The 55,154-nt window shown below is 43.8% G+C and overlaps 4 protein-coding genes and 2 long non-coding RNA genes across 6 annotated transcripts; all 6 read right to left on the bottom strand.

Annotated features, from left to right (window-relative positions):
• Nucleotides 1-266: 266 nt before the first annotated feature.
• On the bottom strand, nt 267-6,929 carry LOC115541751 (uncharacterized). The gene is made up of 6 exons (XM_030353597.1): nt 6,456-6,929; nt 4,724-6,350; nt 3,922-3,986; nt 3,522-3,526; nt 2,285-2,333; nt 267-2,143 (listed from the first exon to the last, which is right to left on the bottom strand). The coding sequence occupies exons 2-6, from the start codon at nt 6,346-6,348 to the stop codon at nt 537-539; spliced, it is 3,351 nt and encodes a 1,116-aa protein (XP_030209457.1). The 5' UTR covers nt 6,349-6,350; nt 6,456-6,929; the 3' UTR covers nt 267-536.
• A 1,562-nt stretch (nt 6,930-8,491) lies between these two features.
• Nucleotides 8,492-14,689, bottom strand: LOC115541750 (uncharacterized). Its single transcript, XM_030353595.1, has 7 exons — nt 14,578-14,689; nt 13,202-13,244; nt 12,799-13,137; nt 12,417-12,553; nt 11,141-11,360; nt 9,212-9,381; nt 8,492-8,913 (listed from the first exon to the last, which is right to left on the bottom strand). The coding sequence occupies exons 1-7, from the start codon at nt 14,687-14,689 to the stop codon at nt 8,843-8,845; spliced, it is 1,092 nt and encodes a 363-aa protein (XP_030209455.1). The 3' UTR covers nt 8,492-8,842.
• A 5,641-nt stretch (nt 14,690-20,330) lies between these two features.
• On the bottom strand, nt 20,331-21,545 carry LOC115542404 (uncharacterized). The gene is made up of 2 exons (XR_003976505.1): nt 21,105-21,545; nt 20,331-20,997 (listed from the first exon to the last, which is right to left on the bottom strand). It is a non-coding gene; the product is annotated as an uncharacterized LOC115542404 (long non-coding RNA).
• Nucleotides 21,546-22,316: 771 nt separating this feature from the next.
• LOC115542419 (uncharacterized) lies at nt 22,317-23,546 on the bottom strand. The gene is made up of 2 exons (XR_003976531.1): nt 23,237-23,546; nt 22,317-23,143 (listed from the first exon to the last, which is right to left on the bottom strand). It is a non-coding gene; the product is annotated as an uncharacterized LOC115542419 (long non-coding RNA).
• Nucleotides 23,547-24,140: 594 nt separating this feature from the next.
• On the bottom strand, nt 24,141-32,416 carry LOC115541749 (uncharacterized). The gene is made up of 6 exons (XM_030353594.1): nt 32,107-32,416; nt 30,118-30,250; nt 29,350-29,621; nt 26,284-26,350; nt 25,464-25,779; nt 24,141-24,192 (listed from the first exon to the last, which is right to left on the bottom strand). Exons 2-6 carry the CDS (start codon nt 30,209-30,211, stop codon nt 24,141-24,143), a joined length of 801 nt encoding a protein of 266 aa, XP_030209454.1. The 5' UTR covers nt 30,212-30,250; nt 32,107-32,416.
• Nucleotides 32,417-40,882: 8,466 nt separating this feature from the next.
• Nucleotides 40,883-42,784, bottom strand: LOC115542360 (zinc finger protein RFP-like). Its single transcript, XM_030354612.1, has one exon. The coding sequence runs from the start codon at nt 42,776-42,778 to the stop codon at nt 41,153-41,155; it is 1,626 nt and encodes a 541-aa protein (XP_030210472.1). The 5' UTR covers nt 42,779-42,784; the 3' UTR covers nt 40,883-41,152.
• Between the last annotated feature and the right edge of the window lie 12,370 nt (nt 42,785-55,154).

The following is a 55,154-nucleotide window of genomic DNA, read 5'->3' as shown; positions in this document are numbered from 1 at the left end:
ATTCCACTGAATACATATTGTACTCAAAATGTACCTATTCTACTGAATACGTATTGTAATGAGAACTATTCCACTGAATACAGATTGTACTGAGAACGTACCTATTCCACTGAATGCATATTGCACTGAGAATGTACCTCTTCCTCAGAAGATGTCCCCATTCTACTTTAAGTACATTTTTATTCATATCTTAAACATTTTACAAACATTGTTTTGTGTTGTCAAACATCATTCAAAATAATAAAAGAATATAAAAAATAATATTGAGAATGTTATCAAAATAAACATTTCACGTTATCGACTTACTTTCTTTCTTACATTAAAAATATAAAAAGCATTCATAGTCTTATCAATTATAATGGGTTATATTTTTTAGATTACAGAGTGTTAGTGGATTAATTTATTGATCTGTTAAATTAGAGTGAAAAGTACAATATGAATATAGTTCTCTCAGATCTCACATAGTAGAGATTCTAATTCAGAAAACAACATCAGTTGTTTAGGTTGTTTGATTATTTTATTATCAAACAAAGGTGCTAGTCTCTTTGATTGACAGGTGAGATGATAAGGGGGGCAGAGTTGTTACCTTTATAATCATAGAGACTTGGGCAGAGGATTGGATAGAGAGGCTCACTAAAGGTGCAGCCAGTAGCAGAGTAGATATGAACCCTGGCTTCCACATCATAGAAGGAGACCAGACCCTCATCATAATCAACAAACACCCCCACCTTCTGGAGCTCAGCTCTCAGAGGGAGACGGACATCAGGGTCATCACTAAATAACAACCCATCCTCTTCGTAGTAAACAGTCCAGTAACCCGTCTCAGGGGTCACTATAATGAAACTGTTTCTGTTGATGGACTCTCTGGCCACTCCTAAACCCCATCCAGTCTTGTCTTTAACCTGGACCTCAAAGTAAAATCTCCCTGAGGAGAAGCTCTGCCTCGTTAGAACACATAGTTGCTTCGTAAATCTCTTAGGGTTGTCCAGGAGTTTCCTCTCTACACATCCATCATGTACTTGTCTCCCATCCTCAGAAAGGATGAGACGGGGTTGAGCTGTATCAGAATCCAGAGTCACATCTACTTCATACTGCTGGACTATCTTCAGTTCAGTATCATGCAGCTTCATCATCTCCATGCTCAGTGTCTCCTCCAGCTGATCCAGGGATCTCCTCAAGGTCCCTACGTATGACGGAGGACGGACCTCCACCGTTGTCCAGTCCCTGGTGGGTGGAGGATTCTTCAGGGATCTGAAGGCCTGGAGGAAGTGGAGGTGGTCTTTAGTCTGTGAGAGCTGCTTCACCTCTGAGCTTCTATTGGTCAGATCTTCTATTTCCTGCTCCAGCTCTTTGATGAGGTCTTCAGCTTGTTTCTCTGTGGATTTCAGTCTCTCTTTAACCATTTGGTTGAGATCATCCTGGCACTTTTCAATGCAGCGCATCAGAGCAGTGATGACCTGCACACCATCGGCTATCTCTCTATCTGCATCTGCTTTGCTGCATTTTATTTTGTCTTTAATCTCCTGAATATTATTTAGTCTCTCCTGGATCATCTGCTGGACTTCAGCCTCTATCTTCCCCAGCTGGGCCATCTTCACTTCATATTCCTCCTTTAGAGGTACAACAGGATGGGACCTGTGGTCACCCTCTGTGCAGAACTGACACACACACACCTGTTCAGCGTGGCAGAAGAGCTCCAGAAGTCGGTCGTGTATCTTACACATCCGGTCTTCCAGACGGTCCATAGGCTCGACCAGCCGATGTTTCTTCAGGCCTGCGACTCTCTGATGTGGCTCCAGGTGGGTTTGGCAGTAAGATATAAGACACACTAGGCAGGACTTCACGGCCATCAGCTGGGTCCCAGTACAGACGTCACAGGGAACTTCTGCTGGTTCAACACCAGGCTGCTCTTTTACTAGTACGGACGTTCCAAAACGATCAACCATCTCTGATAAGAGGGTATTGACCTGTAGATCAGGTCTTGTGTTGAAAAGCTTGTTGCAAACAGGACATTTGTACTTGACTTGTTGATCCCAGTACTTTGTAATACAGGTTCTGCAGAAGTTGTGTCCACATGGTGTGGAAACTGGACTGTTGAACACATCCAGACAGATGGAACATGAAAAGTTTTCCTCAGACCAGGAAGTGATAGCAGAGGCCATTCCTAGACACAGACGACATGTTTTATGTATTGACCAATCCCAATATTTTTGTTATTCCAGTGGTTTTACCTTATTTCAAAGTTGTGCTGCTTTACTCACCTTGTTGTTGTTTCTGTCTGTCAGACTATTTAAAGCTCTCCTGAAAGAGAGAACTGCCTCCACGTTGTGGCGCTTTAGGTTTCGTTTCCTCAACATGACGTCCTCTCCCCTCCTGGCTCCGCCCCCACGGTACGTGAGTGCACTGCATTCATTCACCGTGTCGGCCTCTTCAAATCCGTTGATGTGTGTTCTCTTCTTTCTGGAGTTAAAAGTCGGTCCATTCACTAGAGAGAGTGTGTTCTCCCACAATGTTTCAACCTCCTTTAGTTTGGTTTCATGTTTGTGTGTGTGTGTGTGTGTGTGTGTGTGTGTGTGTGTGTGTGTGTGTGTGTGTGTGTGTGTGTGTGTGTGTGTGTGTGTGTGTGTGTGTGTGTGTGTGTGTGTGTGTGTGTAAAAATGAATGAGCTGCAGTTCTGGGGCAGAGACAACTGGCTATTCAGAGTACGTTGAATAATTCCAGTGAAGTGACCCTAGTGGACCACACTAGCTGCCACATTGAAGAACTCTAGTCTCAGTGAATTATCACTTCGACCTCTAATCAGCCATCAGAGCATTAATCCATTCCCCTTAGATGACAGGTCAGGGTTCCACACTCCCTCTTCTATCACGGTCTATGGACCCACTGAAGATACCTGGGCCACCCCCTGACCACCCTATAAAGCTCTAGTTCCCCCGCTGCAAGCCCCCCGAGTGTTACGTTGTTTTGATCGCCGTGTATGTTTGAATAAAGTTGAGTTTATTGTAGTGAGAAGTACCTGGAAGAAAACAGCATTTAGTGCGATGAGTAAAGTAGTCTATATTCGCTGTTCTTTGAGGGTACAACCGAACCATGGATCAGTGGAGCAAAGTAATTGTGCGCCGTCTTAAAAAAGGCTAAGTTAGAGCTAAAGCTCTTCAAATATTTGCCCAAATAAATCGTAAAATTGCTTCAGTAATTTATAACACGTGTAATGTGTATGCAAGACGTTAATTAACACAATCCTGGATGAACTAGAAAGGAGAGCAGAGAGAGGAGGAAGAGAAGAGAGAGGAAGGAGAGAGTAGACACTAAGAGGAGAGGACGAAGAGGAGAGATGACGAGACAAAGTCACGGTACTCACACACATGGGGGGAATCTTTACATGTTGTCACTGTGACCTTTGTGTTAGTGTGTTACACATGTTGGGTTGTTGTATCATGGTAGACATTAAGTCATTGATTGGCTCAACAGCTGCAAACGTGTGGAGATATTAGTAGTTTTTTATCCTTCTGATAACGTACCTGATCTATTGAATACACATTGTACTGAGATTGTACCTATTCCACTGAAAATGTAGCTATTCCCCTAAATACATATTGAACTGAGTTTGTACCTATTCCACTGAAAATGTACCTATTCCAGGGAATGCATACTGTACTGAGAATCTATCCATTCCACTGAATACATATTGTACTGAGAATGTACCAATTCCACTGAATACATATTGTAGTCAGAATGTACCTATTCTACTGAATACGTATTGTAATGAGATGTACCTGTTCCACTTGTACCGACCCAGGCAGGTCTCTTGAGGCTCCGCCCATTTGTGCTGCTTGCCTGTTCTGTCCCCGCCCTTTCTTGTGCGCAGGTCTCAGGTGTGTGCAATGAACCCGCTGTTTGGCGAGGGTAGAAAAGGCCCACCGTGCCAACACCTAAGGGGCTCCTCTCCTCCGCTGTCTTTAGGCTTTGTTTGGTTGTTCTCATGACTGATCTCACACCACACTTTTGGTTACATCGCATTGCACTGACTTACACCACATCCCATTACCTTTACCTTAGTTTCTGTTAAATCTTATGTAGTAAATCATTGTTATTCCTTTACCCTGCGTGTGGCCTCCCCGGTTTATGTTCATGCCAAAGCCAAGCAAGTTACACACTGAATACATATTGTACTGAGAATGTACCAATTCCACTGAATACATATTGTACTCAAAATGTACCTATTCTACTGAATACGTATTGTAATGAGAACTATTCCACTGAATACAGATTGTACTGAGAACGTACCTATTCCACTGAATGCATATTGCACTGAGAATGTACCTCTTCCTCAGAAGATGTCCCCATTCTACTTTAAGTACATTTTTATTCATATCTTAAACATTTTACAAACATTGTTTTGTGTTGTCAAACATCATTCAAAATAATAAAAGAATATAAAAAAGAATATTGAGAATGTTATCAAAATAAACATTTCACGTTATCGACTTACTTTCTTTCTTACATTAAAAATATAAAAAGCATTCATAGTCGTATCAATTATAATGGGTTATATTTTTTAGATTACAGAGTGTTAGTGGATTAATTTATTGATCTGTTAAATTAGAGTGAAAAGTACAATATGAATATAGTTCTCTCAGATCTCACATAGTAGAGATTCTAATTCAGAAAACAACATCAGTTGTTTAGGTTGTTTGATTATTTTATTATCAAACAAAGGTGCTAGTCTCTTTGATTGACAGGTGAGATGATAAGGGGGGCAGAGTTGTTACCTTTATAATCATAGAGACTTGGACAGAGGATTGGATAGAGAGGCTCACTAAAGGTGCAGCTGGTAGCAGAGTAGATATGAACCCTGGCTTCCACATCATAGAAGGAGACCAGACCCTCATCATAATCAACAAACACCCCCACCTTCTGGAGCTCAGCACTCAGAGGGAGACGGACATCAGGGTCATCACTAAATAACAACCCATCCTCTTCGTAGTAAACAGTCCAGTAACCCGTCTCAGGGGTCACTATAATGAAACTGTTTCTGTTGATGGACTCTCTGGCCACTCCTAAAACCCATCCAGTCTTGTCTTTAACCTGGACCTCAAAGTAAAATCTCCCTGAGGAGAAGCTCTGCCTCGTTAGAACACATAGTTGCTTCGTAAATCTCTTAGGGTTGTCCAGGAGTTTCCTCTCTACACATCCATCATGTACTTGTTTCCCATCCTCAGACAGGATGAGACGGGGTTGAGCTGTATCAGAATCCAGAGTCACATCTACTTCATACTGCTGGACCCTCTTCAGTTCAGCATCACGCAGCTTCATCATCTCCATGCTCAGTGTCTCCTCCAGCTGATCCAGGGATCTCCTCAAGGTCCCTACGTATGACGGAGGACGGACCTCCACCGTTGTCCAGTCCCTGGTGGGTGGAGGATTCTTCAGGGATCTGAAGGCCTGGAGGAAGTGGAGGTGGTCTTTAGTCTGTGAGAGCTGCTTCACCTCTGAGCTTCTATTGGTCAGATCTTCTATTTCCTGCTCCAGCTCTTTGATGAGGTCTTCAGCTTGTTTCTCTGTGGATTTCAGTCTCTCTTTAACCATTTGGTTGAGATCATCCTGGCACTTTTCAATGCAGCGCATCAGAGCAGTGATGACCTGCACACCATCGGCTATCTCTCTATCTGCATCTGCTTTGCTGCATTTTATTTTGTCTTTAATCTCCTGAATATTATTTAGTCTCTCCTGGATCATCTGCTGGACTTCAGCCTCTATCTTCCCCAGCTGGGCCATCTTCACTTCATATTCCTCCTTTAGAGGTACAACAGGATGGGACCTGTGGTCACCCTCTGTGCAGAACTGACACACACACACCTGTTCAGCGTGGCAGAAGAGCTCCAGAAGTCGGTCGTGTATCTTACACATCCGGTCTTCCAGACGGTCCATAGGCTCGGCCAGCCGATGTTTCTTCAAAACTGTGACTCTCTGATGTGGCTCCAGGTGGGTTTGGCAGAACGACATAAAGCACTCCAGGCAGGACTTCACAGCCTTCAGCTGGGTCCCAGTACAGATGTCACAGGGAACTTCAGCTGGTTCAACATAAGGCTGCTCTCTTACTCTTACGGATGTTCCAAACCGATCAACCATCTCTGATAAGAGGGTATTGACCTGTAGATCAGGTCTTGTGTCGAAAAGCTTGTTGCAAACAGGACATTTGTACTTGACTTGTTCATCCCAGTACTTTGTAATACAGGTTCTGCAGAAGTTGTGTCCACATGGTGTGGAAACTGGACTGCTGAACACATCCAGACAGATGGAACATGAAAAGTTCTCCTCAGACCAGGAAGTGATTGCAGAGGCCATTCCTAGACACAGACGACAAGGTTTATGTATTGAGCAGTCCCATTATTTTTGTTATTCCAAAACGGCAAAAGTGTTAACTTATCTCAAAGTTGTGCTGCTTTACTCACCTTGCTGTTGTTGCTGTCTGTCAGACTATTTGATGTGTATTATTATTCTCCAGAAAGAGGGAACCGCTTACACGTCGGGGTGCTTTAGGTTTCGTTTCCTCAACATGCCGTCCTTTCCCCTCCTCCCCTAACACCTGGCTCCGCCGCCACGGTACGTGAGTGCACTGCATTTATTCACCGTGTCGGCCTCTTCAAACGCGGTGATGTGTGTTCTCTTCTTTCTGGAGTTAGTAGAGAGCCGGTGCAGAACGAGAGACATTGTGGTGATTTAATGGTTATTTGCAACTGTAACAGGGATCATCGGTGTAGATATATTCGGGTTTCCTGGGCTTCCCCGAATACTTTTCATCCAACCCCGATCTGATTTTAGACGGAAACAGACAATGAGCTGTTTATTGGCGCTACGATGCTATAGGAACTCTCCCCGATATGCACGCGCACAGTGCACACAAGAGCAGCAGTGCTGAGAGCACAAGACAGCGATACAGTCTGTTCACACGCATACACACTCACTCTATGTCTACCCAGGGATAGGATCCTCAACTAGGTGGATGTGTGTTACGAGCTCCCCCTCCTCTAGACCCACACACACACACACACACACACACACACACACACACACACACACACACACACACACACACACACACACACACACACACACACACACACACACACACACACACACACTTCTACGTCATTTTTGCGGTCGCATGTTCCAACACCCCACCTTCAAGGACACCACTTTCTGAATGGTTTAGAGGGATACAGGCAAGTGAAAAATATTGCTGGGAGTCCCCAGATTATATAAATCTGTTAGTTTTAAACAACCTTTGTTGAATAATATTTTTTACCTGTCACTTTTGGGGTCTTCAGCTGTACACAAATACACAAACGGATCAACGTTACCTTTGGGGACCTTACTTTCCTTTGGGGAAGTTTCATTAAATGTGCACAATGCTGACACCTGGTATCAATGAAGCTGTTATGGTCCTTGTTATCTGGCTATCCCTGCAACATTTCTGCCTGATGGGAAATGGAGACCCACTCATCAGGAGTGGGTCCACTCTGGGGGGGGACGTAAGAGCGGAATACTAGTCCACACACACGCACACAGACACACTCACACACACACACACACACACACACACACACACACACACACACGCACACACACACACACACACACACACACACACACACACACACACACACACACACACACACACACACACACACACACACACACAGTGTTTGATACATTGCACAACTTGAAAAAATACTCAATCTGAGGCTGCAGAAACAAATATCTACTACATTTCCATGTTAGATGTACGGACGGATGGACGGACGGACGGGCGGACGGACGGGCGGGCGGACGGACGGGCGGGCGGGCGGGCGGGCGGGCAGAAAGAGGGGAGAGCCCTAAGCCCTCTATAGGACAAGGAAACTCTCCGCTTAAAACCCAGAGGGAAGGAACCCAGAGACAGAGCTCAGAAGAGGGATCCTCCATAAACTGAGGCTGGTATTTTCACCACAGTCTTTATAAAAGCAACCCCCTCTCTTTGTGTCCAGGTTATAAGTGCTATTATGGTTTGTGATTTGATATTGAGTCAACACTGGTAGTTATATTAGGCTTATCTCACAGACTAAATGTTTGAGAGTACGAGTCTGCAGAAGACTCTTAGCAGAACGGCTGATCAAAATAAATGAAGAGAAAAAGATATCGATGTAGAGATTATCTATACATACTGTTTACATAAATTTAGATACATAGAGACCACGATCTGATAAAGTGGACCAAGGACCATCCAGGTCTTCAAGCCACGATACAGCTCAACTTCCAGACTCCCCGTGTCGTAACGGGAGTTAAACCAAAGAAGAAACCCCCTTCATCCAACAACATGGCAGCAGTTATAACCTAGTATACAAAACCTTTGATATTCAAATATGTAGGCTATTCTAACGACATTTATTTTTTGAAACAGTTGAGACATTCAATAACTTAACAAAGGAAACTAAGTTGTTCTCTTTATTCAAGTATTTTCAAGACACAGAAATAAAACCTGACAAATATTTTATTTAGTGTTTTGATAGCCTCTTCTCACAATCTCCACATTTCAAATCAAAGAAATAATGCAACGTCACCTACATCTGCTCATAATGATGTTCATTGATTGGATTCTAAAGTAAATGTTTTACTTCTACGCGTTTACACGTTCAAGCTATTACAGCACTAATTCCATGGATATATATCTTCTGTTAGTTTGTTAACAAAATGCAGATCTGGCTGGCTACCACAGACAAGCTCTGTGCTAAAGCATTCAGAATCTTCCCTTTTTAGGATTACATGAGAATCAGTAGCTGCATTCTCCAATGAGACCAACCTAGTTTTTACAAGTTGGTTTCCCCCTTGTCGTACTATAGAAGCGCACCTTCTTCCCTCCTTCGGTCGGACCTGTGAACGACAGATACAAGAAGGTTAATAAAGGTTGTGTAAAAGACATAGAGCTCATTTCACTCCTCATTCATACTTCTAGGTGGAGCTTAGTTCTTGAGGGATTTTCCCAAAAAGGAAGCTTCAACCTGTTACTGTTTCAAACTATGAATCATGTCAGACATTCAAAGAAGTTAACTGAAAAATAGGATCTTCTTTGAGAGTTGTATGTCACACTGGTGTGTATGTCACAGAAGTTGGGGCATGCCTGCAGATTGTAAGAAGGTCCTGGTTTTGGCTCTATAGACTAGACACCAACCTGTGAAACAGATGAAGTTAAGATGTTCCCCACAAAAGCGTTGCCTCCATGTGGAACGTTCCGAGCTGGAAATGCCCCCACAGGGGCTGGGGTCCTGTGAGGCCTCGTCCCACTGGGTGAAGTCCATTGGGTCACCGGACATCCAAAACCAAGAGCTCCCTTGAATAGACCTACACACATGGAAAGGGTTAAAGTGTTACCTGGGTGGAATAGCAAAGACAAATGTTGAGCTTTGCTTATTTTCATGGTAATTGATAGAAGACTAAGTGATCGGATGGACACACAGATGATCATAACGACAGACTTTTTTTGCATGAAAGACACTTTAGGCTTAATTATGGCTCTACTTCAACGCAACATAACGACCACGCAGATGCTTCGACGCAGTCGTGAACAGTGACGGACTGGACGGTCTGGCTTTCGGGCAGATGCCATGAAGGGCCTCTCGTGGGCCGTTTGGGCCGGCCAATCACGGGGCGGCATGCTTGTCGGGTTCGCGCGGCCGCTTCGTCGCAACGCGGCCCCACATTATCTCTTGGCCCACTATCAAGCATCTAGTGTTAAACAGCTTCAAATTAGCCATTTGTCTCTAAATCTAAATCCTATTCATGCTACATTATAGGAAACGAACAGTATTTATACCAGATATGAGTGTCTATACTACAGTCATGGTTGCCCTTAATATTTACATCGGTCTACATTATTTTGTAGCCTTATTCAATCAGATGTTTAAAAATGGAATTGTTTGAATTTGAAACACAAATAAATCTGCCTGTATTTTTTCATTTTATTATTGGTTTACAAAAGTTACATGACTTCTGGGAATATCAAAACCGAATCAGACCGCATCTGCGTATAGGGGGTTGTTGGAAGTTGAAATTTGGAAGATACCAGAGTCTGCTGAGGTTACTATGAGTATGAACTGAATCGAGGAATTAAGCGATAGAAGGGAGGAGCGGAGAAAAAGAGAGCGAAATCCAGGAAATTACTGTTGGCTGACAGTGAAAAATGCGCGTAACTGACCGATTTGTTTTTTAAGCCGCTGTCGCACTAAATTTGTACCGGCTGCCAAATTTGTACCGGGCGCGTCATCCATACGTAATCCATTTCAAACCTGCCTGTCAGCAGATGATCGCGTCGTCCGTTGCCGGGCAGGTTTAAAAAAACATTTGCGCTCATGTTGCCAAAGACGAAATAACATAATACAGAAAATGGATCTAGATAACACTTGTTTTTACTTTATATTTGTATTGTATTTAATTGTTTAATCAAATTTAGCAAGTAAACTGAGTGTTTAAAGCAGGTCAAGGACGAAATAACTCAATACAGATAACGGATCGCTAGATAGAAGGTTTGCGAATGTTTGTGAACCTTTCACGTCATTCGACGCGATCGTCCGTTGCCAGGCAACGGACGAAGCGATCATCTGTTGCCAGGCAGATTTGGAGTGGATTACGTATGGATGACGCGCCCGGTACAAATTTGGCAGCCGGTACAAATTTAGTGTGACACCGCCATGTGCAGCTTTAGCTAGTAGCACCAGCGCTAGCACTAATGTTCAAGACACTGAACAAACAGACCAGTGCGTGTTATTTCCGTGTGTGAAGTTATATCTGTGTGTTGCGGGCACGCGCGTACGTGCGCGTCCCCGTGTGGGCCGCTGGTGGGTAAAAATGCCAGGGCCGTTTTTTAATCCCAGTCCATCACTGGTCGTGAACCTCTTTCGGTTCTGCGTCGGGTTTTAGTGAGCGGACCAATCACATCCCTCGCTGCTGCGTCGCCTCGATGCAAGGTTAACATTTTTGGGAGGCGCACGTCCGGTCCTCGCGGTGGACGCAGGGAGGGTCCGCAAGGACGTAATTGGTCCGTAAACCCCCTGGCGTTGCGTCAACGTGGAACCATAAATGAGCCGTAAGGCCTGGCCAGTACCTGCGCAGGCCCACCCAGAGATGGCTGGTTAGTGGGAAGTGGGCGCGAGCCACCAGATGGTCAACTATCTTCTGCTCCGCCGGGCCCCTGAGAATCATCAGGTCCCAGTGATAGTCTCTGCAGTAGAACAGGGCGTCTGACCAGCACAGCCGCTTCCCCACCAGGGTGATGTTCATCCCCAGCCCCGGAGTGCTGATGGAGGGTGGAGGGGGGGCCAACTCTAGGGAACCAAAAGACAGCGTTGGGGTGAGGGATTTACACTCTTAGCCCTTTAAGTGTACATTAAGGCAACTTTGAGAAAGAAACACCTAATCCCTCCCTAATATTCTACTAAAGATCCCATATTATGCTTTTTTGGGGTTAATAATTGCATTTGGGGGTACAACTAGAATAGGGTTACTTGCATGTATGTTAGAAATACCCCATACTATTCTCACACTGTTTCATTTCTGAAAAACCGATTTCAGCGTCTCTCTCGGTGGGCAAGAATACTCCCCCTGGCTCACACTTAGTTTTTCTAGTTTAGCAGACATAAAACATGCATACAGTACACACATATAACAATCTAAATCAAAGGGAAAAAGTCGAAAAAGCATGATATTACCCCTTTTAGGCCTTTGGTAGACACAAATGTTAAAAAGCGTCATAGCGACACTAAATTAATCCCTTGTGTGGGACGTTTAGAAACACTTTATATACGGCAAAACTAAATCTTCAGACAGTTGACTCCACATTATTTTTTCTCCAAACAAAAAGGGACGGTCACAGTCAAATCTCAGCACACTTGAACTCCCACTGATGTGAAGGGCTATGAGGTTTCTTCGACCATTCATGTGAAAACAGACAGCGTACACTTCTGATTCGTCTGCAGTGGATAATGATTAGCAGCCAGTATAGCTCCCGATTGGCTATCATCTTTACCACACGACGACCCATAAACACCCAACTTTGTAACTCCTTTTCAAAACAAACATAATATTGGTACGATATGCTATGCATGTTATATATATAATATGCATGTTACATATTTCTAATGCAATAAAAATCATGTTTAGCATGAACACAAGTTGATGATGTAAGCAATAGGCTACATTTTAATTTGCCAAAACGCCTCCCAATGACAGGGGCCGTACAGTCGCTTTGCCTAATATTAAACAGGGATGAGTTCGCACACCGCACGGGTATAACCGGAAACCGTGTTACCCTAACCCACAGGTGCACTTAGACACCCATCCCCACACCAATGAGGCCATGGTTTGATAGAAGCGGTTCCTACCTCCGTACACTTTGACCTCACACAACGCCAAGTGTGTGGAGTTCAAGGGCTTGTAGAAGTTGACATACATTCCTTCCATTCCCCAGCAATGGACAGTCTGAGTCAAGCCGTCGGGGACATCGTGGATGATGGCACACCTGAGGGAGAGAGAGCAAGAGAGATGATACAGTCGCCCGGTGAAGGTAGGCCTCAGAATACAGAAACCAAACTCGTTCATTAATATATTTTTTTACGTGGTTATATGTCTTGTATGATCGTCAACGTAGTAATCAACCACACTTTATCACTGCAACTAAAATAAACTAAAAAATGACATCAGGCTAGTTTAAAAGGATCACAAAGTGTTTCCAGGGGATTAAAGCGTAGTCGCATAGTGACTCACCTCGGGTTGTCGTTGCCGTTGTTCACCAGTGAATTGCCAATGTGTATTTCCACGCCGTCGAGCCACTCCCGAACATCGTTCCGATTAGTGATCTCGATCACCGACACCCTGTGCACACCGTCCAGCTGGAGCCTCCACCACGGATTGTCCGTCTGATAGGTTTGAGTGCAGCTGTGGCCCCAAAGAGGGACGCAGCTCTGATCGATGGCCCGTCCAGCGCTCCCGCTCGAGTAGGTGGAAGACTGAACGGCCGAGCCCCTCAGCGGCACGTCAATGCTGGATGCAGCTTTTAGAGCGAGTGAAACCACAGAGCAGAGTTTAGTCAAGTTGCGTTTCACTCTTCAAAAACACATGAAAATACTGGTATGTTTGGATAACTTGCTTCAGCCCCACATGTAAATACCTGAACATCCAGGTGACTGACTCCCGCAGGTGGATGAGAACACCTGGTGAGACAATACATGATCGGTACATCAGGGATAAAACCAGGACAGGGTGTTCTCTGATTGGAAAGCAATATACGAGGAAATGCTAATGCTGCTGTATATTACTAATAAATAACTTACTAAATAACTGAACAAAGACAACCATTGTAACAATCTAATATTACTATTTAAAGGAAGAATACCAATACTACCTATCGTAAAATGACGACAGAGAGGGTACTGCCTTGTCGCATCTTGCATTAGCACATAATAATTTAGATGTAAATGTTACTGCTGTTATTCTTCATTATTTGAGATATCACAGATACCCCACATCCCAAAATATTTAACTGTCAAACATACGTTTCCATTATGTGGCTGGTTAATCGAACTTAATTCAATAAAACTGACTCAATGATAAATAGAGCAGTGATGTGTGGAATACCTACCGATGAAACTGCAGATGAGACGACTGGACCCCATGGTTCTGTAGAAACAAAATCCTCAGTGACCGACAATGGCTGATGCTAGCCTCTACACAACCCCCTGTATAAATCGAATAATCAGATCAAAGAGAGAAAAATGGATAATTTAAATATAACTATAACTTACATCATATTATTTTAATCTGTGGAATTCAACCAATGAGGAGGTCGCGAGTACAGAGGTGCCGGAGATCTGATTAACGTTGTGGCTCCAGTTTGAAGATGACAGCCTACTCACCACCAGCAGAGCCCTGCGGTCCTTCTTGGATGTGTGACGTATTTACATCTATTGTCTATTTTCCTTAATTTAAACAAAGGCTCTCATTTGCAAATACATCCGCCGACAGGCAGCGTACTTCAAGCATATTATATGAAAGAAGGGTTGACTGGGGAAGGTGTGGAAGGGCAGTGGTGGTGAGGACATCAGTTGATCTGGTAGGTCTGGGGGGGAAAGGGTCATGGAACGAACGCACGCAACGCACCACAGCCTCCGGTCCTGGCACACAGGCGTCTAGATGAAACTCAACCAAACTGGCTCTACAACAGAGCCGTGTGCAGCGCAGCAATGGGGTTGCATCTTCTGACGTGACGATGGGGCCTAGTAAAACATTATATTTACACAACAACGGGAATTATAGTCTAGCATACCCATTGGTGTGGCTGAGGCTTTCCTTATTCAAGTCAAAGTCATGTTGGCTCATGTTCACAAACTCAATCTGATTTTGTTTGTAGGCCTATAGCCCTTAATCACAGTTACAAAGGGCTTAACAGGTATAATAGTGATGACCCCTTTGATGCTGATTCTTCAGCAGGGAAAGAAAATGTGTTATAATTTGTGAGATAAGATCTAATCCAGCGAAGGGCAGAACCTTTGGTGACAACATCGTGTTCGAGATGAGGAAGAAGAATGCTGTGGTCCACTGTGTCGAAGGCAGCGCTGGGGTCGAGCATCACCAGCATGGAGCTTGCATTGCTATCCATATTATTTATGTTGTGTGCAGTGTGTGCTACATAAATAACAATGAGGAAAGTTTTTACTTTTTTTTTAAACTTTTTTATTACAGGGTAAAGGTCCGTAAAAAGGCACCATTGCTACTGGGGCCTAATTCAAGGTACCTGCTGCGTCACACGCTCTAAAGGGCTCAACAGAGGTCAATGAGACGATGGGAAATATACAAAGAGGGAACAAAACTAAAACTGTGGAATCCAAACAAGTGTGAAAAATATCGAAAATCTGTTTCAATATGCATAAAGATAAAAAATGTGATTTGTTAAATGTTTGAATAATGGTTAAAGATAAAAAGGATCGATTCACGGGAATCACATTGACTCCCATTACAGAATAAAATTAATAGATATTAAATTAAATATTTGAAAAAGTATTAAGTAATTGGTACCACAATGTGATAAAAAAAATTATGCACTCAACACCTGCTATGCTCTCATCCTCTCCCCTGAAATGCAAACCAACCCCTTCCTATTTGGCTGAGGTCAAATTGTTTTATTTTGCATCTGTGCATAAAATTTAGTTCTTTCCGGACACAGCTTAGTAACATTTTTGAAAAGAGGATACAGAGAGATTTTCCCATTTTGGTTGACGGTGTGATCCTGTAGAATTGCAGCAACGTTAAATGAAGGCAGCTTTGTAGTGAATACCCATACCCAGGCCATACAGTATGTTAAGTGACTGGTTGAATATTTCTGCCAGTCCGTTTGAGGCTGGATTGTACGGGGGTGACTTAAAATGTTATACACCAGTAGATCTGTATAAAAACACACAGGGGAACACACAGGAGGTTTTACTACTCATTATTTAGACCTCTGGTTAGTGTGAGTAAGATCATTACTGACCACATTACTGACCGGAAGTCATTACTGACCAGAATAAACTCGTATTCCCCCTTTTTCCCAAAGTCAATATGAATACATCCATGGCTGCTCAGGCCATTTCCATTGCTTGGCGTTGTTTGGCACATTTCTGTACTGTTGGCATGTTTAAAAGATAGTCACAATTTCTTTAATGTCCTAATCTAGGCTGGTGATGTAGCCTGGTTTTTATGAAACGTGGCCTATCATTGGCCCAAAGGTGTCCGTAGGTCTGTGCCGCAATTAAGCATGCATTCCCAGACACAGTATGGGTCTCTCTCTATTTACCTGATACCGTCATTTGCATCTATTTTTAAACGACTTGCTCTGGCGGCAGTCCGGCAGCTCCGTCGGGGGGGAGCTCGGCGGCAGTCCGCAGCTCCGCCCGACTCCCTGCCAGGCAATCACATGGAAAACTGACAAATTAGACATCTATTATCGTATGGAATATCCCTGCTTCTGAAATGCGTGAACACCTCCTCCCAGCGCTCATCGGCTGGTCCACAAAATCTTAGCCATGCTCTGCTTGGAGGGGGGTGGGAAAGTGGGAGGTAATATTCAAATGTGCCCCCTTCCTACGTAGGAGGGGGCACCGAACTGACTCACTCTTTTGGTAACTGTAGGCCAGGTACTTTCAGAAATACATATCTCACTCAAATAATCTTCTACAGACTTTTTTCAAAGTTTGTATGCGTGTGGGGGCACCAGAGACCCAAAACTTAAATCCCAGGAAGAGTGTTGTATTCTTAATATGTCCCCTTTAATAAATTGCAATATAACTGACAGTAGGCCTACCCAAATTGTGTGCTTGTGAAAGAGGCCATAAAAGTCAGTTGTTCTTGGAACAACTGAGTCCAAGAAAAGGGTAGTTAAGTGAAGACAGACAGAGCTCACCTTGGGTACACACGAGGGGGACCAAGAACACTTGCTTGTCTCTTGTAATTGGTTCGCCGCTGGTGGCCCCACTTGGGTCCTCAACTTAAGCGAGGGGACAATATAGGGATTTAATAGTGTCCAAACAATGCAGTCAAGTTACAGGGAATACACTCTCTGGGGGGATGTCGCATCGCTCACCTGAGCAAAAGTTAAATCCTACTCTAAAGTACCACCCAGTTGACAAAGATGGGATGATCACACGTATTTTGTTTATTTAAAGAACAGTGAAGGTCAAACAAAGCCCACGATTTAAAAATACATCTGAATTTCCTTGTGGAAAAAAGCAAAGAAAAAAGCAAAGGCAACAGAGGAAACCACTTTCAAATTCGAGAGAGAGAGAGAGAGAGACTCTTCTAATTTGAATTACATTATTTACAGGATCTTGACCAATAAATAAAAGCATGTCATTCCCGTGAATAGGCAGAGAGCAGCCCTGCTATCAGATTACAATGCTTATATGCTATAGCTACACACATAGGAAGATAAAACTATTGTATGTCAATGGATTTTTGTCAATATATTTATACATATTTTTTACATTAATCCGTCTCCTTCTTATATGGTTATCACGTCCGTAAGAATTCACTAGAATGCCGATTTTCTTTTCACCTTCATCTTCATCATCATCATCATCATCATTCAGTTCACTGTTCTTCAACCTATACATGGGTATCAATCACGTGACCTTTTTGTTGTGGCGGCCATCTTTAGGACCATAGTGCCAACAACCGATTCCAGGGGAAATGACTATCGTTAACGTCAAAGAAACGGGCTCTGCTAACGTTAATCAGATGATCTCTCATGTCAATTCCAAGAGGGTAGATTGTTAAGTTAAATTTGATGGCGCCACTATTATATTATTTATGATAGCAGGTAATCGACTTGTGTGGATTTATTGGAAACATGGACCCAACGGTAAGGCTCGGACTTGGAAAACAGTATTTTTTAATAAACTCCCGGTACACTAACTAAGTTGTTGATGCTTTGGTTTTATGTGTAGGGACCCTAATCATGCTACTGCTGAGGTTTGGCGCTATTTTGATCAATATTAGTGGTTAAATGCCTTATTTTAAGCTTTCGTGGTGCCACTAATCAATAACATGGAAGCTAAATATTGCACCGGGCAAACGCTATACTTGATTTTCAATGAGAAAAGCATCTGGAGGGCTTAATTGATGTGTATGCATTCCAAAACAAAGACCCTGGGTTCAATTTTCCCCAGAATTACACTTTAAATGAATACACTTAAATTAACGGTGCCGACTGATTACTCAATGTGCAACAGGTGTGCAGCCTCAGCCACCCCCAGAGTCCAATCAGATTCGGCCAGGTGAGGCTGCCTCAACCAGCCATCCTCCACAGACACGCCCACACTGACATGTGCTTAACAATATTTGACTAAACAAATCGAAAATATGCTTACCGTTGAAGTTTGTACACAAATCATCTTTATGCGTAACAATGATTGCAGTTTTTGCCAATTGATTGAACACTACAGACACATGCTTAGACCAAAGTAACACAACTCGAAGTTTTTGTTACAATACCTTGAACACATGTAAGGGTTCTACGCAGCTGTAGAAACTCCCCGATGTGCACGTGCACGCGCATTTACACGCGAGCAGCAGACGGCGATGCAGTCTGGCCAGTGGGGGATTTCCTTTCGCTTTAGGAAAGTTTTCCCTGTTTGAAGAACTAGTTAACGCCCTGCTGGTAAAAGTGGGTCACACACACACACACACACACACACACACACACACACACACACACACACACACACACACACACACACACACACACTGTGGCAACCCCACGCCATTGGCCAGGGGCCAGCCGCTTCAGCACCCTCCCCGTGGACGGGTGGTGGAAGGAAGATACCTCCCCCTCCACCCAGCTGCACTAGAGGGAGCATCAAGCGGGCCCAGGCAATCAAGAACATCGGGGGCACCTGGGGGACGAGGACGAGAGAGGAGCTTTAAGGGCTGGGGACGGAGCAGACGGGAGAGAGGGCTGACCGGGAAGAGACGTGTTGTTGACCCGACGTTACTAAACAGAACGTTTCCCCCCCCCCAGGAGTAAGCCGGAGGCGTCAGGTGCTGTTTCCCCGCCGACCCCGAGGAAGGGCTGGACCAGGAGGTACCGCACCCTTATTCCCGATTACGGAAGAACCTTAGTTTGTGTATGATTTCCCTTTTTGTGACTGGACTTAAAATAAAACCCGTTGCACCGCAACCCTGCTTCATTCATTCATTCCCGAATCCCCGCCGCCGACGAAAGGGGTTGCCACAACACACACACGCACGCACGCACGCACGCACGCACGCACACACACAGGGAACACGTTTCACATTCGTTGTGACGCGTATTAACTCAACATTCCTTGTTGTTCAAAATGTTTTTGCCTTTATTCAACTTAATAAAACAGGTCAAGTCAGGAGAATGCCTAACAGAAAGGTCCAGGATAAGATAAGCCAATAGGATCACTGTATACAGAGGAACGAGGACCAGCGTTCAGCGCCTTGTTCCCCGTGATAGAAACAAAACATACAGAAACAAAATTAAAACACAAACTACATAAAGGAACTGTTTAGTTCCCCATTCAGGGAGCTAGCTTTGGTTAATTAAAATACATTATCTCCCCCTCATCGCTATATATCTGTTAGACACCGGCACAGACATACACACACACACACACAAACACAGGGGCACATACACATTAACACAGGGGCACGTACGTGCCTACACACACACACACACACACACACACACACACACTTGTCCAGACAAGGTGAAGGCATAAAGGTAAAGGCAAAAAAATATGAATAAACAAAAATGTGTGTGCGCGTGCATGCACCTGTGTGTGTGTGTGTGTGTGTGTGTGTGTGTGTGTGTGTGTGTGTGTGTGTGTGTGTGTGTGTGTGTGTGTGTAGGGGGAGGTTGGTGGACAGCTGAGGTCGGGGCTCTAGTTGACCCCGGCCGAGGACATGTTGTTGGGTTTCTTGGAGAGCACCGAGGGGGCCCGCTGAGGAGGAGGAGGAGGAGGGGGAGGAGGAGGAGAAGGAGGAGGAGGAGGAGGAGGAGAGAGGAGGAGGAGGAGGGGGAGGAGGAGGAGGAGGAGGGGGAGGAGGAGGAGGAGGGGGAGGAGGAGGAGGAGGAGTAAGAGGAGGGGGAGGAGGAGGAGGAGGAGGGGGAGAGAGGAGGAGGAGGAGGAAGAGGAGGAGGAAGAGGAGGAGGGGGAGGTATGTAGGGGAGGAGGAGAGGAAGGGTGTGAGTGGAGGTGTTTAGGGACGGGAGGGGTAGGAAGGAGGAGAAAGGGTGGAGTTGGAGGCGGAAGGAGGGTCGAAGGAAAAAGAAAGGATGTGTAGGGGGAGGGAGGAGGAGGGGAAGGGAGGAGGAACTAAGATGAGAGGAGGGAGAGGAGGAGAGATGACGAGACAAAGTCACGGTACTCACACATGGGGGGATCTTTACATGTAGTCACTGTGACCTTTGTGTTGTTGTATGGTGGACATTAAAAGTGATCGCCTCATCAGATTGTGTTTTCATTCATGATTCTGAAGTATAAACTACTAGTAATGTTTAGATGATTATGATATACACATACACGTATAACCTCAAAACATGTTCTACGCAGCTGCAACAATTGACAATTTTATAGCAGTATAATGTTGGGTATATAATGGGGGTTATAATGGGTAATCATTTATAATAGTCAGGCTTCACTACTGAAATTCTCCTTGTTAAATGAAAGCAGTACAACATCAATGGAGTTTTCTCAGATCTCACATAGTAGAGTTTCTAATTCATGAAACAACATCAGTAGTTTTGGATGTTTGAATATTTTATTATCAAACAAAGGTCCTAGTCTGTTTGATTGACAGGTGAGATGATCAGGGGGGCAGAGTTTGTACCTTCATATTTGTGGGGACCTGGGCAGAGGAATGGATAGAGAGGCTCACTGAAGGTGCAGCTAGTAGCAGAGTAAATATGAACCCTGGCGTCCACATCATAGAAGGAGACCAGACCCTCATCATAATCAACAAACACCCCCACCTTCTGGAGCTCAGCTCTCAGAGGGAGACGGACATCAGGGTTATCTCCGAATACCAACCCATCCTTGTAGTAGTTAAGAAACCAGTATCCTGTCTCAGGGGATAATCTGATGTCACCTTTTCTGTTGATGGACTCTCTGGCCACTCCTAAACACCATTGAGTATTGTCTTTAACCTGGACCTCAAAGTAAAATCTCCCTGAGGAGAAGCTCTGCCTCGTGAGGACATATGTACCATTTGTAAATCTCTTAGGGTTGTCTGGGAGTTTTCCCAGTTGTCTGGGAGGATTCCCGCCATCATGTACTTGTTTCCCATCCTCAGACAGGATGAGCCAGTGATGAGCTGTAACAGGATCCAGAGTCACATCTACTTCATACTGCTGGACCATCTTCAGTTCGAGAGGCTCAGACCCGGAAGTGTTGGCACAGGACATTCCTAGACACAGACGACAAATGTATGTATTGAGCAATCCCATTATATTTGTTATTCCATAACGGCAAAAGCGGTTTTAACTTATCTCATAGTTGCGCTGCTTTACTCACCTTGTTGTTTTTTCTGTCTGTCAGACTATTTAATGCGTGTTAGTTACTATCTCCCGAAAGAGGGAACTGCTTCCACGTTGTGGCTCTTTAGGTTTCGTTTCCTCAAACTGACGTCCTCTCCCCTCCTACCCTAACACCTGGCTCCGCCCCCGAGGTACGTGAGTGCACTACATTCATTCACCTGGTCGGCCTCTTCAAATGCGTTGATGTGTGTTCTCTTCTGTCTGAGTTAAAAGAGAGCCGTTGCAGAACGAGAGACATTGTGGTGATTTAGTGGGGATTTGCGACTGTAACCCTGATTAACCGGCGTTGATCGACCCGGGTTTCCCGTATTTCCCCGAATACTTTCCAACCCTGATGCGATTTTCGACGGAAACAGCAAAGAGCTGTTTATTGGCGCTATACGCTGCTGTAGGAGCGGCGCTATGCGCTGTCTGCTGCTCTCAGCTCTGCTGCTCGTGTGTGCACTGTGCGCGTGCACACACGAGCAGCAGAGCTGAGAGCAGCAGACAGCGATACCGTCTGGTCAGTCGGGGGATTTTTATTTCATCAACTTAATCAAACAGGTCAAGTCAGGAGAATGCCTAACAGAAATAATGGCAAAAACAAACCTCATATCTGCCCTGGCATTTAACAATGTCGCATTAGTGCATTATGGGTAGCTCTTAACATGCCAGGGACAGTGTGAAAATCTGAAGTGATGGACTCGTCAGTGAAAAGTTTGGCGCTGCCGTGTTCTAGCAACGGGACGGCCATATGCTTCACGTTCGTGTAAGCATGGGTAGCACTAGGCTTTTGACTTTAGTGGCTTAACCTTACTACATCTGTTCTGAAATCAAAGACGATTCAATATGTTCATTTTAGCGCAACTGGACTAAATATAAATATTTTTAAACATCTTTTATTTATGTTTATTTATTTTATTTTTTTTCCACAATGTCTTGTTTTTTAAACGATTTATGATGACTATATGCTCTGTAAGGTGACCTTGGGTGTCTTGAAAGGCGCCTCTAAATTAAATGTATTATTATTACATTTTCGTGATTTTGCTTGTAATTCCGATTCACGTAGGCCTACCCGTGGTCAGAGAGCGATGGAGAAAGCAGAGTAGCAACAGTCCATTTAGCATTTAGTTTCCAGGCAACTTCTTCTGATAAGGCAGGAGCTGACCATACTACTTTTAAGACTAAGCCGAACACAAAGTATCACATATAAGAATAACAAATGAAAGAATTTTTTTATTAAACAATGGGTCAGACAAGTAAAATGGACCACTGGTTATGAAACCCTGCAGCAAATGCAGATTCCACTGCCTAACATCTGCACGCTGCAAAGGAATAGGCGATGGTAAAGCTGGACCCAGTGTTTGAGATGCCAGATATATCAGGCTGAGGCTTGTGGAACCAAAAACAAGTGGGAACAAGGACTAAGAACAACAAAGCAAACATACAGTAATGAACAAGAACAGCAAAGTAGAGCCAGGGGGTATCAATAAATAAAACAATGTTAGTCATGTGTGGAACAAGAACAACAAATGTGTAAACAGGTGTGCGTGTATATCTAACTTGTTAAACAAGAACAAAGTGAAGGAACAGGGAGGAATATTATAAGTTATTAATGAAAAAAATAAAATACTCCACAAACATCAGGCTGAGGTTAAGGATAGTAAAGTGCATCGGGTCGAAAGGAAGGACAACAATCGCGTGGCGCTTAGTGTGGCACGTCAAGCGTCTTAGAGTACCATATTAAGCGCTATATAAATTTCATTTATTATTATTACCACCAGCCAGCTCAAGCAGCCATCGCCTCATGCAGCAGCGACCTGCAGCAGCAGTGTTATCCGGCACCAGCTCAAGCCACCAGCAGCAGCAGCAGCCACCAGCAGCAGCATTCACCTTCAGCCTCATACACATAACCGCTATGTCAGTGACACAATTAGGCCTAGGCATCTTTTATTCTACAAATTCATACTATAGCTGTGAGAATTGTTCAGAAAAACCCCCTCCATAGTCGCCCTGGAGTCACAGGGCGATCGTCTCCTGCAAGAATCAGGGAAACCTATTATAGGACATTCTGTCCAGAAATTAAACATTCAGAAGAGTACGTGACACTTTGCTTTGATAGTTATATACCTCTGATTGGAGATTGATTGTCGGCAGCTCCTCCAAACTAATGTTTGTACCTTCAACTAAAAATGACAATTAATTTACACTCAATCATTTCACAACAATTTGATTAGCAAGACAATTATTGATGTCCATTGCCAATACATGAATACATACTCATTACAAAGGCCTTGGAAGTCGAGGCAGTGGGGTCAGAGGACACCCCCCCTTCCACTCCTACCATCATCGGCCGACCTTCGTTATTGGCGAGAGCCAGCTCCTCCGAAGTGGTGAAGGGCGGTGGAGCGGTCCTCCTCCCAGTCGTATTATTGGTTTTCTTTTTATTTGCTGCAGGTAATCAACATGTGACTAAAGGTTGGAGCCTAGGCCATTGCAAATCATAGGCTAGATTCACCTGAAATTATTCAAATGGATGCTTACAACTTACCACATTGAATATTATTTTAATATTTATTTTTGACTTGTCCCCATGTTCGTAGGAGCGTGCTGGCACCACATCTATGGGGGTAAAAGGCATGATGATACATGATATTTTTAGACAATATGCAGAATCTTTTCACTTACGAATGAACACGGACGGCTATTTTTTGCCAGCACGCTACCCTAGCCTTATTATGGGCAACCGTGTTCCCCTTGGCTGTGATTTGGACTTTGAATTCCTGGTAGGAATTCATAATAATACACCACGCACACTCGATTCACTTTGCAGAAGGGGGAGTCAAATGACGTGATAAACACACCTTTTATGTGAACGCGCATTGAACCTAAAGCGGAAAACCTGGTTCGACTAATTGAATCTAAAGTGAGTGTCGTGGAACCATTTAACTCTCACTGCGAGTTGCGTCTCTGTCGAACCAAGTTTTCCCAAGAAAAGCTGGGTATGTTCAGCGAGGTTCGTGGTTGACTCCCCTCACATGTTTCCTTTGTATTTACCAACGATGTGAACATTTCCTAATATTTTACTGTTAGAAGAGTCAGAGAAATAAGTTCTTTATCACACAGACATAAATTACTAAAATGAAAACAAAGCAAAACAAAGCGAATCAAAAAGCTGGAAAGTGTTTAATCCTGATAAAAAGAAAAACTAAAAGCAGTAATTTCCACAAATACCGGACAGAGGTCTCAATCAAAGCGCCCCATTACCCTGTGTGAAAGCACCCCATTGCCCGTGTGCTTGAGCATGTGCACACTCAAATTGCTTGGGTCGCTGTAGCTGCCGTTGCAATGCACTAACAGGCAGGGCTTCTCGCCGGAGTGAGTCCTCATGTGGATCTTCAGGGTGCCTTTCAGACTGAAGTGCATCGTGCATTGGTCACACTTGTAGGGCTTCTCCCCGGAGTGACTCCTCATGTGGATCTTCAGGGGCCCTTTCAGACTGAAGCACTTCGTGCATTGGTCACACTTGTAGGGCTTCTCACCGGAGTGAGTCCTCACGTGGATCTTCAGGTAGCTTGTCCGACTGAAGCGCTTCGTGCATTGGTCACACTTGTAGGGCTTCTACCCAGAGTGAGTCATCATGTGGCGCTTCAGGTGGCATTTCAGACTGAAGCACTTCTTGCATTGGTCACACTTGTAGGGCTTCTCACTGGAGTGAGTCCTCATGTGGCGCTTCAGGTGGTCTTTCAGACTGAAGCACTTCTTGCATTGGTCACACTTATAGGGCTTCTCACTGGAGTGAGTCCTCATGTGGCGCTTCAGGCGGTCTTTCAGAATGAAGCACTTCGTGCATTGGTCACACCTGTAGGGCTTCTCCCCGGAGTGAGTCCTCATGTGGATCTTCAGGTTGCTTGTCCGACTGAAGCGCTTCGTGCATAGGTCACACTTGTAGGGCTTCTCACCGTAGTGAGTCATCATGTGGCGCTTCAGGGGGCCTTTCAGACTGAAGCCCTTCGTGCATTGGTCGCACCTGTAGGGCTTCTCCCCGGAGTGAGTCCTCATGTGGATCTTCAGGTTGCTTGTCCGACTGAAGCGCTTCGTGCATTGGTCACACCTGTAGGGCTTCTCACCGGAGTGAGTCATCATGTGGCGCTTCAGGGGGCCTTTCAGACTGAAGCACTTCGTGCATTGGTCACACTTGTAGGGCTTCTCCCCGGAGTGAGTCCTCATGTGGATCTTCAGGTGGCTTGTCCGACTGAAGCACTTTGTGCATTGGTCACACTTGGAGGGCTTCTCCCCGGAGTGAGTCCTCATGTGGACGATCATATTGGCATTGTTGGGAATAACCTTGCCACACAAGACACCGGGCCGGCCCTTGCGGCCGCCCTGATGCCCAGTCAGCTCCTTAAGGCGGACGATCCTCACGCTGCAGTTCAGGCTCTTGGCCACGCTGTGGTCAGCGGACAGCGAGCTCAAGGCCTCCAGTTCTGAAGCGGCAAAAAGGGTGTTATGGACGTCCACCTCCAGTGGGCCCTCCCCTTGTCCGTAAACACTCAGGATGCGCAGCTCCCCGCTGTGACTTGACATGTGGGAGGAGCCAGGGGTGTCCACACGCAGACTCTCCGAGGTGGCGCCACGCTGCGTGCTGCAGTCTCTGATGTCATTGACGTCTTCTTCAGAGAGGAAACAAAGAGAAAGTAATGGTATTAATTAATTATTTGCACAAAGGGATACAGCATGTACTTTTACACACTGGTGTATTGGAAGAAGTATATTTTGACATTCTTTCTTTCTAACGTCTTTTTGTTTATTATGCATTTTCCTTGTTCCCCTTGGGGGGGGGTCAAGGGTCAAAGGCGTTAGCTGAGAAGGCACCACTACGTCTCTGCCTTTTAAGGATGTGGGGAGGTCATAAAGACACAACCCAGGTCATCTGTGGTTTCCGATCACCTGCTTTACCAATACTGTAGTTATATTGGGAATCAGAGCGGATTCAGCTTTCCTGACACCTGTCATGAAGATGTAAATCATTCTAATATAGACTGTCTAGTAGTCCTTGTGTTTTAGCAGGGTGACGGTCATGATGCTTTTCAAAAGAGGACCAGCGCAGTTAGAATCGAGTACATTCTCAGTTGGTAGGTCAGTTTGCTTGCATGGATGCAATGTGTATTACTAACCTACAGCGGGCATGCCTCCACCAATATCCTCTTCAACCTTGACTGAAATAGTTCCTGGGGTCTCCGGCTTTCCACATAAAGAAGGAAACACATTTTCATTTCCTTTCATTTGCACAGAATAGTTGTTAATCCCCAATTACGATAGACTGGGTTCCCCCAACCAGTTCTGACGGCGATTTGAATTCGCCCTTCATAAGGGTCAGGAGAAGAGCAATTCATATCTTTCTGCTTCCGATACGTTTTTGGAGAAGCTGAGACTGTTTTTTTAAACCAAAATTGTACCGGGGGCGAAACTTGTAACGCCTACGTAATCTGCGTTCGAAATTTCCAAACCTGCCTGGCAACGGACGAACAATGACGTAGGAAGGTTCATGAATATTCACAAACATTCAGGCTCATTCATTGAGCGTCACAAAACGAAATAACATTAAGCAGATAACACTTATTTTACAAATGACATTTATTAGCGTTGCTAACTTTATAATTGCATTGTATTTAATTGTTTAATGGCATTTAGCTAGTAAACTGAGTGTATTAACACAAGCTAGCTAGACTATGATACACTTTAAAACACTCAGTTTACTAGCTAAATTCAATACAATACAAATATAAAGTAAAAAAAAGTGTTGTCTGTATTATGTTATTTCTTCTTTGGCAACATGGGCGCGAAGCAACGGACAATCGTGTCGAACGATGACATAATGTTTCGAACGCGAATTACGTAGGTGGTACAATTTTCACCCCGGTACAATTTTGGTGCGACAGCACCAATCACCAAGTTGGCTACTCCCCCTGGCACCCTATTGGCTGGTTTAACACAATGACGACAGGGAAGCGACGGCAAGCAGCCATTTGCGTACAGAGTCAGTTGAACTAGGCCCGTTGATCAAGCCTCTTGTGCTGAAGAAAATGACAGCAGCTTCACTAGACCAACGAGTCTGGAAATAACCAGGCTACACGTACGACTCATTAAATCATAGAGGTGTGTGCTTTCTATGGGTTTGTTTTAGAGTTGTAACAGAGGAAGCCTCTCATTTGGATGCTGAATAAGAAGATGATTTCCAACCTGCACACTCAGCTCCTCGTGGCGGACCACCTGCTCGCCGCGCTCCAGGCTCTTGGCCACGCTGTGGTCCGCAGACAGCACGTTCAGGTCCTCCACTTCTGACGCGGTGAAGAGGGTGTCATGGCCGTCCACCGCCAGTGGGCCCTCCCCTTTACCGTAGACGCTCAGGATCTTCAGCTCCCCGCTGTGACTGGACATGTGGGAGGAGCCAGGGGCGTCCACACGCAGACTCTCCGAGGTGGCGCCGCGCTGCGTGCTACGGTCTCCAAAGGCATCGCAGTCTTCTGCAGAGGGAGGAAAAAAAGACCAAGTAATTGTTTTGATACACTGTTTGCATAAAAGGAGAAAGTGTGTATTTGTACACATGAAATAAACTATTTAAATGTATGTTTATTAGGGCTGTAACGATATGCATATCGAAACCGGAATCACGACACTCAAAGCCACAAACCTGTCTCGCGGGGTGAGAAGGCAGAAGCGCGATACGCCCTTTCTAACTCTCCAGTCAAATTGTCAGATGGAAATTTGCTAATAACCTGTCTAAATAATAGTCTGCTGACACCGCCCCCTCTTATCAATGCCGTAAGTCTGCGACAAGATGCCCTCTCTGTGATGACAGCTCACCGTGGCTACGGAGGATTGCATTTCTCCACAGCCTGGGAAGTCCTCATATGCGATATCAACAACATTTATCCAGAGTGGGACAAATGCGAAAAAATAGCCGGTGTGATCCCTGTCTCTAGTGTTTTGTGTGCTTTGAACGGCAGTTGGTCTGCTTATAGTTCGGAATGAAGCGGCCACCGATTATTGACAGGATGGGTACTTTATTCTACCGGACACGTTTGTTTCTTCACTAGACACACACACAAACACGCTACCGCTCGCTCTCCTCGCTCGCTGACGTCACTCACACACACATACGCAGACTGCCATTCACGCACGCACACACATACGCAGACTGCCATTCACGCACGCACACACACACACACACGCCACTTGTAACACTATGCCTCGTTATTGCGAATCAGACGTTCATGTTTTTTCCCCATCTATTTGAAAGTTAGGCTATTAAACATGTTGCATTCTATACGGCCTGATTATGTCATTAATTAAGCTACATAGCCTAATAAGAATCCATGATAGGATCTTTGACGAAACCACAAAGTTAGTTGAGGGTTTTTGCCTACCTGCAAGCATCCTCCAACTGCATTATTTGGTTATTTATTTATTAATTTAGCATAGTTCATAGTTGCTAGGCGTAAAGAGTTCACCGTTCAAAGCGGGATGTTTATTGCGGAGGAGGAGCCACGGCGGCAGTCGTGATCGTAATTTCCGGTTAGTGCACCACGGAGCATTCGATTTGGAACAACACTGACCTCTGAAAAATAGCGCGATTAGTGAGTGTGGATAGTGTACTACGTTTAAGGGTACTCATGGAAGTATGGTTATTGGAACACAGCACAAGTGACAACATGTCCTTCCCTGTAAGCTGATCAGTTAACATTCATTAATTGTGAATTAATTGATCTTTGAGAATAATAAACCAGCTCATGTGGCATCCGTCTTGAAACCCTTCTGGGCCCTGGACTGATTCCATCTTTGAAATGCAACTCCCAAGTTTGACTCGTGTTTAACAGGGCGCTGGTCATGATGCTTTTCCAAAGAGGACCAGGCTTTTCAGCGCAGTTAGAATCGAGTACATTCTCAGTTGATCCAGGTTGTTTGCTTGCATGTATGCAATGTGTATTACTAACCGACGGCGGGCAAGCCTCCACCAATATCCTCTTCAACCTTGATCGAAATGGTGTCTGGGGTCTGCTGCTTTCCACATAAAGAAGGAAACACACGCAAAAGACATTCTTTCATTTGCACAGAATAGTTTTTAATCCCCACTTACGACTCATTAATTCATAAAGGTGTATGCTTTCTAAGGGTGTGTGCTGGAGTTGTAACAGAGGAAGCCTCTCTTTTGGATGGTGAATAAGAAGATGATTTCCAACCTGCACACTCAGCTCCTCGCGGCAGACCAGCCGCTCACCGCGCTCCAGGCTCTTGGCCGCGTTGTGGTCCGCAGACAGCGAGTTCAGGGCCTCCACTTCGGACGCGGTGAAGAGGGTGTCATGGCCGTCCACCGCCAGTGGGCCCTCCCCTTTTCCGTAGACGCTCAGGATCCGCAGCTCCCCACTGTGACTGGACATGTGGGAGGAGCCAGGGGCGTCCACACCCAGACTCTCTGAGGTGCCGCCGCGCTGCGGGCTACGGTCTCTAAATTCTTTGCAGACACAGAGGGTTTAAAATGTGTACTGCAGACAAAGATTCAGAGTTTTGGAGAGGGATGTCTACTCCAGCACCCTCCCCCCTAGACTCAAAGCTCAAGCGGGGGCCAGTTGGAGGACACTGAACGAACACCAGCGCAAAATGATCTGAGCAGCACAACACGACATGCGAGACAAGCGCCATTATTCTATTTTGAGAGTAACAAGCGACAACGGTAAGCTGATCAGCTAACATTTATACATTTTGAATTCATTGATGTTTGAGAATAATAAACAGCTCATGTGGCATCTGTCCTGAAAACCTTCTGGGCTCTTGACTGATTCCATCTTTGAAATACAACTCCCAAGTTTGACTCAAGTTTAGCAGGGCGCTGGTCAGGTCATGATGCTTTTCCAAAGAGCTTGTTAGCGCAGTTAGAGTCTAGCAACAGCCTAAGATCTATGCAGAATCTACTACATCAACTAAATGTACTCAAAGTGGAAAGTACATACCATCACTTGTAAAATGGGGCAGCAAAGTCTTTAAGGATAGCTGTGTGGCTACAGTACGTGTTTCCAGGTAGTCTGTATGGCAGGCAACATCCATTGAGAGAAGCAGCTGAATGTAAACACTTGATGTGCTGGCCTGTGAAGAGACAACAAGGTCAAATTAGTACTCAATGTATTACTTTGTATGTATTCCAGGTGCAAGTTTTAAGAAGACATAAGTTAAACATGTTTAGTGAATTATATTAGCCTAATACTTAAAATTAGATCAATGAAATGATAAAGTGAATTTATATAATTTATTTGTTTGCATATTTCGTTTATCTGAAAAGTTCATCACATCATCTCAATAGAATTACATCAAGCTCTGCAGAAATCTGCTAAAAACCCATTGATTTGAATCAGGTGTGATGGGGAAAATATGAGTGGGCCCTGGAATGGCAGTCCAACCCGCAACTCACTACCTGTGAACTCTGACCAGATCGATGTATAACATTATGCTGCGTTCCGGGGACACATTGTAGACCGTAATTTACGAGCTGTAACGGAGGTCATTATTAACCTTTATTTACCCAGGAGCACAAATTAAAAACAATTCTTATTTTCAAGTGCAGCCTGAAAAGAGCTAGAAGCTCTTTGAGGGGTAGAGGGAGGGGAGTGGTCAAAGTGAAAATAAGGTTAAGGTAGACTAAAGCCTGCCACACACATAAAGATAATCGGGCTGATTTTGCCCCGATTTTCCCCCTTCCGATCACGGACAGACATCGCCCGATTATCTTAAGCTTTTAAGATTATTTTATAAGATTCTCTTGTAGTGTGTGGTGTGTTAAGAGTGAAATTCGGCCGACAATTGGCTCCGAAATCAGTCGGCGCCGATAATCGTAAGTATTAAACATGTTCAATATTTACGATTATCGGCGGAGAACGTTGTGGTGTCAAATCGTCTTGTGTGGGGGGGAAGCCGACAATCGGGAGTCTCCAACGTGACGTAATATTGAATTTAACCAATAAAGAGCGAGCTGACTGAACACGGAATTATAACGAGCTATCTCCATGGCTACGATATCCCTGAATACCACCAATATGGCGAAGACAGTTAAAGTTAGATGGACCTCCGATATGGAGGATAAACTTGTCGAGCATTGGAAAACACACGAGTGTTTGTACAATATTTGCTTTGGGATTTTTCAGTTAGGATTAATCCCAAAACCACCATCATGCAGTCGGTATCCAGCTGGTCCTCCATGAGTTTACACCGGTTTACACTCGCTCTTCTTCACTTCTTCTTGTAGTTAGTTCAATGACTATTTTTGGTGCGACTGCCCCCACAGGTCAGTCAGAGTACTACGTCAGATCACGTTTGTTCACGCGAGATTTCTTGCTTGAGGGACAAGATTCTAGTGCGTCTGAAGACAAATCTTTATGCCGCTTTTCCACTGCATGGTACCAGCTCGATGTGTGTGGTGTGTTGTGTTTGGAATATCGCAGGACACCACACACAATACGATCAAAACTGTTAATGTTAATGTGTGGGGTCTCCACAGATAAAAAATCGGTTGAGATTTATAAAATCTTTATGTGTGTGGCAGGCTTAAGAGGGTTGTGAAAACGGTATAACTACCGCGGTCACGAAGCTGGAAAAAGACAGTTGTATCCGTTTGTAGTATGGTGAGCAGACATTGTTAAAGATTCGGGACATTCCCTTGGTATCCAAGCAGCAGAGATCAGTGTCTGTACCCCCTTTGCTGAACTTTGCCCATTCATGTGTGATCCCCCTGGTTTGCAGAGGTACACGCTCAGTCAGAACGGTTATCCAAATAACAAAGTGTCCAACACTCGCATTACAGTGTGTGTATTCACACACATACCTGATGCCATCTACCTTTACATTAGGGACAGAAAGTAACTGGGCTGGCAGCTGTATAGCTAATGCTAGGGTAACAAGGTAACCATATACAGTAAAGCAACACAAGGATATAGCGGTAGTTGACTTACTTGTCCGAGGTTTGTAGCTGAGCCGAGGAGTGTTGGTACTTATCCGGACTCCATTTCCAGACGTTCAGCAAGTCCAGCTTTGTATTGGACCAAGTTGAGGAAGTCGGCGAAATGTTTGGCGCGTTTCCAGAGAAAATAAGCTCGGATGAAGGAACTAAACATAGACTTTTGTGATCATTTGTACATCCCAACAACACTCAACACTGAGCAACTTCCATGCTTGCAAACTATGATGTTTCTCCAGGAAAGAACTATTTGTGTGCTGAGCTCACGCCGTCGTAGCTCCTTTTCTCATGGGCGGTCGGGACAAATTCTCTGGACGGGCAAAGCAGAGAAAGGGGAGGTAACCTTTCCCCGTTCTATTATCCTTCTTTTCTAATGAACATGTTTAAAGGAAAATTTCACCCATTTTCATTCATCTTTGTATTGTTAGAAACCAACTCATATTTTTGAATGGTAAAGAACATATTTCGCTATCTGTGTGCTCAATGTTTTGTCTAGACAATATCGCCTAACAGCCTATCGAGACTTTCTGGAATGGGTACTGCAAGGCGAGAGATTGGGCAGAGTCTGTGGTATCGTTTTACCTACTTGCGTCGTGCTGACCTTCCGACTAAAATATCCAGCTCCAGACGGCCAGTAGTGCGGGCACCAAGAAGCTGATGACCCTCAGGAGGAACTATAAGTTTAATTGTTTACATATATTTAGGGGTCCAAGCCAACGGGTTGGAACTCTATTGTTTTTGTAAGGATTTTTATTATTTACCCCGTAAAAGTGGGTCCACAGCCCAAACCGTAAATGGTGCAGACACGCCAATTGCATGACTAGATCCAGGTACGGCACCGCTACTCAGATAACCAAATCCAGACACGCCGGTCACTAGGTGGCGCCATACCAAGGAAAGACGCGTTTGGGGCTATAACTCCCACACCGAACCTCCCACATTCAAAACCTTATACACACAGATTCACTGGAGTCTGCTGCATCTTTTGGCATAGGCCACGCCCATTTGCGTCGATATTTTTTTTTTTCGCAAAATCACGAAAACCGCTAAACTGCATTTTCGCTACTCCTCCCACATTTCTTGACCAATCGACACCAAACTTTGCACACGACATCTTCAGACGCCCACAAAAAAATAAATTCGAACACTGCACACAAAGAAATAAATTCGAACACTTTTTTGATCCGACCTTCGACGACGAAACTGTAGCGTTTTGAATATCGGTTTATGAGCGAAATTAGACGGGGAAAATCCAAAATCAAATAAAATTACAAAAACAATAGGGTTCCAACCTGTTGGCTTGGACCCCTAATCAAAATTAGACATCTGATCGAGTCCACATTTTACACACATGTTGATGCTAACCTTAATGTCGTTCGATAAAAACGTCGGAACATTTAGCCATTAGGGGGCGCAATAAACGAGGAAATTATATATCTTCTACAAAATTTCGCCATTAGGGGCCGCCATAAACAAGGAAAATGTTCATCTCCTAACTGGCCCAAGGAATGTTCTGAAAAAGCGTTTGGGGATATATCTCCCACACCGAACCTCCCACAGTCAAAACCTTTATATCCACAGATTCACGCTAGCGTTTTGAACACATGCTTCGCGTTGTGCCGGCGAAATGCACATTTCTTGGACCCCTGCATAACTGCTTGCAGTTCTAGTTTTGTTTATAATTCTTGAAATAAATGGTTCAAATTCACGCTGTTGTAGTAGTAGTGTTGCTCCAAGTGTATATTCGAGAAATAATATTATTGGACGTCCAACATTTCACGAGTGGAGCTACTAAGCTACTGTTGCCTGAGATGAAAACGAATAACGGTCATACATCAATTTTATTAAGTATTATAAGTCTAAATTGCACTATAAGTTAGCTGCATATCAGTTACCTCCTTCTTAGTTTATAATGTTGAACTTTGATGTAGACAAAGCAGGAGTTACATTATAATTTTTATTCACAAATGAAAGAATTGTGTCATGGGTAGACAACAAATTAAAATAAACAGGGTAAAACTAATTAAATTATATATATACACACACACACACACGTATATACATACATACGTACATATATACATACATACATAGGCCTACATATATACATACATACATACAGTAAAAAAGGCACTGCTGGAGGTGTCCAAGAAGAGCAGAGTAGAGAGAGATGGAGTTTGGTGCTATTGGAAGAGGTCTCAGAAGCGGCTTTGGAACAAAGTTGTGGTGGCCTCCTTTGGTGGTTTAGGCACAGGGGAGTGTTGGGTGGTAAAGCATGTTGTGGCAGGGCGACTGAGGAGGTTGGGACCTTCAACTTGATTGTAGGGTCATGTCTTCTGTCCATGACCCTGGACTGCAGTTCCGACCTCTGAGATCACTCTATCAAATGTCTACGGGAAATAGCGTGGGTTTTTAGAACGATCGTACATAACAATCTCTAGGTGGCGAAGAAGTAAAAGCTGCGTCACGTTTAGCTACACACTTTTCCATCTAGTTTTGACTGGGTTTTGGGATTGTCGGTGCCGTTAAAGTAGTAAACGGCACCGACAATGTAAAAACCCAGTCACTGCAGTCATGTGATTGGCTGAAAACGAGGGAGGCATCTGATTGGCTACAGAGAGTTCCTTGTTGAAAAAAAATACATGATGAATCACAATGATCGCAAGCAGAGGACCGTGAGAGTTATTGAGCAGCAGATGAACCAGTCCAAAAATCGGACACGTTAACGGAGCACTGAACTAGGCCCTCTCGGATGCCATTTGTTTCACTACGACTCCTTTCAGCTGCACACCCCTCTTCCCCAGCGAGATAACGGCTAATAAAACGCTTGAGGTGGCGTTTTGAAAATAAAAAACTTACATTTTTTTAGGGCATGGCATGAAGGTAATTACGAGCCTTTGATTGATATCCAGACATTTTTTGCGGAGACACATTCCTGTTCCCCACTTGTATTGGAGTGAACGGAGATATCTACTTCTGGGTCCCATGATTTGAGGGACCCGTCCACAGCCCACGTAAACAGCTGCAATACCAGGCTTGGCCGCTGAGCACTGGTGGATTGCGGAAGTATGCAGTGTTCCTGGGGGCTTGTGCCAGAGCCATGAGAGAGAAGAGTTGCGACACTCTCTGATCTCCCCGGCAGGGTGGTCACGTGGTTCATGTAAGCCTGTATAGTTCAAAAACAGGCCGCGCTGCCGTGTTCTTCAATGGGACTGCCTGCAACGATTGCAATATTGAATGGTAAATATAAATTAAAAAACACAAGTACTTTTCTGACCATTGTTGCATATTTGTAAACGTCAGTTTTACATTTGGAGTGGTGGGGTGGCTGCAAGCTACTTAGATACATTTTTAAGTTTGAGGTAAAGCTTCACGTTCGTGTAAGCATGGGTAGCACTAGGCTACTGACTTTAGTGGCTTAACCTTACATCTGTTCTGAAATTTAAGACGATTCAAGATGTTCATTTTAGCGCAACTGGACTATTACATTTTCTTGATTTTGCTTGTAATTCCGATTCACGTACCCGTGGTCAGAGAGCGATTGAGAAAGCAGAGTAGCAACAGTCCATTTAGCATTTAGTTTCCAGGCAACTTCTTCTGATGAGGCAGGAGCTGACCACACAACCATGCTACTTTTAAGACTAAGCCGAACACAAAGTATCACATATATTAAAGAATAACAAATGAAAGTATTTTTTTATTAAACAATGGGTCAGACAACAAGAATATATGTGTGTGTGTGTGTGTGTCCAACTTGAAAAACAACAAAGTGAAGGAACAGGGATGAATATTGTATGTATAAGTGTTAACAAGAGAGGAATACGGTCAGGAAAGGAGACAATTAAAAAAGCAATACAAGTAAAATGGACCACTGGTTATGAAACCCTGCAGCAAATGCAGATTCCACTGCCTAACATCTGCACGCTGCAAAGGAATAGGCGATGGTAAAGCTGGACCCAGTGTTTGAGATGCCAGATATATCAGGCTGAGGTTTGTGGAACCAAAAACAAGTGGGAACAAGGACTAAGAACAACAAAGCAAACGTACAGTAATGAACAAGAACAGCAAAGTAGAGCCAGGGGGTATCAATAAATAAAAGAATGTTAGTCATGTGTGCAACAAGAACAACAAATGTGTAAACAGGTGTGCGTGTATGTCTAACTTGTAAAACAAGAACAAAGTGAAGGAACAGGGAGGAATATTATAAGTTATTAATTAAAAAAAGAAAATACTCCACAAACATCAGGCTGAGGTTAAGGATAGTAAAGTGCATCAGGTCGAAACGAAGGACAACAATCGCAGCAGCCACCACCACCAACAGCCGTCGCCAGCACAAGCCGCCACCACTAGCAGCAGAAGGCGACACCACCATCCTTCGCCACCACCAGCCAGCTCAAGCAGCCATCGCCTCAAGCAGCAGCGACCTGCAGCAGCAGTGTTATCCGGCCCCAGCCAGCTCAAGCCACCAGCAGCAGCAGCCACCATCAGCATCCACTATCAGCAGCATTCACCTTCAGCAGCATCCACCATCAGCCTCATACACATAACCGCTATGTCAGTGACACAATTAGGCCTAGGCATTTTTTATTCTACAAATTCATACTATAGCTGTGAGAATTGTTCAGAAAAACCCCCTCCATAGTCGCCCTGGAGTCACAGGGCGACAGTCTCCTGCAAGAATCAGGGAAACCTATTATAGGACATTCTGTCCAGAAATTAAACATTTAGAAGAATACGTGACACTTTGCTTTGATAGTTATATACCTCTGATTGGAGATTGATTGTCGGCAGCTCCTCCAAACTAATGTTTGTACCTTCAACTAAAAATGACAATTCATTTACAACAATTTCACAACAATTCGATTAGCAAGACAATTATTGATGTCCATTGCCAATACATGAATACATACTCATTACAAAGGCCTTGGAAGTCGAGGCAGTGGGGTCAGAGGACACCCCCCCCCCTTCCACTCCTACCATCATCGGCCGACCTTCGTTATAGGCGAGAGCCAGCTCCTCCGAAGTGGTGAAGGGCGGTGGAGCGGTCCTCCTCCCAGTCGTATTTGTTTTTTTTATTTGCTGCAGGTAATCAACATGTGACTAAAGGTTGGAGCCTAGGCCATTGCAAATCATAGGCTAGATTCACCTGAAATTATTCAAATGGATGCTTACAACTTACCACATTGAATATTATTTTAATATTTATTTTTGACTTGGCCCCATGTTCGTAGGCGCGTGCTGGCACCACATATGGGGGTAAAACGCATGATAATACATGATATTTTGTAGACAATATGCAGAATCATTTCACTTACGAAATAACACGGTCAGCTATTTTTTGCCATCACGCCACCCTAGCCATGTTATGGGCAACCGTGTTCCCCTTGGCTGTGATTTGAACTTTGAATTCCTCGTACGAGTTCTTAATAATTCACTGCTCGCCTTTGGTGATATACACCGCTCTCGCTCGATTCATTTTGTGTAAGGGTGAGTCAAATGACGCGATAAACGCCCCTTTTATGTGAACGTGCATTGAACCTAAAGCGGAAAACCTGGTTCAACTAATTGAATCTAAAGTGAGCTTCGTGGTACCATTTAACTCTGATTGTGAGTTGCGGCTCTGTCGAGCCAGGTTTTCCCAAGAAAGCCTGGGTATGTTCAGCGAGCTTCGTGGTATACCCCCCGGGGGTGATTCTCTAAACCACGCGGTCAGGGGCTTGTCCAAAGCGTGTGACGTCATCACTCAGCTGGAGTTCAGCACCTTGGAGAGCGACAGCAGAAGACGTCTCCCACTCTGTCTGACCGACAGGAAGCCAATGTAACGATTTAAGAATTGGTGTAATATGTTGATTATTTTTGGTCTTTGTTAGAACTCTAGCAGCAGCATTCTGGACAAGCTGAAGCTTGCACCAGCCAGCAAGCCAACGCCATATACACGCTGCATTCATTTAACACCTTCATGTCATGTTATGAGAGAGAGAGAGAGAGAGAGAGAGAGAGAGAGAGAGAGAGAGAGAGAGAGAGAGAGAGAGAGAGAGGGGCTAGGGATTGGCAAAACGATTATTTTCCGGGAATCAGTTCTTTCAGTTCCGTTCACTATCGGAGGTGCGTTCAAGTTCAGCGAACATAGGCGAACGTTCGCAACGACCGCGTTGACATTAAACAATTAATTTTGAACGATTTTTGAACACCGTTCTAAACAAACTGTGAACGAAAAAAATGGATACGAAGGCCATGGTATTAGCGGCAGCCTCCATGTTAATGGAAGAGTTTACAGAAGAGGGTTTGCAAGTGGTCGACCTCGTTGAAAGCCTACTGCAGACAACCAGTACGGAAAATTCAAGAATAGAGGGCTACGTCACCGAAGTTGTACCCACTTACTGCGATATAACGTTCAAATCGCATTTTAGGATACAAAAGACAACAGTTGAAGTAAGGGTGTAGATAGGCTATATGAAACGTTTTATCTATTGCTTTCTGTGTAGGAAAGGAGAAAATGATTTCAATATAGTTTAGTTTAATGCCATGGCAACGAATGTCACGTAGCCGAAGTGTTTGTGGAGAACTACCTCTTCAGACAGTTTGCCTATGTTGGTAAATGTTTGCTTGCTTATGTTCGTTTAACGGAAAATGTTTAAAATCGTTCGCGAACGTTCGCCTATGTTTGCGATTCTGAACGCACCTCAGGATTCGTTCGTTTGATTCGTTCGTTAAGTCAGATTACGTCATTTGACAGAGAATCTCACAGGTGTCTGCCCCCCCCCCCCCTGTTGCTTATAAGTATAGGGTGCGCCCAACAATTAAGGCTTTTTCACAGCCTGCCCTACCATAAGGGTACTTTTCTGCCCTCAGATTAGTATTCATGTTCAAACTTGAATGCACTTAAATGATTTAATGAATGTAGTAATTAAAACTTATTGTAAGGAAATATTTGAAAGAAAACACACACAGATGAAAACGCACACAGAGTAATATTTACATGATGAGAACTGGACTTTTATTTTGAAGTGTTAAAGTAGGCTACGTGATTTTTATACTTGTTGCAACCGTAGCAGACAGCAGTAAGAAAGGCAGTCGGTCACACACACACAATTTTCTCTTCCCTTCTCACGCTCATGAAAGCAATGGCTGTGTGTTTATAATGCAGTACTTTGTATGAATGAAGATGAAGATGTAATGAAGATGTCTAGCACTGTAAAAAATGTGATGTTCAGTTAACTAGATAGTGAGCTAATGTAAAGTGTGCGCCTATATTAGCCTATTGTTACTATGAGCGGACTCACTTTTGTTGCGTAGTCCTAGTTATTCTTTCTTTCTACCTTCATTCAATTCTGTTTATTAGCAACTTTTGCTGTTAGGGAAACTAAGTTTTGGGTTGTTTCTGTTACAGTTTCACTCGTGGAATTCCACAATATAAAAGAGGAAATAAAGGGAACAAGACGCTCTTATCCCGGCTCAAGTGTGCTATATATACCTGAGTTTGGCTTGCTGTTAAACTGCGATAACCCAGAGAGATACCTCTCCGCACCGCGCGGTGGAAACGAGGGGGAATACAACGGAAACTAAAAAAAGTTTTCAGTCACGGTGCGAATTTCTGTAGCATTGGCCTGTACGATCCAGTTCGACCATTTCCATGATAGGTAAAACCATACTTCATTAAAGCATGCAATTTTATTGTAGAACAAAATAAAAAATAAAACGTATAAAGTGCTTGCATGATATTGAAGCCTGCGACGATCGTTAGCTAACTTGTGTGGTTGTGCCTTGTCATTTGTTGTGCCATGGCAACGCGATTGCTATCTGCTGTAGTACTCTCATTGGCTGAATCTTTGAGAACGTTGTCGATTCAATCAATATAAGGTTGCTGGGAGACGGAGCTCGGTTAGTTTGTCTATTTTATTTACGTGACCATATTTATTTATATTTAAAAAAAAGTATCAAAGTATCGGTTCTCTTGTTTTGGGAATCAGTTCTTGTCGTTCATCTTCGGGATTCGGAAGTTGTGATCGAATCGTTCGCGACCGACCTATCCCTAGTAGAGGCCTACTCTAGGTTCAGAAGGCCGTTATCATCCATCCTTATGCTCGAAGTATGTATATATATATATATATATATATATATATATATATATACGACAATTCAAAACATTTATGCAGCAAAAGTGTTATATCTCTATATTTATGTTATAAACACTGAAGTAAACCAGTCAACGGTGTGAATAGGAGTATGCCTCCGGCGTCCGACTTTTTCTGGGATTTTTTTGAAAAGTTGGCATTGTTTAAAGAACAATTGCACCCTCTGGTAGTTGAGCCATTGCCTCACCCAGCCTGAGAGTCCAATCAGTCTGACTCGGCCAGGTGAGGATGCCTCAACCACACATCAGCATAAAACCCACGATATTGTACAGAAACATATTCCACTGAATAGTACAGAGAAAGTACCTATTAGACTGAATGCATATTGTACTGAGTTTGTTCCTATTCTACTGAAAATGTGCCTATTCATCTGAATACATATTTGACTGAGAATGTACTTCCACTGAATACATATTGTACTGAGAATATACATATTCCACTGAATATATATTGTACTGAGTATGTACCTATTTCACTGAATACATATTGTACTGAGAATGTATCTATTCCATTAATTACCTATTGTACTGAGAATATACCTATTCCACTGAATACATATGTAGCTTTTCCACAGAAGATGTCCCCATTATACTTTCAATTTTTATTTTTATTTAAATCTCAAAGTTCAAAAACATTGTTTTGTGTTGTCAAACATGATTCAAAATAATAAAGGAATATATTTGGTCAAGACATTGAACATTATTGTGTAGTCTTATCAGTTATAATGGGTAATATTGTTGATATTACACAGTGTTAGTAGCTTAATGTATTGGTCCTTGTTAAATGACAGTGAAAAGTACGATATCAATACAGTTCTCTAAGATTTCACACAGTAGAGAGTGTAATTCAGGAAACAGCATTAGTTGTTTCCTGGTTGTATGATTATTTTATTATTAAACAAAGGTCCTAGTCTGTTTGATTGACAGGTGAGAGGATCAGGGGGGCAGAGTTTGTACCTTCTTCATGTAAACATGGAGAGAGGAATGGATAGAGAGGCTCACTAAAGGTGCAGCAAGTAGCAGAGTAGATATGAACCCTGGCTTCTACATCATAGAAGGAGACCAGACCCTCATCATAATCAACAAACACCCCCACCTTCTGGAGCTCAGCTCTCATAGGGACATAGACATAAAGCTTATCATTAAATGCCAACCCATCCTTGCTGAATTTAATGGTCCAGTAACCCGTCTCAGGGGTCGCACGTATAGCGCCTTTTCTGTTGATGGACTCTCTGGCAACACCAACATGCCATTGAGTCTTGTCTTTAACCTTGACCTCAAAGTAAAACCTCCCTGAGGAGAAGCTCTGCCTCGTGAGAACACATACACACTGTTTAAATCTCTTAGGGTTGTCTGTGAGTTTCTTCCTTACACCTCCATCATGTACTTGTTTCCCATCCTTAGACAGGATGAGACTGGGACCAGCTGTATCAGGATCCAGAGTCACATCTACTTCATACTGCTGGACCCTCTTCAGTTCAGCATCATTACACAGCTTCTTCATCTCCATGTTCAGTGTCTCCTCCAGCTGATCCAGGGATCTCCTCAAGGTCCCTACGTATGACGGAGGACAGACCTCCACTGTTGTCCAGTCCCTGGTGGGTGGAGGATTCTTCAGGGATCTGAAGGCCTGGAGGAAGTGGAGGTGGTCTTTAGTGTGTGAGAGCTGCTTCACCTCTGAGCTTCTGTTGGTCAGATCTTCTATCTCCTGCTCCAGCTCTTTGATAAGGTCTTCAGCTTGTTTCTCTGTGTCTTTCAGTCTCTCTTTAACCTGTTGGATGAGATCATCCTGGCACTTTTCAATGCAGTGCATCAGAGCAGTGAGGACCTGCACACCATCAGCTATCTGTCTGTCTGCATCTGCTTTGCTGCGTTTAACTGTGTCTTTAATCTCCTGAATATTTTTTTGTCTCTCCTGGATCATCTGCTGAACTTCAGCCTCTATCTTCCCCAGCTGGGCCGTCTTCACTTCATATTCCTCCTTTAGTGGTACAACAGGATGGTACTTGTGGTCTGTCTCTGTGCAGAACTGACACACACACACCTGTTCAGACTTGCAGAAGAGCTCCAGAAGTCGTTCGTGTTTCTTACACATCCTGTCTTCCAGACGGTCCATAGGCTCGACCAGCCGATGTTTCTTCAGGACTGCGACTCTCTGATGCGGCTCCAGGTGGGTTTGGCAGTAAGACATAAGACACACAAGACAGGACTTCATGGCCTTCAGCTTGGTCCCAATACAGACATCACAGGGAACTTCTCCTGGTTCAGCACAAGGCTGCTCTTCTACTCGTACGGATGTTTTAAACTGAGCGACCAGCTCTGATAAGAGGGTATTGACTCGTGGATAGGGTCTACTTTGAAAAAGCTCGTTGCAAACAGGACATTTGTACCGGACTTGTTCATCCCAGAACTTTGCAATACAGGTTCTGCAGAAGTTGTGTCCACATGGTGTGGAAACTGGGCTGCTGAACACATCCAGACAGATGGAACATGAAAAGTTCTCTTCAGACCAGGAAGTGTTAGCAGAAGCCATTCCTAGACACAGACGACATGGTATATGTATTGAGCAATTCAATTATTGTTTTTAATTCCAAAACGGGAAGAGAGGTTTTAACTCTGAAAGTTGTGCTGTTTTACTCACCTTGCTGTTGTTTCTGTCTGTCTTACTATTGTTTCAAAATGTGTATTCTTTTTCTCCTAAAAGAGAGACCTGCTCCACGTCGGTTGGCTTTGGTTTCTATGAATGTAACATTTATTTTCCCGATCAAGACGTCCTCTGCTCTCTTCCCCTAACACATTGCCAACACCTACCTCCTACCCCGACACCTAGCTCCTACCCTAACACCTGGCTCCTCCCCTAACACCTGGCCCCGCCCCCACGGACACACAGCTCACTGACATTCATGCGCTGTTCTTCAAATATGTTGATGTGTTTTCAAATATGTTTGAAAACAACAATGTAAGACACAACCCAGACAAAGAGATGGTGCAAAGCCAGAGACATTGTGCTGATTGAATGGCAACTTGCCAGTTGAAGTGGCATTAAGAGCTATACAAAAAAAACTGACTTGAATGGACTTTCCCGAGGCTGGTATTTTCTCTACAGTCTTGGAAAAACAACCCTTTCCCTGTGTGTAACGGTGCTAATATGGTTTGTGATTTAATATTGAGTTAACGCTGGTAATTATATAAGACTAACTAATAGCTATGCTTTGACCAACATATAAGAAGTATAACTAGAATTGCCTTTTTCGATCTGAGAAACATTGCAAGGATCAGACCAATGTTATCTGCAGTGGTTGCAGAGACACTGATTCATGCATTTGTTTCGTCAAGACTGGACTATTGCAATGCACTGTTCTCGGGGTTACCGAACTCTACCACAAAAAGTCTACAGCTGGTACACAATGCGGCAGCTAGACTGCTGACCAGAACGAGAAAGTTTGATCATATCACACCTATTCTCGCCTCCCTACACTGGCTACCAATAACTTTCAGATCAGACTTTAAGGTGCTAGTGCTAACCTATAAAGCCTTGCATGGATTATCTCCATCCTACCTGAAGGACCTGATCATTCCTTATAGTCCTTCTCAGTCCCTCCGGTCTTCGGGAGCTGGCCTTCTTTCATTGCCGAAGGTTAAAAAGAAATCGGCTGGACAGAGAGCGTTTGCCTATCGAGCCCCCTTCCTATGGAATAGGCTGCCATCAGCGATCAGGGAAGCTGACTCTGGGGAGCTATTCAAAGGAATGCTCAAAACGCACCTCTACAATCTTGCATTTGGAGTGTAAAAACGACAGATGCGAAGTGAAGACCACTCTGTTTGCTTGTGCTTTGCTTATTACATTATACATTCCCACTATGTACTTTTCCGTTCTAATTCACTATTCTGTCTGTTCTAGCGTGTTGCGGGTACTGGACTGGATGCCTGGACTCTCCTCATGGATAACCGGGCAGAACCCCATCACCATTTTAATATGATGTGCATGTATTTACCTGTATGTCAATTGTGGCACCCATTTCACTCCTGACCAACCCTGGAAGAAGGGATCCCCTACACTGCGTTTCTTCTCAAGATTTCTTCCTTGCTGATTCAAGGGAGTTTTTTCTTGCCCGTGTGGGGGCATGGGTAAAGGGGGGTGTCACAAATATTTTGCCTGTTAAGCCCTTTGAGACTGTAATGGTGATTAAGGGCTATACAAATACAATTTAATTGAATTGAATTGAAGACTCATCTGTAACCTCAGAAAACAGCTGCATCATGAGACTCAGGGTAGGGCAGACGAACCAGACCAACAAGTTCACTATTCTGAGACAACACAGTCAATGCCAGCTCAGAGACAGGAAAACAAACCTACACTGTGCTGTGGCAGTAAACAATGTCACATTATCACTAGTGGTGCATTAAGGGTAGCTTTTACGTGCCAGGGACAAACAGTGTGAGAATCTAAAGTGATGTACAATTAATATCGTAGTTCAGCTCTAGTTGTGATTTTAGGGTTATCAAGGTGTGATTCAGCAAAATGATGTTCCATTAATCCATTGCAGTCTTACATCATTTCCGTCCATGGATTGCCTTCTGTTCCCTCCAAGCCAACTGAATAGGTGGAGTCTGCTTTCCCTCCTGGCTACGTAGTCAAGCAGGTGACCAATCACCGAACACTCAACTTATGGTTACGGTTTAGCTGAATAAGTCTACAGAATTTTTACAGAACTAGCTTATTAAAGACCTTTCTACCTGTGTTATCTGGAGAACCATATGAAACTCATAACAACTGGACCTTGTCTTTGTTACTCTTTCACTGCAGCCATTAGTTTGGTTAAAAATTATGAGAAATGCTTTAGTGTCTAAAGAAACCCATCCAAAACCCATCCACCCACGACTTAATCAAGCAGAACTATTCTCAGAAATATTCCTTTTGAAACAAATGAAGGCTGTAGAGAAAAAAGGAGAGAATAAGAATCACATTTTGGACAATAGGGTCACAGTAATAAAGTAACTTGCAGTCAAGTTATAAAGTGAAACCAAACACGCTGTTGGAGCTGTTCCAAACCCACTCTCGGAATGTAAAAAATGCATTCTGGCTGACTTCTGGGAATGTGTAGTTTTCCTCTGAGGGGCGGGGCTTGATTGGAGATCAGGTTTTCATCGTCTCTGTGGGTTGGAGCCAGAACATTTCATTGACACCTGATAATCCAGAACTGCCAGTAACAGTTAAAACGTACAGTAGCATGCGTTTAATATAATGCAATTTGAGAGCACACGTTTTTTTAAATGTTATGCACTTAAGTCGAGATTTTTACCAGGATGAATCCACATCACTACTATGTAACCCACGGCATCACCTTTCATCAAACAAACAACAAAGAACAAGAAAACACTTTTGGGGTACGTTGGCTGTATGATGTCATCATAAAATGTATTTTATTTCACGGTTATAGACACAAACACAGAACACACACACACACACACACACACACACACACACACACACACACACACACACACACACACACACACACACACACACACACACACACACACACACACAAACAACAACAACAACAACAACAATCAACATGGGGTTGGTTAACTCAGGGTTGTGCGCGTCCACGCCAAACCTATAAAGACGTGATGTATGGATCATGGAAACCCAGATCAAAATGGCGAAACGGGCCGCTTATTTCAATGAAATGGAAATCCAGGTTCCTTTCCAAGAAAGGGGAACGCTATAGCCACTATAACCCAGAGAACCAAAGCCTGGCAGTGGATCGCTGACCGCGTAAATGCGTTAGTTACATGTCAAAAGCATGATCCTTAATATTTGAGCCATGAATCTATTAATATCCCAGTTAAGCATTCTTAACGTTCCTACAACATTACCCTTTTCCTCTAAAAAATATGTACTCCGATGGCTCAGCGGATCAAGTAAAAATGAAGTATAAAAACATACAAACTGGTATTTTCCCACCATCGTATTGGTATATTTTGTCAGTACAGGATTTAAATTGTTATACCATATTTGTCACTCCTGCATTTAAATTAAAAAAAAGCCCGACAGTCGGCAGACTGGATCTGGCCCTCAAATTGTCTTGAACTCGGAGGAGGAGGTGGCATAAATTCAGGGCGCCCTGGCATGGAGGGGGTACCTGGAGGTACCTTCTCAGAGAGTCAGGGGCCATTCGAGGGTACCCCACTGGTTGAATGTAGGTTTTTCAGTTTTTCTTGTATTTAGATTTTGTTCGTCTTCGAAGTAACAACTGCAAACCGTGTGCGGGCCACAGCGCAAATTTTCTAAATGTTTTTTTTGGTAACTGGATAGAAAACCTAAAAATGACAATTCATCAACTTCACAGATCAAGATGGATTAGTGCTTGTAATGGAGTTGCCGGCTACGATCGAACATTCTCCAGTGGATGTAAGTCCGTTAGGACTATTTTATACTTTCTGTTGTAAGCGCCTTTCGGCTTAGTACTCAGACAATATTGCTCTTTGTATGACAGGAGGCCAATGAAAATCTTGGTCAGGACGTGGATGGGTAATCTGAAAAGACTGAGATGTGCTCAGCATCTCCTACATCAGGCCTTTTCAACTAGCGGCCCGTGGGCCAAATGCGGCCCCTCTCAATTTTTTTCTGGCCCGCAAAAGGTTGCATGCAAAAAATAAATAAAATAAAGGAGAAACATAGTTGCATGCAAATCAGGTTTCCGTGTGTAGCCGGTGATACTAGCCAGTATCAGTACCCCACAATCAGGAACTGGCAACACTTATTCTGACAATGTTTGGCTCAACCGATACGTGTGAGTCTAGCTTTTCTCATATGAATGCCATCAGAACAATGGCACATTGCTCTATGACCTATGAGAAGCTGCATGAGTGTCTCAGGATGAGCCAAACTAGGCAAACAAGGAAGTGCAATCGTTCTCACTGACTCAGTGGCTCAAAATGTCTCATATGTACAGTAGTTCTGTTTTGTGATGATTCAAACAACATTGTTGAATTCTAAATACGTGTCCAAAATATGTGAGAACAAAATCTTTTATAATGATACGATTAAAGCTGAAGAAGGAAGGAATGCGTCTGACAAGTTTATTCCATGTAGTAGTACTATATATATTAAGTTAACACTACTTTAAGTACGATTTATTTGTAGCGACTCATTCATGTAGTTTTACTCTGTGTGGCCCATGAACCCCTAATGGTTTTCCTTTTCGGCCCACTTGTTAAGGAGGTTGAATAGCCCTGTCCTACATTATAGATAAAACTACCATTTGAAAAAAACGGAGGGCTACGCAAATAGTCTGGAGTGAACTGAGATCAGGTCTTCGATTGGTAGTGTTGGCTATGTAAGGTTGGAGAAGGCTATTTAAATATGATTTGCGCGAGAATCTATATCTCTCCAGAAAAAAGTCATCCAGAAATGCCAAGATGTCGAGCCGTGGTATTATTAATCACTCCCGGTGGATTGCATAGAACACATGAAATCTGCGGTGTACGCGGGTTTAAATACCCAAAACCGGGTTATTTTCCAAACTTAACCTGCTCCGACCAGGTTTGATTCAGAGCTAATGTTTCTATAGTCACTAACATACCGTATTCATTTTGGAACAGAAAACCTAGGGTTACCGCAAACCCTGGGTTAACTTACCCGGTTATGTGATAAAACTGGCTTTGTGGAATACCCCACTGCTCTTTGGTACTCTTTCACTGCAGCCATTAGTTTGGTTCAAAATGATGAGAAATGCTTCAGTGACTAAAGAAACCCACCCAAAATCCATCCACCCACAACTTAATAAAAATATTTTTTATTCCTTTCTAAACAAATAAGCCTGCAGAAAAAAAAGGAGAGAATAAGAATCTTATTTTAGACGATAGGGTTGCAGGAATAAAGTAACTAGCATCAAGTTGTGAAGGAAAACCAAACATGCAGTTGGAATTGGTCCCAACCAACTACCAGAATAAAAAAAATGCGTTCATACTTATAATAAGTATGAACCGTTAAATACAAAATCTCTCTCTCCCTCTCCCTCTCCCTCTCTCTCTCTCTCTCTCTCTCTCTCTCTCTCTCTCTCTCTCTCTCTCTCTCTCTCTCTCTCTCTCTCTCTCTCTCATAAGAGTGTAACCTTCATGTGTCATGGTCAACGTAATAGTCTATAGTGACATGGGGTGAGAGCAAGAAATACAGAGACAGAGAGAGGGAGAGATGAATCAGACCAGATAAATCATTGACATTACCTTTAAGGCTAGTAGCTAAGCTAGTATTCAAGCCCTCTAAATCCTAAGCCCTTAGTGGATGTTATAACGTTTCAGACGACACAACATTTAACACAAATCAGGGTTAGATGGTTAGAGTGGGTTTCATTTGGGTGCCGCTCCTCCCAAATTCTCCCTAACATTATATTTTCCTCTCTTTGAGCTCGCAAGAAAGGCCAAGTCTGCTGGCGGTGTGCTGCGCTGCACATGCTACTTATATTTGAGCTTGTTTTTCATTTTAATAAACGGTGACTCAACAATTCCGGGAATCCTTTGGGTGATTTGAACCGCTAGTTCCTGGTAGAGCTTGGCAGTTGGTGCCGCACCCTCAGAGAACCTCAGAAAGGCCCGTAGTTCACGGAAGGATCTGAATTCATAAATTCAGGACTTTTAATCGATAACTCAATATCTTTTCTACGCCATTTATGAATCGGTTTGCATTATTTCTATTCGCTGACTCCCTCTCTAGGTGAAACACCTGATGGTTCAGGCACCACCTCTGATTGGCTCATAGGGTGACCCGTTCACCTGCTGTTGCAGGCATCACCTCTGATTGGCTGATAGGGTGACCCGGTCCCCTGCTGATTAGGCTCTGATGTGACACACCTGTCCTCCTCTTATTGAAGCTGAACTGAAGGGGCGTTCACAGGGGAGCCGGCAGCCCTGCAGCCCCACAATGAACCAGGACTGTTGAGGGGCTCAGGGGACCCGCTTGGTTGGTTTGTTTAGACTCGTCCAAAGGATCCCCAATGTCCTCCCTGAGCAGCCCAGACCTGGGCCTTCATCTCACTGGACGCTCTGGATAAAAACGCCTGATAATGGTCATTTTGTGATGTATAGTTTGGCTAACATGATCTTCTATATTTGTAGGTGAGAGAGGGTTCAGTAACCAGACAGAATAGTCTCAAAAAACGAGTCGTGTTTTTCATGCCATTGAGATTTTGTCTATCACAAAAAAAACTGTCAACAATTCAGTTTTTTTTTTAATCTTATCTCATCTCATTCTCTATAGGTAGTTCTTCCTGCAAAGTGTTTCACATTAGTACTTGTTTTCAAATGGAGTATGCACACCGGGGCTGATTCTGTAAACCACGCGGTCAGTAGCTTGTCCAAAGCGTGTGACGTCACTCAGCCGGAGTTCAGCACCTTGGAGAGCGACAGCAGAAGACGTCTCCCTTCTCTCTCTCTCCCGTCTCTCCTCATCCACCCACGACTTAATCAAGCTGAATAATTATTTTTCCTTTCTAAACAAATTAAGGCTGTAGAGAAAAAAGGAGACAAAGAATCACAGTTAGGACAATACAGTTGCAGTAATAAAGTTACTTGCAGTCAGGTTATGAAGTGAAACCAAACACGCTGTTGAAGATGGCCCACTCTCGGAATGTAGAAAATGCATTCTGGCTGACTGCAGGGAAACGGTAGTTTCCCTCTGAGGAGCGGGGCTTGATTGCAGATCAGGTTTTCACTGTCTCTGGGGTGGAGCCAGAACATTTGATTGACGTTACCTGATAACCCGAAACTGCCAGTATCAGTTAATGCGTTCAGTAGCATGGGTTTAGTAGAGGGTAATTTGAGGGCGTATTTGCATACTTTTTAGAATGTTAGGCATTTTAATTGAGATTTGGACCAGGATGACTCAACAACACTACTATGTAACCCACTACCTCACCTTTCATCAAACAAACAAACGAAAAACAAGGGAATACTTTTTGTGCATGGTGGCTATGATTTCATCTTATAAGGTTCTTTATTTCCCTGTTATACACACAAACACAGGACACGCACAAACAGGGGTCACCATACCTCAGTATGAAACCAAAGTCAGTCAGTCAGTCAGTCAGTCAGTCAGTCAGTCAGTCAGTCAGTCAGTCAGTCAGTCAGTCAGTCAGTCACTCTCTCTCTCTCTCTCTCTCTCTCTCTCTCTCTCTCTCTCTCTCTCTCTCTCTCTCTCTCTCTCTCTCTCTCTCTCTCTCTCATAAGAGTGTAACCTTCATGTGTCATGGTCAACGTAATAGTCTATAGTGACATGGGGTGAGAGCAAGAAATACAGAGACAGAGAGAGGGAGAGATGAATCAGACCAGATAAATCATTGACATTACCTTTAATGCTAGTAGCTAAGCTAGTATTCAAGCCCTCTAAATCCTAAGCCCTTAGTGGATGTTATAACGTTTCAGACGACACAACATTTAACACAAATCAGGGTTAGATGGTTAGAGTGGGTTTCATTTGGGTGCCGCTCCTCCCAAATTCTCCCTAACATTATATTTTCCTCTCTTTGAGCTCGCAAGAAAGGCCAAGTCTGCTGGCGGTGTGCTGCGCTGCACATGCTACTTATATTTGAGCTTGTTTTTCATTTTAATAAACGGTGACTCAACAATTCCGGGAATCCTTTGGGTGATTTGAATCGCTAGTTCCTGGTAGAGCTTGGCAGTTGGTGCCGCACCCTCAGAGAACCACAGAAAGGCCCGTAGTTCACGGAAGGATCTGAATTCATAAATTCAGGACTTTTAATCGATAACTCAATATCTTTTCTACGCCATTTATGAATCGGTTTGCATTATTTCTATTCGCTGACTCCCTCTCTAGGTGAAACACCTGATGGTTCAGGCACCACCTCTGATTGGCTCATAGGGTGACCCGTTCACCTGCTGGTTCAGGCATCACCTCTGATTGGCTGATAGGGTGACCCGGTCCCCTGCTGATTAGGCTCTGATGTGACACACCTGTCCTCCTCTTATTGAAGCTGAACTGAAGGGGCGTTCACAGGGGAGCCGGCAGCCCTGCAGCCCCACAATGAACCAGGACTGTTGAGGGGCTCAGGGGACCCGGTTGGTTGGTTTGTTTAGACTCGTCCAAAGGATCCCCAATGTGATCCCTGAGCAGCCCAGACCTGGGCCTTCATCTCACTGGACGCTCTGGATAAAAACGCCTGATAATGGTCATTTTGTGATGTATAGTTTGGCTAACATGATCTTCTATATTTGTAGGTGAGAGAGGGTTCATTAACCAGACAGAATAGTCTCAAAAAACGAGTCGTGTTTTTCATGCCATTGAGATTTTGTCTATCACAAAAAAAACTGTCAACAATTCAGTTTTTTTTTAATCTTATCTCATCTCATTCTCTATAGGTAGTTCTTCCTGCAAAGTGTTTCACATTAGTACTTGTTTTCAAATGGAGTATGTACACCGGGGGTGATTCTCTAAACCACGCGGTCAGTAGCTTGTCCAAAGCGTGTGACGTCATCAGTCAGCCGGAGTTCAGCGGAGTCCAGGTTAAATGTGCTATTATGGTTTGTGATTTCATATTTAGTATACACTGGTAGTTGTTTAAGGTTCATCTCTAACTTCATGAAACATATGTGTTATGTGACTCAGGGAAGGGCAGAGGAACCAGAACAACAAGTTTACTATTCAGAGACATCAGCCAATTCCAGCGCAGACAGCAAAACAAACGTCAAATGTGCTGCGGCAGTTAACAATGTCACATTTTCACTGGTGGTGCATTATGGGTAGCTTTCACGGGCCAGGGACAAACAGTGTGAGAATCTAAAGTGATGGAAAATTAATATCGTAGATAAGTTCTAGTTGTGATTTTAGGGTTACCAAGGTGTGATTTGGCTAGATGATGTTCCATTAATCCATTACAGTCTTACATCATTTCAGTCCATGGATATCCTTCTATTTCCTTCAAACCAGCTGAACGGGCGGAGTGTGCTTTCCCTCCTGGCTCCGTAGCCAAGCAGGTGACCAATCACTGAGTATCATAGAACTAGCTTATTAAAGACCTTTCTACCTGTGTTATCTGGAGAGCCATATGAAACTTATGACAACAATAACTGGACCTTGTCTTTGTAACTCTTTCACTGCTGCCAGTAGTTTAGTTCAACATTTCTGGAAATGCTTTAGTGTCTAAAGAAAACCTTCCAAAACTCATCCACCCACGACTTAATCAAGCTGAATAATTATTTTTCCTTTCTAAACAAATTAAGGCTGTAGAGAAAAAAGGAGACAAAGAATCACATTTAGGAAAATACAGTTGCAGTAATAAAGTTACTTGCAGTCAGGTTATGAAGTGAAACCAAACACGCTGTTGAAGATGGCCCACTCTCGGAATGTAGAAAATGCATTCTGGCTGACTGCAGGGAAACGGTAGTTTCCCTCTGAGGAGCGGGGCTTGATTGCAGATCAGGTTTTCACTGTCTCTGGGGTGGAGCCAGAACATTTGATTGACGTTACCTGATAACCCGAAACTGCCAGTATCAGTTAATGCGTTCAGTAGCATGGGTTTAGTAGAGGGTAATTTGAGGGCGTATTTGCATACTTTTTAGAATGTTAGGCATTTTAATTGAGATTTGGACCAGGATGACTCAACAACACTACTATGTAACCCACTACCTCACCTTTCATCAAACAAACAAACGAAAAACAAGGGAATACTTTTTGTGCATGGTGGCTATGATTTCATCTTATAAGGTTCTTTATTTCCCTGTTATACACACAAACACAGGACACGCACACGCACAAACAGGGGTCACCATACCTCAGTATGAAACCAAAGTCAGTCAGTCAGTCAGTCAGTCAGTCAGTCAGTCAGTCAGTCAGTCAGTCAGTCAGTCAGTCAGTCAGTCAGTCAGTCAGTCAGTCAGTCAGTCAGTCAGTCAGTCAGTCAGTCAGTCAGTCTCTCTCTCTCTCTCTCTCTCTCTCTCTCTCTCTCTCTCTCTCTCTCTCTCTCTCTCTCTCTCTCTCTCTCTCTCTCTCTCTCTCTCTCTCTCTCTCTCTCTCTCTCTCTCTCTCTCTCTCTCTCTCTCTCATAACTGTACGTCCACACCAGGAGCGACCAAAGCGTCAAAGACGCTTTGGTCGCTCACAAAGTTTCGCTGCGAATTTTTCTGTTCGCTTTGGTCGCTCAAGTCGCTCATGACGTACAATTCAATTATGCAGACGCATTTAAAGGAGCCGTATGCGTTTAGTAGGCCCTACAGACCGCCATATCAAATAGTGAACTCTCCCATACACCTTGGCCATATTGCCGAGACGGTTTTGCTTGTTCGATAAAGTGCTTCGACAACAAGTAGGACAGTGATTCCCCCCAATACAAAAAAAATCCTAAAATGTAGGCTAATTACAACCGAGAACAAAAAACCCTGCGTGCTGTAGTACTTAAAATATGTTTCACTGATCTGGATCTGCAAATCATGATCTGCACTCATTCGTCGCATTCAAAACAAATAGACATTCGCGCACATGGCTAATTTGCATACGCGCACAGGACTGGTTGGCTCCGCAAGGCAAATAATGGAACATATCGATCTATCTAGGCTTTTCTGTCTATCTATCTATCAACGCGTGTCTAGTTTTAATGTGATGTATTGTGTGTATGTCCAGTCAGACTTGTTCTGTGTGGTCTTGTAGGCTACTGTCCTGTGTGGGCCGAACCACCTAAATGGATTCCCGACGATTTGTGTCGTTTGGTATTAATAAAGACTTGACTAGGCTTTCTATCTATCTAGACTAGATATATCCCTTGTCATTTATCCCTCGTCTTGTCGATTAGTTTGTTTATGTGACGATTTCAAAAACTTTTTTGGTTTTGTTTAAAGCATGCTACACGCGATTGGTTGGTTAGATTGGTGGCATGGAGAGCAAATTAAAATGATTCCCGCTTAAATACGAACGTTCTAGATGTAGCCTATAAATACTCCCGCTTATCATCACTTGATATCCAAACCACTACGGCGTTTCGATCTCTGAACTGAAAAGGGGTGGGTTCGTACAACACCGGGTGCCCAGTTACAGCCGCGATTAATACTTCAGCCGACATTTTTTTCAGTGAGTGAATAAAGGTAGGTAGGAACCAAAGTGTCTGCCGATGTTCCCTGGGATCCACGCAAGCGAAGAGCGTCTACATTCCGATTGGCTGTCAGTGTTTGGCCGCTGAAGCGAATAATAGTCATTTGCATAAAGTTAAAACGTTTTCAACTTCTTTTTGACGCTCTGGTCGCTCAACTTTGGCCGCTGGTAGCGTTGGTCGCTTTGGTCGCTTTGGTCGCTCTTGCCCATAGAAAGTGAATGACTTCCGGCGATTTGGTCGCTCAATTCGCTTCTGGTGTGGACGGACAGTAAGAGTGTAACCTTCATGCGTCATGGTAAACGTAATAGTCTTTAGTGACTAGGGGAGAGAGCAAGAAATACAGAGACAGAGAGAGGGAGAGATGAATCGGACCAGATAAATCATTGACATGTATGATGTATGATGACATGTATTGATTTGTATGGAGCACCTGGAACAACAATGGAACAACAATTTCCCCCCGGGGATCAATAAAGTATTTCTGATTCTGATTCTGATGACCTTTAAGGCTAGTTGCTAAGCTAGTATTTAAGCCCTCTAAATCCTAAGCCCTTAGTGGACGTTATAATGCTTCAGACGACACAACATTTAACACAAATGAGGGTTCGATTTTCTTTGAGCTCGCAAGAAAGGCCAAGTCTGCTGGCGGTGTGCTGCGCTGCACATATATATCTGCTACTTATATTTGAGTTTGTTTTTCATTTTAATAAACGGTGACTCAACAATTCCAGGAATCCTTTGGGTTATTTGAATCGATAGTTCCTGGTGGAGCTTGGCAGTTGGTGCCGCACCCTCAGAAAACCA

This window comes from Gadus morhua, chromosome 4 (genome assembly GCF_902167405.1).
Source record: "Gadus morhua chromosome 4, gadMor3.0, whole genome shotgun sequence".
NCBI lineage: Eukaryota > Metazoa > Chordata > Actinopteri > Gadiformes > Gadidae > Gadus > Gadus morhua.
This window is presented reverse-complemented; position numbering and strand designations above follow the sequence as displayed.

Coding starts and splice junctions, on each gene's coding strand:
- LOC115542360 (XM_030354612.1), bottom strand. CDS start 42,778: ATGGCTTCTGCTAACACTTCCTGGTCTGAAGAGAACTTTTCATGTTCC.
- LOC115541749 (XM_030353594.1), bottom strand. CDS start 30,211: ATGGATGTTGCCTGCCATACAGACTACCTGGAAACACGTACTGTAGCC. Junction 29,622..30,117: donor GCCCCATTTTACAAGTGATG/GTATGTACTTTC, acceptor GTGTCTGCAAAG/AATTTAGAGACCGTAGCCCG. Junction 24,193..25,463: donor AAGGGCCGGCCCGGTGTCTT/GTGTGGCAAGGT, acceptor CTCTTCTAACAG/TAAAATATTAGGAAATGTTC.
- LOC115541750 (XM_030353595.1), bottom strand. CDS start 14,689: ATGGATAGCAATGCAAGCTCCATGCTGGTGATGCTCGACCCCAGCGCT. Junction 13,245..14,577: donor ACACGATGTTGTCACCAAAG/GTTCTGCCCTTC, acceptor TTGTCTCACCAG/GTGTTCTCATCCACCTGCGG. Junction 12,554..12,798: donor AACGGCAACGACAACCCGAG/GTGAGTCACTAT, acceptor TCTCTCCCTCAG/GTGTGCCATCATCCACGATG.
- LOC115541751 (XM_030353597.1), bottom strand. CDS start 6,348: ATGGCCTCTGCAATCACTTCCTGGTCTGAGGAGAACTTTTCATGTTCC. Junction 3,987..4,723: donor CCTGTCAATCAAAGAGACTA/GCACCTTTGTTT, acceptor GTGTGAGATCAG/TCATGAGAACAACCAAACAA. Junction 2,144..2,284: donor CAGGAGAGCTTTAAATAGTC/TGACAGACAGAA, acceptor CTGCTATCACTT/CCTGGTCTGAGGAAAACTTT.